The 72,089-nt window shown below is 38.7% G+C and overlaps 6 protein-coding genes across 9 annotated transcripts in view; 2 read left to right on the forward strand and 4 right to left on the reverse strand.

Moving 5' to 3' along the window:
- she (Src homology 2 domain containing E) overlaps positions 1–3,162 on the forward strand; it is a 9,727-nt gene extending 6,565 nt beyond the window's left edge. The window contains exons 5-6 of the mRNA XM_060870755.1: positions 1,349–1,468; positions 2,179–3,162. Coding sequence (XP_060726738.1) covers positions 1,349–1,468; positions 2,179–2,362 — 304 coding nt within the window. The 3' untranslated portion in view covers positions 2,363–3,162. The remainder of the gene's footprint in view (positions 1–1,348; positions 1,469–2,178) is intronic.
- A 2,173-nt stretch (positions 3,163–5,335) lies between these two features.
- LOC132846167 (uncharacterized) lies at positions 5,336–12,969 on the reverse strand. The gene is made up of 6 exons (XM_060870756.1): positions 12,832–12,969; positions 11,956–11,999; positions 9,377–9,560; positions 7,571–7,815; positions 6,821–6,879; positions 5,336–6,730 (listed from the first exon to the last, which is right to left on the reverse strand). The coding sequence occupies exons 1-6, from the start codon at positions 12,923–12,925 to the stop codon at positions 6,706–6,708; spliced, it is 651 nt and encodes a 216-aa protein (XP_060726739.1). The 5' UTR covers positions 12,926–12,969; the 3' UTR covers positions 5,336–6,705.
- A 2,734-nt stretch (positions 12,970–15,703) lies between these two features.
- LOC132846168 (uncharacterized) lies at positions 15,704–24,828 on the reverse strand. Of its 4 annotated transcripts, XR_009648465.1 has the most exons (9): positions 24,768–24,828; positions 23,922–23,963; positions 23,760–23,802; positions 19,846–20,029; positions 19,481–19,512; positions 19,061–19,162; positions 17,950–18,191; positions 17,174–17,232; positions 15,704–17,083 (listed from the first exon to the last, which is right to left on the reverse strand). XR_009648465.1 is itself a non-coding variant. In XM_060870758.1 (8 exons), the coding sequence occupies exons 3-8, from the start codon at positions 23,760–23,762 to the stop codon at positions 17,059–17,061; spliced, it is 615 nt and encodes a 204-aa protein (XP_060726741.1). In that variant the 5' UTR covers positions 23,763–23,783; positions 23,922–23,963; positions 24,768–24,828; the 3' UTR covers positions 15,704–17,058. The 4 variants fall into 4 exon arrangements, 3 of the variants coding, with proteins under 3 accessions (XP_060726741.1, XP_060726740.1, XP_060726742.1); XM_060870758.1 differs by lacking the exon at positions 19,481–19,512 and having other exon boundaries at positions 23,760–23,783; XM_060870757.1 differs by lacking the exon at positions 19,481–19,512.
- A 4,270-nt stretch (positions 24,829–29,098) lies between these two features.
- On the forward strand, positions 29,099–58,895 carry chrnb2 (cholinergic receptor, nicotinic, beta 2). Its single transcript, XM_060870761.1, has 6 exons — positions 29,099–29,396; positions 47,689–47,834; positions 52,119–52,163; positions 53,250–53,359; positions 53,682–54,729; positions 57,181–58,895. Exons 1-6 carry the CDS (start codon positions 29,351–29,353, stop codon positions 57,328–57,330), a joined length of 1,545 nt encoding a protein of 514 aa, XP_060726744.1. The 5' UTR covers positions 29,099–29,350; the 3' UTR covers positions 57,331–58,895.
- A 3,363-nt stretch (positions 58,896–62,258) lies between these two features.
- On the reverse strand, positions 62,259–63,007 carry s100t (S100 calcium binding protein T). Its single transcript, XM_060870762.1, has 2 exons — positions 62,846–63,007; positions 62,259–62,732 (listed from the first exon to the last, which is right to left on the reverse strand). The coding sequence occupies exons 1-2, from the start codon at positions 63,005–63,007 to the stop codon at positions 62,565–62,567; spliced, it is 330 nt and encodes a 109-aa protein (XP_060726745.1). The 3' UTR covers positions 62,259–62,564.
- A 2,938-nt stretch (positions 63,008–65,945) lies between these two features.
- The window catches only part of si:ch211-105c13.3 (uncharacterized protein LOC325758 homolog), a 10,502-nt gene continuing 4,358 nt past the window's right edge, over positions 65,946–72,089 (reverse strand). The window contains exons 2-3 of the mRNA XM_060870763.1: positions 67,035–67,156; positions 65,946–66,423 (exon numbers count right to left, since the gene is read on the reverse strand). Coding sequence (XP_060726746.1) covers positions 66,268–66,423; positions 67,035–67,154 — 276 coding nt within the window. The 5' untranslated portion in view covers positions 67,155–67,156 and the 3' untranslated portion in view covers positions 65,946–66,267. The remainder of the gene's footprint in view (positions 66,424–67,034; positions 67,157–72,089) is intronic.

The following is a 72,089-nucleotide window of genomic DNA, read 5'->3' on the forward strand; positions in this document are numbered from 1 at the left end:
TGATGACATCACATGCTCGTCTCCACTTACCTCCAAATGTTTTGGCACCCTAGCTTTCTGTTTACTTGCTTCCAAAAGTAACACTGACCCTTATGTCCACTCGCCTCCAAAAAGCACCGGCCTTCGCGAATACTTGCATCGTCAAAGCCAGCATCAAAGTTTGTCGCTACGAACTTTACAAATCTTGTTACCAATTAATGTGCTAATATCCAAATAACAATGGATCTAACGATCGGGCGATTTGGATCGATATGTTAGTTTTAACTGCAGCACTTGAAGTGAATTGTGGCAACAATTGTAAATTAATCATTATTGGAAAACAACAGAAACTGGTGTGTAAAATAATAGATTTTTTAAAAATATATAACTGATGTGTCATAATGGGGGCACGGTGGCTTAGTGGTTAGCACGTTCGCCTCACTCCTCCAGGGTCGGGGTTCGATTCCCGCCTCCGCCTTGTGTGTGTGGAGTTTGCATGTTCTCCCCGTGCCTCGGGGGTTTCCTCCGGGTACTCTGGTTTCCTCCCCCGGTCCAAAGACATGCATGGTAGGTTGATTGGCATCTCTGGAAAACTGTCCGTAGTGTGTGATTGCGTGAGTGAATGAGAGTGTGTGTGTGTGTGTGCCCTGTGATGGGTTGGCACTCCGTCCAGGGTGTATCCTGCCTTGATGCCTGATGACGCCTGAGATAGGCACAGGCTCGCCGTGACCCGAGGTAGTTCGGATAAGCGGTAGAAAATGAGTGAGTGAGTGAGTGAGTGATGTGTCATAATGTAATAAGCAGGCTTATCTTAGCTTGTGAGCAAAAATTGACACGTCAATCAGAGGCGAATAAATCCAACTTCGTAACAAGCTCAGTGGTATCGTCAAATATCGTCTTACGAATGGAAATCATACTGTATCTTATCGTATCTTCTCATTTTCCCATTTCTGTTTCATATCATTGCTTTAAGGATTGAAATCATACAGAATTTTGTGAATGCTAAGAAATATAGACCTAAAAAAAAATAAAATTTTGTTATTTTTGTTAAAATTTTGCAAATAGTCAGGACGTGAAGAATATTTGATTGAGCTTATTTGCAATGATTACAAGAAAATTTATGACTTAACTGCTCACTATATAATGTTATATACTGTAGGGATCGTTATCATACGAGTAAAGATTTAGTCACGTTAGTGGCACATAACTGAATTTCAGAAGAAAATTTGATATGGTGTTTGATCTATTTTTATTTCTTCTCTCTTCTTATTTCTGTATTGTTAGAGAGAATCATAGTGAGTTAAGTAAATGTTATATAATTCTCTCTCTCTCTCTCTCTCTCTCTCTCTCTCTCTCTCTCTCTCTCTAGCTGGTATCATGGCAGCATCAGTCGTCAAGAGGCTGAGGCTCAGCTGCAGAACTGTAAGGAAGCCAGCTTCCTGGTGCGTGACAGCGAATCAGCCACCAGCAAATACTCCATTGCCCTCAAGTAAGGCTGTCATATAAATTGAAGCAAAACTTTGTATTGATTTGCAATGACTATTCCTTCTAAGCGGACAAATGGAACCAAAGCTAAAAGGGGTGGGATGACAAAGCCATCTGGGGTTTATTGCTTTAATTTGTCACATGTCGGTATTTACTGAGTGTGTATATTAGATATTAAAAGATAAGGTGACTAAGCAAACCTTGAAAAAGCTGATGTAGGTGATATCAAATCTGTCTGCTTCCTCTCAATCTCTCTCCATCTTCTTCCCCTTTCACTCTCACTGCCCCTCCTTAACCCTCTCTCTCCTCTTACTTCTGGTCTCTTTATCATTTTGTCTGTCTCTCTGCATCTTGCTTTCCTTCTCTCTTTATCACTCCGCTTCTCTCTCTCTCTCGCTCTCTCTCTCTGACTCTCTCTCTCTCTCTCCTTCTGTCCATCTCTCTCGCTCTCTCTCTCTCCTTCTGTCTATCTCGCTCTCTCTGTCTCTCTCTGACTCTCTCTGCTTCCTCTCTCTCTCTCTTTCTGTCCATATCTCTCTCTCCTTCTGTCCATATCTCTCTCTCTCCTTCTGTCCATATCTTTCTCTCTCCTTCTGTCCATATCTCTCTCTCCTTCTGTCCATATCTCTCTCTCTCTCCCCTTCTGTCCATCTCTCTCTCTCTCCCATTCTGTCCATCTCTCTCTCTCTCTGCTTCCTCTCTCTCTCTCTGCAGGACCAGCCAAGGTTGTGTGCACATTATTGTAGCACAGACCAAAGAGTGTGGTTATACACTGGACCAGAGCAGCTGTGTGTTTCCCAGCATACCCGAGGTGGTGCACCACTACTGCACCCAGCGTCTGCCCTTCACTGGAGCTGAGCACATGACCCTTCAGCATCCTGTACCCCGTTCCCACTGATCGGAACACGAAACACACATCTCACTACAGCTGTGCATGTCATCCAGTTCCCTACATCGCCCTACAGACACACACTAAAAAATCCTACACAGCAGTTAACGTGTAAATGACTCCACATAAATATGCACCAGCGGTCGACTGCATGGAATCTGCTCTGATAAGAACCCCAACCTTATACTCATCCTTCCCTCCTTTATATTAGTGTCTGATTATTTTTTCTGTATTTCTGTCTTCCTGAATTTATTTTCCCACCCCGAACCAAAGCCATTAGTCATGTACTAACCTCGAATGATCCAAAAAGGGAAATAATTCTTCACAAGGGCTAAAGTTTAGACACAGCATTGTAGATTAGTTCATTTCTAATTTGTTTTTAAATATGATTCCTTCCTTTACATCCTACTTTTCTCCCTCACTGGTGCCTTCTAGCGTTTCTGGGTTTCTAATCACCACTCTATTAAAAGTGCTTCTTCTTTAATGATGCTTCTCTTCTGGAGGCAGAAAAAACACTAATGAGACTCCTGATATGCTCATTTGCGACCCCTGTTGACTTCAGTCACACACTGCAACATGGATTCTGTTATTAGGACCTGCTCTTAAAAATATAGATATTTTGCCAAAGCATTCAATAAATGAATGAATGAATGAATTAATCAATCAATGAGTCAGTCAATCAGCTTGACCTTTGTCATTTAGGCTTCCTACATTAATGTCCGTACATATAAAAGAGACACATCTCGTTTGTGTTGTTTGTTTGTTGTGTCTTATTTTTATGTCTCATAATTAAAAGATATCTTTTCTGATGGCTGATATTTGATGAGTGAATTGTCTCACGTAATTGCCCTACTTACTTGTATGCCCTTAATAGAGCACTCTGTTGATTGGGAGTCGTGTTTGGGGTGTTAATAGAATCTTGTGGCGTACGCACTCAAGGTTGATAAGTGGTAGAGGATCTGTAGCTGCTACTGGTTCTACTGGTGGGTGCGCTCAGTTCTCTGAGCGATTAAATACAATATATACATTTGATATGCAGTTTTCTGTCTGTTTTACGCATTGATTTTGAAAATTGAAAAAAGAAAGGTGAAGAAAAGTTATAATGCAACTCCACATTTTGGAAGAATTTTACCTTTGTATAATATAAGATTATACAAAGCCTTAAATAAAGAAATTGTGATTTTAACAGTGCTTGAACTTGACTTAATAGATATTGTGCCATATATGACTGGATATAATGCTCTCTTTTTTCTCACACACTCTGCTTTCCCTTTGCACACATTATTGGTTGAATCTAAATGCAAAGAGACAACTCCATTCCTTAAAGCTGTGACCTTAATGTAAAATCAATTAAACCACAACAGGCTTGCTCCACCTGACCGAAGTGTGCATATACAGTAGGCTCACACACACACACATACAGTACGTTACGTTCACAGATACATTAGATGAGAGCCTAATAGAAATACATTTCTAACACAAACCGATAAAAGCAAGATGTGTATGTGCGCCTAAACACGTCAAGTATTTTTTTTTTTGCTAGATAAGGGATTACCAGGATACTATGATGCACAGTGAAGTAAAACTGTACATCTGGAAAAACCTGAATAACTGGAAATGCTGTTCATTTACAACAAGCTTGTCTCAAACTCACCCAAAACTTAACTTAAGATTTAGGATCCTTGCTTAACTAACACCAAACAATTTATATAAGTACACAATAAGGCATAATCATTTACATAATCATATCATTAAATTCAAAGCAACGTCCTGCAAAAGAACAGGATTAAAGTAACAGCACACAATGCTTTAGATTGTTATGTAGATTATGTGTTTGCATTACAGGGCTCTGTTAAATGAGCTATAACTAAAGAAACCAAACAGAAGAACAGAGTATTAATACAAACCTGAAGGTTGGCACCTTTGTCAGACCTTCTGAGTAATAGATATTAGCTGTCGTGGCTTTACAAATGAATGAAGAATTTACAACTAATGTACAAATAACATAGGAAGCAGAATAATAACACAAATAAAAAATGTACAACAAAAAGTAGATGACAAGACACAAAAACTTCAGCTTTCTAGTTTTGATTCTGCATTTTGGTTTCTTTTCAGCCATCGTCAGCACTGCTTCAACAGCTTCTCTCAGCTCTTTAAGGATATTTATGCTTACATTGAGATTTTCTTGCCTTTTTTCAAAACTACCTCTGCAGACTGCTAGCAGTGACGGAACAAGAACGTTCTACAGTACACAATCTATAATGATTATCTATAAGTGATTATTAAACACTTTCCTATTTCAGCTTCCATGTATGTTGAATGGATTAGGGTTAGGGTTAGGGTTAGAGTTAGCTGGTACACCCTAACCTTAACCCTCCACAAGTCATAAGTCATGGCCTAAAGGTTAGAGAGTCTGACTCGTAATCCTAAGGTTGTGGGTTCGAGTCTCGGGCCCACCACATACTGAGGTGCCCTTGAGCAAGGCACCGAACCACCCAACTGCTCCCTGGGCGGCGCAGAATAAATGGCTGCCCACTGCTCCGGGTGTGTGTTCACGGTGTGTATGTGTGTGTTCACTGCTGTGCGTGTGCACTTTGGATGGGTTAAACGCAGAGAACGAATTCTGAGTATGGGTGAAATCTACTTAGCCATATGTCACTTTCACAAAATGCATTTTCTAGTTTATTTATTATTTGTTTGGATAAAAGTGGCTGCTAAATCCTATAACTGTAAGCATAACCTCTCTAAGTAAAATTAACAGGAAAAAAACATCGCAGAAGCGACACGGTAATTAGAATAAATTTTATTGCACATTCCTGACAAACTTAATTTGTCATGTTGACAGTAAAAGCACAAAAAGGCTGTACTCAGTATCAGCAGACCAAATGATTGCAGGCTCAAAGAAAGTTGTTGGCAAAGAAAGTATTTTTAGAGGTAAATGCCTTGAATTTGAACTTTAGATGAAGGAGTCAGACTCAGACCTTCTTGTCTTTTCAGGGTCCTCACAATGGGAGGCCTTGTTTTTATTTAAAGCAATGTAATACAAATAAGTGTATGTAATATATGTAAAGAAAAGAAAAGAAAATTACAAATAAAATCTCCTTCAAATAATCAAACAATTCTAGCATAAGTAAAAGTAATTAAAAATGCAAAGATAGTAACAAACCTAGAAATATTCTCAAAGTATTAGCCTGCGTTTGTTCTCTGATGAACAATACAGATGTACAGTAGAACAGTAACTAAGCAGAAGCTTGCCTAGAGTAGAATGCACACCTTTCCTACAATAAGGAAAGCTTATATATTCTTTTTCCAACAATTCCAAGGCACAGTGTGGTACACACAATATTGCGGTTGACCTTTTTCCAACCTTTCAAGGCACACTCTGTGATTTGTGCCAGGAAGTCATAACCTAATAGTTGCAAAACATTGTGCATCGAGGAGCGTTAAATGAGTCATTTCTAAATTGCCCTTTAAATACAATATATAGAGTGACTATTTCAAAGATAATAACATTCTTGCTTCTGAGAATACATTTCATAGTAAAAGATACATATAAATCAAAATAAAAGTGTTTAGAGTTCTCTTGAACATCTGAAAAATAAAACTTATTATTACATAAATCTTAGTCAGTTGGAATCTTCTTCCAGCTGTCTAGGTACAGCATCTGATCCTCTGCAGTCTTGCAGTAGCATTTATGGCAATTGGAATTATAATTGTATTTAATTTATATTCAATTGTTTCATGTCTGTAACCAAAGTTCCTATTTTTAGAAGTTTATTGGCAAACAAAAGCTGCTTCTGTTCTTCTTTATTTTGGCGTTTAGCTTCTCTACGCCTCTTCCTCTTTTCCTTTCTTAACCGTTTTTGTTCACTTTGTATATAGTATAAAGAATAGTAATTTCTCCTACAGTGTATATACTGTAGGCTGTATCTTAGTTTTCAGTCGAGATCGAGGGGGATCCATGAATCCTACATCTCCTATCCTCATCCTATTCTCCTTTTAGGGATAATCTCACAACACCACACAGGATGTGGTCTGTCATCTTGTTTTATTATTTATTTATTTATTTCATTATTTTTTCACTTATTGTGTTTTAGTAAATAAAAAAATAAAAAAATAACCAAAAAAGTTCATAACCAATTACAGATGTTAAATTTTATTGCATTTTTAGAAAGTCTCCCTACTTTTCTGGAAATAGGGTTTGTATAGTATAGAAATGATTATTAATTTAGTCATTAATTAGTAATTAGTAATTAATTAGTAATTAAACCGCAAATTTTTACACCATATCAACTTTTTTCTAAAAGAATCACAATGTGGTTTTTTTAGCAACCTCTTATGCCTCTTATGCTCTATACCGGCAATGGCTGCATCTCCCTAAAATAAAACACAAAGAGAAGAAAGATTTAAAAATAGTAAGAGAACATTTTTTTTTCAAAGTAATGTGGATAGCACAAACATACTTACTGGCTTTTACTTATGTTTTTAATGATTTTTCCCATTCTTTTAATGTAGTCGTCTATACCCTGTAAAAGAAAACACACAGCAAATTGAACAGGGAACAATCTTGATAACAGGAATATGAATAAATAAAATGTAATTTATAAAGGGTTGGTTACATAAAAGACCTAATTTTCATGTCAGTGTCATGTCAGTTGGCTGGGTCTGTCTCCAGTACACACGCACACACACACACACACACACACACACACACACACACACACACACACACACACACACCTGTATCTGCCTCCACCTAGACGTACTGACTATAAAGTCTCACTTTATATAAACCTGGAAAAAAAACTACACATATCTTAAAAAAGTAAGCAATCAATCTAGTAACCAAAGCATAATTATATCTATGTCTGACCAATCATTAACAGTTACAAATCCATTTGCAATAGTATTCACCCCTGTTGCTTTGCAGGATGTTTGGGACATACCAGCATAAACTTTCAGTGTGAATTTAAGGAGCTAAGCCACTAATATTAGATAGTGCCAACTTTCTGTAGGCCTTTGTCTGTTCTGTGTTTTTCCAAAATACTCAAAAATTAGAAATAACACAGACTGATGGTAGAATTAGCATCTTGGTAGCTGTGAAGCTGTTGGGGTTGAGGATGTGTAAAGATAGAGACATATGCCAGAAGACATGAACATGTCCTCAAATAGTTCTCAAAGTGTTTTTTTTTTCTGAAGCTAAAATGAATGCATTACCTGTGTGTCAACATCTAGTAGCTCCAAGGCAAAATGGATACAGTTGCAGTCCAAAACATTATATTCCATTTCTTTCTGCATTGCCTTTTTAACTTTGTTTCTGAATGTATTCTCTGGGATTCCTTCATTTTTCCTATAAATTAGAACTTTGTTTTCTCCACAGAAATTCTTCACATGCACTTTGCTTATAATGCCTGGACCAGAACTGGAGTTGGACCATGATGAGCTTGACTGAGAGGATGAATCTGGGGTGTGAGTATATAAAGAACAGCAAAATTTCCATAATGTCAATATAGGGAAAATATTCTGGATGTAAAAATAAAATATTAAATAAAATGTTACATAAAAAAACCTTTAGGGATTAATAAAAGCAATTAACCTTTTTAAAAAAGGTTTATTTTAAGTAGTTTCAACTACCAGTTCTTTCTGGTATTTGCTAGTAATCTTTCAGCATGCCACTGTCCCAAAGCATACATACAAATCAATAAAGAAGTGGCTTAACCAAAGATCACCTTCAACCTTCACCTTCAAGTATTAGTTTAGGTATGTCCAAACTTGTGCTTGATTATATATAGTGTCGCTTGAAAGTTTGTGAACTCTTTCGAAATTTCTATATTCCTGCATAAATATGACCCAAAACATGATTAGGTTTTCACACAAATCCCAAAACAGACAAAGTGAACACAATCAAACAGATCAGATAAATATATTATACTTCATTTTTTTATTCAGGAAAATGAAGTTTATACTCCAAAAATCTATAGTCAGATAGATTCTGTACAAATGGAGGAAATTCAAGATCATCGGTACATTCCCAGAAGTGTTTGAACTGACAAAGATCACTCCAAAAGCAACAATCTCGGTGTAGAAGCCAGAGTCGCCACTAGGAGAAAGCCACTACTCTCCAAAAAGAACATTGCTGCCCATGAAGCTTGCTAAAGATCATGTGGACAAGCCAGAGGACTAGTTGTAAAGGAATGAGACCAAAATAAAACATTTTAAAATGAGAATCCTTTTTTTTGGAGAAGAGAAAATACTGAATTCCAGCATAAGAACCTTATACCATCTGTAATTCATACTGTAGTGGTGGTAGTATCATGCTTTGGGCCTGTGTTGCTGCATCTAGGCCAGGACAGCTTTCCATCATTGATGTCATTGAGCCAGTGAGCTCTAAATGAAAATGGAAATACTTCTGTCCATAAACTTAATCTCAGGAAAAAATGGGTCATACTCCAAGACAATGATCACAAGAACTTAAATCTGTCTACCAAATAATGATTAAAGAGGAACAAAGATAATGTTTTAGAATGGCCAAGTCAATGTCCTGACTATAATACAAAAGAAAAATTGTGGAAGGACCTAAAGCAAACAGTTCAAGTGAGTTCATGTGAGTGTTGAAGCTCTTCTGTATTGAGAGATGAAATAAAATTCTTCTAATCTGCTGTGCAGGACTGATCAAAAGTTACCGAAAACTTTACTTACAATTATTGCTGCACAAGGACTCAGAACATATACAGTACTGAAAGCAAAGATTCACATTTTTTTCAATAATTAAATGAAGAAATATAATATTTTTGCCTCGTTTGTTTGATTGTGTTCACTTTGTTTACTTTTAAGACTTGTTCTGAAAATCTGACAATGTTTTGAGTCATAGTTATGCAAAAATAATCAAATTTATATATATATATATATATATATATATATATATATATATATATATATATATATATATATATATATTCTATTTCTATGTATTAATGTGTCAGTTCTTTATGTAAAACATTATATAAGTGTTTAGAGCTTTACTTGTGAAGTGAATGATCTCCTCATCCTCTTCACTGCAGTAAACTCCAGCATGGTAGTATCCTGTAGCAGATCCGCCACTACTGCTGCCACATTTCACCATAAACAGATCTCCTTGCTTTGGATCATCAGTAACAGTGCTGAAACCGTCTGGTGCAAAGCCAAGTGCCATTAAACCCATAGAAGCCTACAAAAAATCCACCAGAGGAAATGCTTATATATTAATAATAACAGAAAAAGGTGTGACCGACCCGCCTGCCTTCTGAGCCTGTGCCACGCTCCTGGGACAACGTCTCCCCCTCACCACCGGCTGGACTCTCCTATACCCGGGATGCCTGGATCCACTATGGACTCACCCCACCATCCTCACCAGCATGCTGGGTGAATTTTTCCCAAGTGCTGCACATTTTCCCTCCTCTCTCACTCCCTCACCCCAACATCCAAGCTAAACAAATACACTGTGTTCTGCCCACAGCTCAGTGCTATTCTTTCGTGTGTGCCTCTCTAGAGTACCCTTCATTGGTGGAAAATGCGGGAATCAGACATGGAAGAAGCTCCTGCCCTGAGTATGGAGGAGATCCTGCAGCACAACCCAAGAGCTTGAACTGCTTGAACTGCTTGAGTGCTCACAGGCAGCAGCAAACCCTCTCTACAATCTTGACGACGCTCAATGGAGGCTAACCAGACTCATGGCGGAGGATGATGTGGCTTACATAAGTGCCATGGATCACCGTGGAGGTTGAGGTAAGGACCGTTTCCACACTCCTCGACTCGGGGAGCATGGTTAAGCATCGGCCATATCCCCGACCTCCCCGTCCCCCACTGCTTGGACACAACTGACCTGGCTTTGCAGGTGCCACCAGCTGGACCACCAAGAAGAAGCCAGATGTGGTGACACAAGCCTGTAATCCACGTAACTGGGAGGCTGAGGCTGGTGGAGCGCTTGAGCTCAGGGGATTCTGCCCTACCACAGGTTATGAGGATTGGGTGTCTGAATTATTGGTAGACAAGGAGGGATGGAACTGGTACCTTCTTCTTCCTTATGTCCTGATCGCTGTCCAATAGGCTCCCCAGGTATATACAGGCTTCACCCCATTCAAGCCTCGGGGACTGTTGGATGTGGCCTTGAAAGCCTGGGAACTGTCACAGATTGCCCAAGTGGGGCCTATATGCCAGAAAAGGGCTTATAACCAGCTGGCCCAGCCCCATAAGTTTCAACCAAGGCCAAGTTTATTTCCATTTATTTATTTCCTGCATGGGGTGCTGGCCACATTCCAGCGCCTCATGGACATCATCCTCTGCCTCTGATCTTTCTCTGCGGCCAACTTGTACGATGATGTGATCCACTCCTCCACATGGGCCGACTACTTGTTCCATCTGGGGGAGGTTCTGGGAGCCCTCCGGAAGGCCGGGATTATGGCTAACCCTCGCAAATGCCATCTGGGGCTGTCCAAGGCACAGTACCTGTGCTACTGCATCGGTCGTGAGCTACTAAAACCGCAGGAGAAGAAATTCAAGGCCATCAAAGAGTACCCCCAACCTACAACAAAGACATATGTACGTTCCTTTCTGGGTTTGGCAGGTTATTTCCGGAGGTTTGTCCCTAACTTCTCCTCTGTAGCTTCCCCATCTCAGATTTGACCAAGAAGGGCCAACCAGACCAAGTGCAAAGGCTCTCACCTACCACCCAGCCCTGAGGAACCCTGACTTTGGCCTCCCCTTCACCCTCCAGATGGGAGTTAGAAGGGGAGGAGCACCCGGTCCTGTTCATCTCCCAAAAACTGACCCATGCCGTGGTGGAACGGGAGGCCCTTGCAATTAAATGGGCCACCAAGGAGCACTGCTACTACCTAGCAGGGCAATGCTTTACCCTGATCACGCTCCCCTGCTTTGGATGGTGAAGGCAAAAAACACCTTGTTCAAGGTCCAGCACTAAGCCGGGAACAAGCATAGGAAAGCCAACTGCCTCTCAAGGTGCTACACCCTCTGCTGCCAGTTGGGAGCTCAGAGCTAAGGGGGGCCCTGTGATGGCAGAGCATGCACCACCGTCTGACACAGTAAAAAATAAAACGCTCTTCACCACGAAAAGCTAAAAATAGATGAAAGAAAATGACGAATAAGCAGCATGGTCAGTGTCTGTGTGTTCTTGCACCTGATACCCGGTTCATGTCTGCTTCTGTAGTGTGTTCCACAAAGGTTACTAAATTAGCATGCATTTATACACCTTTCTGAAAACATAATTTATTTGAATAAGTGTTATTTAAGTTATTATACTACTACTACTACTACTACTACTAGTACTACTACTACTAAAAATAATAATAATAATAATAATAATAATAACAATAATGTCTCCTTAACTAATATAAGTCTAGATGAATTCTATCCAAACAGCAACAAAAACAAAAAAAGACACTCACCATTGCTGATATTCAACACTTTCACTGTAGAAAATATCAATTACTATAAATGGCATAAGAAGTACATTTTTAATATTGGTATACAGTAACATCTCATTACAAAACAATATGTACACTAAAACATTTGATGTTCAATGTGAAATAAAATAAATTACACTTAACCTTAATCTTCATGTGGATGTGTATTCGCTGCTTTTCAGGAACAACTGAAAAAGAAACAAAAAAATGTATTAAAACTTGCATAACTGGAACGAAATTGTTTTCTGTTTACATTTACTGGGAAGTGTAACCCATTTACTCTTCCTGTAACCAGTAATTTTCCTCTTGATTACCTTGTTCATAACATTTGATGGATTTTCTTTCACCATGATTATTATCTTTTTGTATTTGTTTTCTTCTCGTGTTCACCTATTGTTTGTTTTATTTTAATTTGTTTGTGTGTGTCATGTCCAAAATGTATGTTTTGACTGTGAAGCAATATAAATTAAATATTATACTATGAATTAATGAATCATGTGAATCATTACTGTTTTGGAAGGTAAGTCATGTCGGTGTTATTCCTGCCTGAACTTTATGCTTTCTGCCACACAATATTACACACTATTAGGCTATTTCCCTGTGACTGAGGGGTTTACCACTCTTTTGTTTCTTCCATTCATGCAAACTGTTTGATCTAATATTGTAGTTTGCCATCATACAAAGCAGAGCAAACATTTAAAAAACACTGCCTTATTTAAATACTTATATATTAGATTATCATCTGGAAAAAGGATATTCAATTATTCACTGATGTTATCCAAGTGGTTTTGCCTGATTTGTTCAACTCGAGTATTCGAGTTTGAGTATTCTGGAATAGATAAAGTATTCTATATGAACAGTACCTTCACTGTAGAAAATATCAGAAAATATAAATGACTATAAATAACATCAGTAGCACATTTTTAATATAGGCATACAGTCAAGAAGAGCACCCAATCTTTTGATGTTAAATGTTGAATGAACAAAAAATATATATATACTTAATATACTGTACTGTACCTTGTTGCTGAGTACTGTATCTCCGCTTCTCTTTCAGGTCGACTGAAACAGAACTTAAAACAGATCTCAAAACAGGAAACAGTATGTAAAACATACATGCAGTTTACAGGGTTTCTGAAACAGGATGTGCATCTTTTGTTCATCTGGTGAGCATCTGATGCAAAGAAGAACATGCATCTGGAAAATAAACTGAAAATACATGCAGAACGTTAACCCGATAATAAGACAGAAATGTCAGATAATACAAGAAACCAATGAACAAGAAATAGAGCAGAAACCAATATCAAAATAACAAAAAAGCACGAAACTCAGGGGAAGCATTGTATTGTGTGTAGCATTGAGGCTGTTTGTTTTATATTGATGGTAATATCAAGGAAAGATACAGTAATTAAAGCAAGTTTCAGATAAGGTACTGTAGATAACACCCACATTTCATTAGTTACAGCTTTTGATTCACAAATCCAAGTGAATCACTGTGTCAGCTTCAACCAACAAAATTTATATGCCAAAAGAAATACAGAGAGAAGGAGAAGAGGCAAGATGGCAGGGCTGGAGGTGGGAGACATACTGATGAGTGAATTGTCTCTCGTAATTGCCCTACTTACTTGTATGCCCTTAATAGAGCACTCTGTTGATTGGGAATTATGTTTGGGGTGTTAATAGAATCTTGTGGCGTACGCACTCAAGGTTGATAAGTGGTAGAGGATCTGTAGCTGCTACTGGTTCTACTGGTGGGTGCGCTCAGTGCTCTGAGCGATTAAAAACAATATATACATTTGATATGCAGTTTTATGTCTGTTTTTGATTGATTTTGAAAATTGAAAAAAGAAAGGTGAAGAAAAGTTATAATGCAACTCCACATTTTGCAAAAATTTTACCTTTGTATACTATAAGATTATGCAAAGCCTTAAATAAAGAAATTGTGATTTTAACATTGCTTGAACTTGATTTAATAGATATTGTGTCATATATGACTGGATATAATGCTCTCTTTTTTTCTCACACACTCTGCTTTCCCTTTGCACACATTATTGGTTGAATCTAAATGCAAAGAGACAACTCCATTCCTTAAAGCTGTGACCTTAATGTAAAATCAATTAAACCACAACAGGCTTGCTCCACCTGACCGAAGTGTGCATATACAGTAGGCTCACACACACACACACACACACACACACAGTTCACAGATACATTAGATGAAAGCCTAATAGAAATACATTGCTAACACAAACCGACAAAAGCAAGGTGTGTGTGCATGTGTGCATGTGAGCCTAAACACGTCCGATTTTTTTTTGCTAGATAAGGGATTACCAGGTTACTATGATGCACAGTGAAGTAGAATTATACATCTGGAAAAAAAAACTGAATAACTGGAAATGCTTTTCATTTACAACAAGCTGCTTCTAAACATTCAGACTTTCCTTTTGTCTCAAACTCACCCAAAACTTAACTTAAGATTTAGGATCCTTGCTTAACTAACACCAAACAATTTATATAAGTACACAATAAGGCATAATCATTTACATAATCATATCATTAAATTCAAAGCAACGTCCTGCAAAAGAACAGGATTAAAGTAACAGCACACAATGCTTTAGATTGTTATGTAGATTATGTGTTTGCATTACAGGGCTCTGTTAAATGAGCTATAACAAAAGAAGAAGGAATATACAGCAAAAAAAACTTCAGCTTTCTAGTTTTGATTCTGCATTTTGGTTTCTTTTCAGCCATCGTCAGCACTGCTTCAACAGCTTCTCTCAGCTCTTTAAGGATATTTATGCTTATATTGAGATTTTCTTGCCTTTTTTCAAAACTACCGCTGCAGACTGCTAGCAGTGACGGAACAAGAACGTTCTACAGTACACAATCTATAATGATTATCTATAAGTGATTAGTAAACACTTTCATATTTCAGCTTCCATGTATGTTGAATGGATTAGGGTTAGGGTTAGGGTTAGGGTTAGAGTTAGCTGGTAAACCCTAACCTTAACCCTCCACAAGTCGTAAGTCATGGCCTAATGGTTAGAGAGTCTGACTCGTAATCCTAAGGTTGTGGGTTCGAGTCTCGGGCCGGCCACGACTGAGGTGCCCTTGAGCATGGCACCGAACCACCCAACTGCTCCCCGGCCGGGTGTTGTGCGTGTGCACTTTGGATGGGTTAAATGCAGAGAATGAATTCTGAGTATGGGTCACCGTACTTAGCTGTATGTCACTTTCACAAAATGCATTTTCTAGTTTATTTATTATTTTTTTATTGTAAATCACTTTGGATAAAAGTGTCTGCTAAATCCTATAACTGTAAGCATAACCTCTCTAAGTAAAATTAACAGGGAAAAAACATCGCAGAAGCGACACGGTAATTAGAATAAATTTTATTGCACATTCCTGACAAACTTAATTTGTCATGTTGACAGTAAAAGCACAAAAAGGCAACCTGTACTCAGTATCAGCAGACCAAATGATTGCAGGCTCAAAGAAAGTTGTTGGCAAAGAACTTATTCTTAGAGGTAAATGCCTTGAATTTTTACAAATTTTAGTTATACATTTCAGTTTTTAGATTGATAGAATTATAATTATATAATTATAATTATAACTTGTACATGATGTTTTGCTGCCACTAAAGTAATTGTACTGACCTGCGTGTCAATTAGTGACAAATGTTCCTGGCCTGCTTCGACAGTCACAATAAGGAGTGCGTCTTATGTTTTGCACGAGTAAGCTGCTATCACGGCAGACAGTATAAATCAAAACTGGCCTTATCTTGGAGTGGGTTGTCCTTCGAAGCCTCAGCGTCTTCTAACAAAGGATCCTCTTCAAGTTCTTCTACCTAGCCTATAGTTTGAACTTTAGATGAAGGAGTCAGACTCAGACCTTCTTGTCTTTTCAGGGTCCTCACAATGGGAGGCCTTGTTTTTATTTAAAGCAATGTAATACAAATAAGTGTATGTAATATATGTAAAGAAAAGAAAAGAAAATTACAAATAAAATCTCCTTCAAATAATCAAACAATTCTAGCATAAGTAAAAGGAATTAAAATGCAAAGATAGTAACAAACCTAGAAATATTCTCAAAGTATTAGCCTGCGTTTGTTCTCTGATACACAATACTTAAGCAATGCAAATGTAGAAAAGTAACTAAGCAGAAGCTTGCCTATAGTAGAATGCACACCTTCCTACAACAAGGAAAGCTTACTGTATATATTCTTTTTCCAACAATTTCCAAGGCACAGTGTGGTACACACAATATTGTGGTTGACCCTTTTCCAACCTTTCAAGGCACGCTCTGTGATATGTGCCAGGAAGTCATAACCTAATATTTTCAAAACATTGTGCATCGAGGAGCGTTAAATGAGTCATTTCTAAATTGCCCTTTAAATATATACTGTAGGGTGCCATAACAATTTCAAAGATAATAACATTCTTGCTTCTGAATGTACATTTCATTATAGTAAAAGACACATATAAATCAAAATAAAAGTGTTTAGAGTTCTCTTGAACATCTGAAAAATAAAACTTATTATTACATAAATCTTAGTCAGTTGGAATCTTCTTCCAGCTGTCTAGGTACAGCATCTGATCCTCTGCAGTCTTGCAGTAGCATTTATGGCAATTGGAATTATAATTGTATTTAATTCATATTCAATTGTTTCATGTCTGTTAACCAAATTTCCTATTTTTAGAAGTTTATTGGCAAACAGAAGCTGCTCCTGTTCCTCTTTATTTTGGCGTTTAGCTTCTCTACGCCTCTTTTTCTTTTCCTTTCTGAACCGTTTTTGTTCACGTTGTTTTTGAATAGGAATTTCTCCTAGAGTGTATATAGGCTGTATCTTAGTTTTAAGTCGAGGTCGAGGGGGATCTGTGAATCCTCCAACTCCATTTTCTCCTATCCTCATCCTATTAGCTTACAGGACCACACAGGATGTGGTCAGTCATCTTGTGGTTAACAGTTTTATTATTTATTTATTTATTTATTTATTTATTCACTTATTGTGTTTTAGTATATAAAAAATAAAGCAAGAAAAGTTCAAGTTCATAACCAATTACAGATGTTAGATTTTATTGCATTTTTAGAAAGTCTCCCTACTTTTCTGGAAATAGGGTTTGTATAGTATAGAAATGATTATTAATTTAGTCAAGTAATTAAACCGCAAATTTTTACACCATATCAACTTTTTTCTAAAAGAATCACAATGTGGTTTTTTTAGCAACCTCTTATGCCTCTTATGCTCTATACCGGCAATGGCTGCATCTCCCTAAAATAAAACACAAAGAGAAGAAAGATTTAAAAATAGTAAGAGAACATTTTTTTTTCAAAGTAATGTGGATAGCACAAACATACTTACTGGCTTTTACTTATGTTTTTAATGATTTTTCCCATTCTTTTAATGTAGTCGTCTATACCCTGTAAAAGAAAACACACAGCAAATTGAACAGGGAACAATCTTGATAACAGGAATATGAATAAATAAAATGTAATTTATAAAGGGTTGGTTACATAAAAGACCTAATTTTCATGTCAGTGTCATGTCAGTTGGCTGGGTCTGTCTCCAGTACACACGCACACACACACACACACACACACACACACACACACACACACACACACACCACACACGCACACACACACACACACACACACACACACACACACACACACACACACACTGTATCTGCTGCCTCCACCTAGAAATACTTACTATAAAGTCTTACTTTATATAAACCTGGAAAAAAGACTACACATATCTTGAAAAAGTAATCAATCAATCTAGTAACCAAAGCATGATTATATCTGTTATGTCTGACCAATCATTAACAGTTACAAATCCATTTGCAATATTATTCATCTCTGTTGCTAACATCACCCAGCATAAACCTTCGGTGTGAATTTGAGGAGCTAAACCACTGATGGTGCTAACTTTCTGTAGGCCTTTGTCTGTTCTGTGTTTTTCCAAAATACTCAAAAATTAGAAATAACACAGACTGATGGTAGAATTAGCATCTTGGTAGCTGTGAAGCTGTTGGGGTTGAGGATGTGTAAAGATAGAGACAAAAGCCAGAAGACATGAAGATGAGAATAGTTCTCAAAGTGTTTTTTCTGAAGCTAAAATGAATGTATTACCTGTTTGTCAACATTTAGTAGCTCCATGGCAAAATGGATACAGTTGTAGTCCAAAATATCATATTCCTGTTTTTTCTGCATTGCATTTCTAACTTTTTCTCTGAATGTTATCGGGATTCCTTCATTTTTCCTATAAATTGCAAATTTGTATTCTCCAAGGAAATTCTTCACATGCACTTTGCTTATAATGCCTGGACCAGAACTGGAGTTGGACAATGAAAAGCTTGACCGAAGGGATGAATCTGGGGGGGGATAAGGAAAAAACCTTTAAGGATAAATAAAATAGATTAAACTTTTTAAAAAAAGGTTTATTTTAAGTAGTTGTTTAAGTTTCAACTACCAGTTGAATTTCTGGTATTTGCTAGTAATCTTTCAGCATGCCACTGTCCCAAAGCATACATACAAATCAATAAAGAAGTGTCTTAAACAAAAGAAAGATGTTTTTGAAGATCAACTTCAACAAAGTATTAGTTTAGCTGTGTCCACACTTGTGCTTGATTATATATAGTGTCGATAGAAATTTCTATATTTCTGCATAAATATGACCCAAAACATGATCAGATTTTCACACAAATCCCAAAGCAGACAAAATGAACACAAACAGATCAGAGAAATTTATTATACTTAATTTTTTTATTCAGGAAAACGTTCCAAAATGATATATCTATGAGAGGCAAAGGTATGTGAACATCTAGATTTAGTACTTAATTTCAAGGTCAAATTAGAGTCTATCTGATTTTAGTCAATCAGATGACAATCAGGTCTCCATGAGTGTCCTATTTTATTTAAAGAACAGAGATATATCAAAGTCTGATGTTCATGACACGTGTTTGTAGACCATCGATACATTCCCAGAAGTGTTCGACCGACAAAGATAACTCCAAAAGCAACAATCTCGGTGTGCAAGGCAGAGTTGCCACTTGGAGAAAGCCACTATTCTCCAAAAAGTACATTGCTGCCCATGAAGCTTACTAAAGATCATGTGGACAAGCCAGAGGACTAGTGGAAAAAATAAATTTTGAAGCAATGAGATCAATATAAAACATTTTAAAATGAGAATTCTTTTTTTGGAGAAGGGAAAATACTGAATTCCAGCATAAGAACCTTATACCGTCTGTAAAACATAGTGGTGGTAGTATCATGCTTTGGGCCTGTGTTGCTGCATCTAAGCCAGGACAGCTTGCCATCATTGATGTCATTGAGCCAGAGAGCTCTAAATGAAAATGGAAAGACATCTGTGGATGAACTGAATCTCAGGAAAAAATGGGTCATACACCAAGACAATGATCACAAGCACTTAAGTCTGTCTACTGTACCAAATAATGATTAAAGAGAAACAAAGATAATGATTTTAGAATGGCCAAGTCAATGTCCAGACTTTAATACAAAAGAAAAATTGTGGAAGGACCTAAAGCAAACAGTTCATGTGAGTTCATGTCAGTGCTGAAGCTCTTCTGTATTGAGAGATTAAATAGAAATCTTCTAATCTGCTGTGCAGGACTGATCAAAAGTTACAGAAAACTTTACTTACAATTATTGATGCACAAGGGCTCAGAACAGATACTAAAAGCAAAGATTCACATCATTTTTTTAATAATTAAATGAAGAAGTATAGTATTTTGTATACGTTGAAGAAGTATGATTGTGTTCACTTGTTTGAAAATCTAATGATGTTTTGAATCATATTTATGCAAAAATAAAGGAAATTATATATATACATATTCGTGTGTGCCTCTCTAGAGTGCCCTTCATTGGTGGAAAATGCGGGAATCAGACACGGAAGAAGCTTCTGTATGTATATATATATATATATGTACATATTCTATTTCTATTTATATGTATTACTGTGTCAGTTCCTTATCTAAAACATTATATAAGTGTTTAGAGCTTTTTTACTTGTGAAGTGAATGATCTCCTCATCCTCTTCACTGCAGTAAACTCCAGCATGGTAGTATCCTAGACCAGATCCGTCACTACTGCTGCCACATTTCACCATATACAGATCTCCTTGCCTTGGAGCATCAGTAACAGTGCTGAAACCTTCTGGTGCAAAGCCAAGTGCCGTTAAACCCATAGAAGCCTACAAAAAATCCACCAGAGGAAATGCTTATATATTAATAATAACAGAAAAAGGGGGGACCGACCTGTTTGCCTTCTGAGCCTGTGCCACGCTCCAGGGACAATGTCTCCCCCTCACCACCGGCGACTCTTCTATTCCCCGGGATGCCTGGATCCACAACAGACTCACCGCACCATCCTCACCTCGCAGCGTGCTGGGTGAGTTTTTCCCAAGTGCTGCACATTCTCCCTCCTCTCTCACTCCCTCAATCCAACCTCCAAGCTAAACAAATACATTGTGTGTTCTGAACGCAGCTCAGTGCTATTTGTTCGTGTGTGCCTCTCTAGAGTGCCCTTCATTGGTAAAAAAAAAGCGGGAATCAGACACGGAAGAAGTTTCTGCCCTGAGTATGGGGGAGATCCTGCAAAACCTGTTGCAGTCAAGCCTACACTAACATGTGGTAACCCAGGAGCTGGCCAAGAGCATCAGGAGTGCCACCCAGGAACTGCTTGAACTGCTTGAGCTGCTTGAGTGCTCACAGGCAGCAGCAACCCCTCTCTACAGTCTTGGCGACGCTCAATAGCGGCTAACCAGACTGATGGCGAAGGATGATGTTGAGGCCTTCCTGACACCTTTGAGTGCACAGCGGACCAGGAGTGTTAGCTAAAGCGGGATTGGGCCGACGCATCAGCGGAGACACAAAGCTAACCTACTATGCTATATAGCTGGAGGACACAGTGAACTATGACCTTGTGAAGCAGGAGATCCTCATTAGCAGTGGCAGATCTCTTACAATTCTTCCAGTGACTTCCACAAGTGGTGGTATGACCCAATGAGTAATCCCGGTGCCAAATGAATGAGCTACTACGGATCATCAGGGGGTGGCTACTGAATGACAAGCTAAGTAAGTAAGTCACAGAGAACGTGGCCATGCCCCACCCCACCCCGCTCCGGGACCAGTCAATGAACCCATGCCCACCAAACTAAAACTCACCCCGTTGCCACAGTCCCACAAGCAGTGGCTCACCGTGGAGGTTGAGGTAAAGACCATTTCCACACTCCTCGACTCGGGGAGCATGGTTAAGCATCGTCCATATCCCCGACCTCCCCGCCCCCCCTGCTCAGACACAACTGACCTGGCTTTGCAGGTGCCACCAGCTGGGCCACCAAAAAGAAGCCAGATGTGGTGACACAAGCCTGTAATCCACGTAACTGGGAGGCTGAGGCTGGTGGAGCGCTTGAGCTCAGGGGATTCTGGCCTACCACAGGCTATGAGGATTGGGTGTCTGCATTAAAGTGGTAGACAAGGAGGTATGGAACTGGTACCTTCTTCTTCCTTATGTCCTGTTCGCTGTCCAATAGGCATGTCCCCAGGCATATACAGGCTTCACCCCATTCAAGCCTTGGGGACTGTTGGATGTGGCTTTGAAAGCCTGGGAACTGTCACAGATTGCCCAAGTGGGGCCCATATGCCAGAAAAGGGCTTATAACCAACCGGCCCAGCCCCATAAGTTTCAACAAGGGGATCAGGTGATGCTGCTGTGTCTGCATTTGCTGCCCCTGTCACAGATCCCCAAGAACGTGCCCTGATGAGGAGGGAGAAGATCTCGCACCGGCCCAACAACAAGACATCACAGAGTTGGTGGATTCGTTTTCCGACGTCTTCTTCGTGCCGGGCCTCACACAGCTGGTGTGCCATGAGATCAAAACCCCTCCTGGGATGGTGTTTCAACAGCAGCTGTATTAAGTCCCAAAGCAGGAAGTGTAATGCCGACCTACAACAAAGACATATGTAAGTGCCTTTCTGGGTTTGGCAGGTTATTACCGGAGGTTTGTCCCTAACTTCTCCTCTGTAGCTTCCCCATCTCAGATTTGACCAAGAAGGGCCAACCAAACCAAGTGCATTGGACGAGCGAAACTGAATGGGCATTCCTTCACCTTAAGAAGGCTCTCACCTTCCACCCAGTCCTGAGGAACCCTGACTTTGCCCTTCCCTTAACCCTCCAGATGGACACGTTAGAGATGAGCTTGGGAGTTAGAAGGGGAGGAGCACCCGGTCCTGTTCATCTCTCAAAAACTGACCCTCACTGCGAAGAACTATGCCATGGTGGAACGGGAGGCCCTTGCAATTAAATGGGCCACCAAGGATCTCCGCTACTACCTAGCAGGGCAAAGCTTCATGCTGACTGATCACGCTCTCCTGCTTTGGATGGTGAAGGCAAAAAACACCTTGTTCAAGGTCCAGCACTAAGCCAGGAACCAGCATAGGAAAGCCAACTGCCTCTCAAGGTGCTACACATATGGAGATGACTGCTGCCAGTTGGGAGCTCAGAGCTAGGGGGGGCCTTGTGATGGCAGAGCATGCACTACCATCTGACACAGCAAAAAAAATGCTTGGTCAGCAGCATGGTCAGCTCAGCTCCCCAAGGCTTCAGCACCAAGGTCAGCACTGTTGGATCAGGAGCAGGCTGTGGCATTCACCCTCTGGCTGGGAAGCACAACAGAGAGCCAGGCTCAGTAGCTAGAGAAAGGTAAGATGGGAAACTTCCTGGAGGAACTTATGTGCTGTCTCTCCTTCTCATTTATCTTGCAAAATCTTTCAGCTGACCGACTTGCCACCTGCCTGCTGAGCCTGTGCCACACTCCTGGGACAACATCTCCCCCTCACCAGCGGCTGGACTCTCCTATTCCCTGGGATGCCTGGACTCACTACGGACTCGGTGACCCAACCTCACCTTGCCACGAGCTGCACCTGATCCATGGCTCGGTGCTATTCTTTCCTCTCTGCCTCTCTAGTGTGTTCCACAAAGGTTACTAAATTAGCATGCATTCATTCAAACTTTTATACACCTTTCTGAAAACATAATTTATTTAAAGTGTTATTTAAGTTATTATACTACTACTACTACTACTACTACTACTACTACTACTACTAATAATAATAATAATAATAATAATAATAATAATAATAATAATAATAGTAGGGGGCACGGTGGCTTAGTGGTTAGCACGTTCGCCTCACACCTCCAGGGTTGGGGGTTCGATTCCCGCCTCCGCCTTGTGTGTGTGGAGTTTGCATGTTCTCCCCGTGCCTCGGGGGTTTCCTCCGGGTACTCCGGTTTCCTCCCCCGGTCCAAAGACATGCATGGTAGGTTGATTGGCATCTCTGGAAAATTGGCCCTAGTGTGTGAGTGCGTGAGTGAATGAGAGTGTGTGTGCCCTGCGGGTTGGCACTCCGTCCAGGGTGTATCCTGCCTTGATGCCCGATGACGCCTGAGATAGGCACAGGCTCCCCGTGACCCGAGGTAGTTCGGATAAGCGGTAGAAGATGAATGAATGAATGAATAATAATAATAATAATAATAATAATAATAATAATAATAATGATAATAATAATAATAATGATAATAATAATGTCTCCTGAACTTTAATGAGACACTTATTCTGTAGTTCTTGTTAAACTAAAAGCAGTTTTTAATTTCATTTGAATTAAGAATATTGTGATAAAAAAAGAGTTTCATTTTTTAACAGATTTCTCTTTTCTTTGCAAACGTTTACAAAACACTGCCTTATATAAATAAATAGATATTAGATTAGCATCTAGAAAAAGAATATTGAATTATTCACTGATGTTATCTAACAGCTTAAAAAAAATAAAATACTATGGTTTTGACTAATTTGTTTGACTTAATATAAGTACGTCTAGATAAATTCTATCGAAACAGCAACAAAAACAAAAAAAGACACTCACCATTGCTGATATTCAACACTTTCACTGTAGAAAATATGAATTACTGTAAATGGCATAAGTAGTACATTTTTAATATTGGTATACAGTAACATCTCATTACAAAACAATATGTACACTAAAACATTTGATGTTCAATGTAAAATAGAAGAAATTATACTTAACCTTAATCTTCAGGGATGTGTTTTCGCTGCTTTTCAGGAACAACTGAAAAAGAAACAGACATAAAATGTATTAAAACTTGTATAACTGGAACTAATTTGGTTTCTGTTTACATTTACTGGGAAGTGTAACCCATTTTCTCTTCCTGTAACCAGTAATTTACTTCTTGATTACCTTGTTCTTAACCTTTCATTAATTTTCTTTCACCATGATTATTATCTCTTTGTATTTTTCTTCTCCTGTTCACCTATTGTTTGTTTTATTTTAATTTGTGTGTGTGTCATGTTCATAATGTATGTTTTGACTGTGAGGCAATATAAATTAAATATTATACTATGAATTAATGAATCTTGTGAATCATTACTGTTTTGGAAGGTGAGTCATGTCGGTGTTATTCCTGCTTGAACTTTATGCTTTCTGCCACACAATATTACACAATATTAGGCTATTTCCCTGTGACTGAGGGGTTTACCACTTTTTTGTTTCTTCCATTCATGCAAACTGTTTGATCTAATATTGTAGTTTGTCGTCATACAAAGCAGAGCAAACATTTAAAAAACACTGCCTTATTTAAATACTTATATATTAGATTAGCATCTTGGAAATGGATATTCAATTATTCACTGATGTTATCCAAGTGTTTTTTCCTGATTTGTTCGACTAAGTATTCTGGAATAGAGAAAGTATTCTATACAAACAGTACCTTCACTGTAGAAAATATCAGAAAATATAAATGACTATAAATAACATCAGTAGTACATTTTTAACATAGGCATGCAGTCAAGAAGAGCACCCAATCTTTTGATGTTGAATGAACTAAAAAATATATATATACTTAATATACTGTACCTTGTTGCTGAGTAACTTATCTTCACTGCTCTTTCAGGTTGACTGAAACAGAACTGAAAACAGATCTCAAAACTGGAAATACAACGTGCAGTTTACGGGGTTTCTGAAACAGGCTGTGCAACTTTTGTTCTCATTTCTGAATGAGAATTCAATAGCAGTGCAAAACACCATATATAAATAAACAAAGGATTTCATTAAAAGAATGTACAAAATAAAGGTATACTAGCAATAACATTGACGCTCATCATTTGGTGAGCATCTGATGCAAACAAGAACATGCATCTAGAAGAAAAAATGTATAGATGCATGTATATATGCAGATATATGTAGAACTTTAACCCGATAACAAGACAGAAATGTCAGATATACACACACAATATATATACATATATATATATATATATATATATATATATATATATATATATATATATATATATATATATATGTATATATATATATATATATATATATATATATACATATATATATATATATATATACATATATATATATAGTGTGTAGCATGGAGGCTGTTTGTTTTAAAGTGATGGTAATATTGAGGAAAGATACAGTAATTAAAGCAAGTTTTAGAAAAGGTAGATAACACCCACATTTCATTAGTTACAGCTTTGATTCACACATCCCGGTGAATCACTGTGTCAGCTTCGACCAACAAAATTTATATGCCAAAAGATGGAAATACAAAGAGAAGGAGAAGAGGCAAGATGGCAGGGCTGGAGGTGGGAGACATACATCAGAGGGGTCCCACGCTCTAAATAATTCACTGTGTGACTGTGAGTAGACTGCAGTGCATAGAAGTTCTCCTGTCAAGTCATGTCATTCTGTGCCATAAGAGAGAGAGAGAAAAAAATTCAAACTCAAGCAGTGAGGGGAGCCTAACAGTGTGTGTGTGTGTGTGTGTGTGTGTGTGTGTGTGTGTGTGTGTGTGTATCTTTTCCAGTTAGTCATGTGACCAGTTGTGTGGTTTACTTCTGAAAGGTTCAGATACCTCACTCCACCTGATGAGTCACTGCTAAAAGTGCATACAGTAGCTGCAGACATGTATGTGAATAGATAATAGACAAGTGTAACCGTCTAAGAGTGAGCCTCTGTCTACCAGCACTTTGGTTCATTCCCTATGCCCAGTGCTTGCTCTCTCTCTCTCTCTCTCTCTCTCTCTCTCTCTCTCTCTCTCTCTCTCTCTCTCTCTCTGTGTCTTTCTCTCTCTCTCTTTCTCTTTCATAATATCTCTTTTATGTACACCGCATTACTTTTCTTTTATTCACCTATGTCATGAGTGAGAGCAGGTATACTGAATGCTTTGGTGAATGCACAAAAATAAACACGTCATTTAAGAGCATCGTAACAATAAAGAAAGTGTTTATGTTTGTGTGTGTGTGTGTGTGTGTGTGTGTGTGAGAGAGAGAGATAGAGAGAGATAGAGAGATGAGAGGGAATTGCATTGCATCATTTCTCCAGAAGCTACAGTTACTCATGGAACACTGAGCACACCATTTTGGGCACAGCAACTCTAGGCTTGCTGAGTGAAAAGCAAGACAATGGCACGGCAATGCCAATAGCCATGAAGCATGATATGTGCATCCCTGTCCAAGCCATCATAAGAAAGATACTGATGAATCCCAATTCGCTCCCTATATGTGCACTAGACATGGCAGGGAACCCAGCTATCGTCCTTCAACATACGATCACCACTACATCCATCCATCCTACCTACACAGGGTCACAGGGAACCGGAATCCTTTAAAAAGGGACTCGGGGCAAAAGATTGGAGAACAATGTGCAAACCAGTTGCAAAGCACACCCATTCACACACAGTGCAGAAGTAGGAATCACCACTAAGCCCAGCACAACTAGTGTTAATTTCGTCAGACGAGACGAGACGAAATATGTTCGTCAACAACCTTTTTTTTCATGACTAAGACGAGACGATGACAAGACTGCACCACTGTCCAAAAACGCTGACTAAGACTAAATTAACATGCATTATTGTTGACGAAAAAAGACGAAAATGTTTTGTATAAAATAAAAACGAAGATAAAATCTCTCTTCATTTTCGTCTACAATTGTCTCTGCTTTTTCATCAGCTGTTACGCCTTTAAAATATTCACAACGAGTTCGCGGCTTCGCTGTTGCTCAAGTTACAGGTCCACGAAGCGGATCCCGCTTATTATATAGCTACCTACCAAATAAATCAATAATTTGACACAAAATGATGGTTTAAAAACGGTGTGTTATAGTTTGCAGCGGTCTGTTATCAAGAAATAAAATAGTGTGTGTGTAGAAAGAATTCGTCCACATGCTGCTCAAAATAAATAAATAAATAAATAAATAAATAAATAAAAAATCCTGAGCACAAGTCCACCCCTGGTCTAGGCGGCTTTTTGTGTTAAATTATATTTCCTGTCGCTGCACAATCTCTTTTATTGTACATGACAGCTTATGTCCCGATGACCGGTCTTTGCATTACGATTAAAAGCAGTATCATTAAAGTAAAAATGTGATGTGCAGTCAAGTTCGAGTGTATGCACTGTTTAAACGTGTGTTCTCAACTTCTCACTGATACTTTTGTGATTCGCGGAGTTTTGACAAGTTTTATAGCCTTGATATTGTTTCTTATTCAAAAGTAGTGACAGAAAAAACTCAGCACCCCCAACCTGAAACCTCTTCCCACGCCTCTGTCACAATCACATCATAATCAAAACTAATTAGGCTTAAAAGCAAATGTATATGTAAGGGAGTCAAGTTTAACAATTACATGTAATATTGCTCCAAATATCATCAATAATGGTGTGTGCAATACCATGTATAACTTGCATTAAGTCGGTAATTATATTATATATATATATATATATATATATATATATATATATATATATATATATACACACACACACACACACACACACACACACACCTACAGTTTTGATCTTAGGCTTTTCATTAAGTTATTTATTTCCACTATAACACTTGTGTTCCTGATATTATTGCATTTAATGAGGCCTCGTTGTATTTATTCTTACAATAGGTTCCAGATGTGGTCAAGCTACAATTTTTTAACTAAAACTAGACTAAAATTAAAAGACTTTTAGTCGACTGAAACTTGACTAAGATACATTGAGTTTTCTTTTGACTAAAACTAGACTAAAATGACGAGACTTTTAGTCGACTAAAACTAAGACTAACAAAAAATATATGTGAATGACTAAATATGACTAAAACTAACAAGGACATTTGGCACAAGACTAAGACTAAGACTAAATTAAAAATAGGTGATGAAATTAACACTAAGCACAACATAGTATATGAATGGATCCTATAAACTTTGTCCAAAAGGATTTAATCAACACTTCAACATTTTTAGGTCAAAACTTAAATGATGCACAGAAATGACAAAGTCTTAAGTGTATTAGACCTCCAGACTTTTCCTAAATGTTCAATTTAGAACCCTGAAATAGAAAATTTCTGGTTTCTGTCTCTATAGAAAGCTATAAAAGCCTTGAGCAAAAAAAATCTAGAGCAGCCAAACTCCAGTTGTCTCCATTAGCATAAAGCAATTTGAATCTACAAGCACAAAGTGGTTGTTAATGTTTTCTGTTCATCTCAAATGGATTAATGATGGCTGTTCTAGATTTTAAATAAATCTTCAATGTGGTAAGTGGCTTCTTGTGAATTGTTGTGGCTTCATATCCAAGAATTCTTCACTGAATCATTCACAGCTGACAAAAATTACACTTAAATTATGAGTGTTTGAGAAGAACTTCCCAGCAAATACTGGTTGTGTCTTTACAGAAAATACACTGAAGAGACAGAGCCAAAGAAATGTCTCCATCACCACATCCACAATCCCTCCCCTTAACTCTGCCGCTCAGCTCTGATGGACATCATCACTTACACTTACTGAATCGATTCTTTAGGGAGTTGAGTGAATCGAAGTGATATGATTCCGTAGATTCACCAATCACACTGAGAGCCTAGAAAATTAGTAGGCTGCAATTTCACTTTTAAATAATATTCATAGTCGTATTTCAATTGGGTTACCCGTTTAATGGCTAAGCAGGTGAGCCTATAACCATATAATTCACAATACAGGTTCCTTAAGAAAAACATATATTATACCTCTCAAATGATTATTTTATTATATTTTTAGATGTCACGTGTTGTGTCCTTGAATTTACTAAACAATTTCTTGAACAGGACATACGTAAACATAGACACAAACAAAAAAAATCGACAAAAAAATAGAGTCGAGTCTTTAAAGAGTCGTTCATATTGAACCGATTCCTGAGCGAATCTCGCATCACTAACGGTGCGCTTCTTGTGCGTCATGATCAACCCTTTATATATCTGGGATCTCGTAACACGCGCCCTTTTTTCTTCTATGATAAACTATTCTTTTTAAGTCCAGGGTGGACGTAAATCCATTCTAGGCTTAATTAGCAGAAGAAAGCACAACACTCGGTCATTCGGGGCTTAGTGTCCATCTCTCCATCGCATTCGCTCACCGATCCGCACGCGCCAACAATATTCCTGCGACTGATGTCCTCCTCATCCGAGCCGACATGGCTCCATGGACCGCGTTGTGCCTACTGCTGGCCACTGCGACAAGTAAGTCACATCTGCTATTTAGGGGATAAAGAGATAAGAGAAAACACACGGATTTGCGTGTCCTATTTTGTGTGTGTGTGCGTGCGTGCGTGTGTGTGTGTGTGTTTGCGCGCGCTCGCATTATCTCAGATTAATCGAGTTTATATCAAAGAAACGTCCATAAACATGATAAGCATCTTTTACAGGGGAATTTAAGAAAGCATGGTTACATATATTAATATACATATATTAATATACGTAATATATGTATATTAATATTTATTAATGTCATAAAACATCACGTTTATTATTTATCGTGCGTTTTGTTTTACTATTAACCATAATAAATATACTGATGACGTGATGTTAGTACGATGAACCATACAGTACTATAGCTCCATTTGTTAACCAGATCTCTCTCTCTCTCTCTCTCTCTCTCTCTCTCTCTCTGTCTCACACACACTCTCCCGCTCTCTCTCTCTCTCTCTGCTGTCTCTCTCTGTGTGTGTGTGTGTGTGTGTGTTGATAAGAGCATCCTTTAACCAGACATGTGTACTAATGTCTTGGACAGATTAGATCAGATCTTATTTAACCATTTCTATCAGTCAGCAGCCTTAAGTAAGTGTGAATGCACGCATCTGTGTCTGTAGAGTTCAGATATTTGGATGTTGGCATAAGTGTGTGTGTGTGTGTGTGTGTGTGTGTGTATGTGTGTGTCAGCTTGTGTTAACCAGGGATGTTAACAGAAAGTCATTGGCAGTATTGAACAAGACAAAGAATAATTACTTGTGCAGTGTGAACGCTGCAGATGTGGAAACACACACACACACACACACACACACACACACACACACACACACACACACACGCTTACACATAGCCCAAAGCTGTGAAAATAAGCTTAGGTTTTCTTTGCTCATCAAAGTCAAGCTGATTAACGGAGAAGTGGACTTAATAATCAAAGGGGATACGGTGAGGTCACAGCCAGTAAAGGGTCTAAGGAGCATCAGTATACATCGTTCATTCTGCATTCTTCTTCATGTGACTCATTAAGAGAGAATTCAAAGAGGGAAACGAGGCAGCAAATGCACTATCCTGCAAGGTTCATTAACTAGCATGCTGAGTACAGCTATATTCTCATTAACTACCATCAAGTCAGCAGCACTCACTTGATGGGGGTTAATGAGCTCAGCAACATTGTCTATATAGATGGAGGCCCATATTCAGGATTATTCGTGGTGTCGGTACCATTTTCTAGACATCCACGTGCGTATGACATATAAAATAGGTTCATTAATTTCAGCCTATCATTAATCACTCTTTAGCCATTTCCTGTTTTACCTCCTTTGTTCTGTCCAGTATTGATGAATACTCTTACTTTCAATTTCAAGACAGAAAAATAGATTCATCTGAACCTATAAAAGAAACAAAAAAAATGGCTTTTTGTTGTGTCCACAGCACCTTTGCAATATGACTTCTACATACAGTAGATAGCACACTTTGCATAATAGATGGTCTTGTATGGGCCTGCATGTCATCTTCCTTTTAATTTGATTGCCCTGTAAATGCTGCTTTGAGGAGAAACTGCATTTTTAAAATGTACCATGCTCAGAAGATAGAGTTAGTGCAGCTCAGTTAGCTAGCTAGAGCTTGCTTTGCTTCATCCTAATGTCAGCAAATGTATACTACAACTGTACGCTAACGGTAAATAGCAAAACCTACTCGGTACATATTTTATGTGCCGCCACATAAAATAACACTGTAGAAAAAAATGGAACGGTCTCCATTTTCCGTAACTTAGAGATGTAGCTGGTCCACAAAAATACATGTGCTGTGTTTACACATTGTGTATAGATACACACAATCAAGGTCGGGCTTATGTATACAGTAGATAAGACACAATGATCCTCAAACAAGAAGGATATACTGTAATAACAGCCATGCTAAGGCAAGTACCAGAAACACTGCAGCTCTCCTAGTACACTATCAGGTGCCAAGCAAGACAAGGCAATCTAAGAGTGGTATCTTCACAGCCAAAGCAAAGATCGATACAGACTTCCTCTCATCTAGATTGGCATCATTAAGTACGCTCATTAAGAGCAATTAGCATCAGTGTTTCGGGTCTGGCCCTGCTGCGATGGTAGTGTGCGATTCAGCTCTTTCTTCACATAAAGATGCACAGATTGGTGGCAATTTTAGATGGATTCTGCCTCCAGAGAGTAGTGAAGATGGATTGTTAGAGAGTGCTATACATCACTGCTTTATCCATCATAAATCAATAACCGGGGCAGACAGGGTCAGTACACCTGTACCACCCAACGCTTCATCCATCATCACTTCTGCCATTCTCTGCACACGATCCTACTGCATTCTCTCGAGTACGCCAAAAGATGAGTGCAGCAATATTTAAATGCCGCACACCCCTGTATCTCTGCTCAGAAACAAAAGAGCAGCAGGATCAGCAATTAGTAAAGAAATGGATGCGTTTTCTTACTGTACTGAATGATCATTTGAACATAAACACAAGCTTAAACATACGTACAGAGAGGACGGATGTTGTTATCGTACCATAAATCCGTCTTTGACTTCAGTCTCAATTCACTGTAACGCTGCACAAACACCACAATGACAAGGCACCTAAATACTGTATGTGTTCTGAATTAAATTTTATTTGTAGAGTGTTTTTAACAAACAATTCTTGCAAAGCAGCATTATTATAATATAAATGTTCATATAACAAGGTTAAAATGATATTTTCTAATTAAAATTGATATTTATTCCTAATGAGCATATTATAGGCAACAGTAGAGAGGAAAATCTCCCCGAGACAATATGAAGAGGAAACACCGAAAGGAAACAGAAAAACTATTTTGTCTGTACAGTTTTAACTCACTCTTAGGCATATTTCAGTGCTAAGATTTTGTTAGACATGTTAAATAAAGTCTTACTTTGCTTGCCTAAGAGTAGGTTTGGAAAAAGTACTAAACTTTACTTTTAATAAAGTTCTTTTATAATAGATTATGCTCTTGTGATTATGTCTTAAAAATACTACATAGCAAAATGCTGTTTAAAAGAGTGCTACACAAAGTAATAATATAATTAAATGTAATTAATTGGTATCGGTCTGATACAAACACAGGACTGCTGTTATATTTTTTTGGATTTTTTAACACAAATATAACACTGATTACGCTTGAGAACAGGAGACAGTTTGTCCTGATACACTCTACCATCACGCTCATGGAAATTTGCATAGCTTGGCAATGGAAGCTTGTACAGACTTGTTTACTAGGAGTATTGTCAAATCAGACCGTTCCTATATCAATCAATCAAAGCTGCTCTCAGTGAACCAGTCACCATAATTGCACACTGTTATTACTGTTTCACTGCAATAATAAACAATAACAAGCATTTTAAACATGTGCAATAACAGAATTTTTTAATAATGTGCAATATTACCTATGTGCAATATGTCTTTCAGTGTAACCACAACACTTTTTATAAATTTTTGTTTTCGTACTGTATATACTCTATATTATATTATGTCTTTATTCTTTTTATATATTTTTTGCTGCTGTAACAGAGAAATTTCCCCATTGTGGGACGAATAAAGGAATATTTTATCTTATCTTATCTTATCTTATCTTATCTTATCTTATCTTATCTTATCTTATCTTATCTTATTTTATCTTATCTTATCTTATCAATAATGGAAATGCAGGATCGGAACATCCGTAGATTACAGCAAAATAAAATTTCCATGATAACACTAACTTCAGTATCTTCAGTATCTTATCACATCATTAATCGCATACATCTGTTGCAAAAGCATGTATTTGTGCATTTAGCTTCAATCTCAATCTGAGAGGAGTTTGCAGTTACTGAAGGTATGGGGGATAGGTCACCTTCTGTTCTATATTTAGCACCTATTCCATACAACTCAGTACACACACACACACACACCTCTCTCTAATGCACACCAACTCTGTACTTTCAAAGGCTTGCACTTTCTATAGTGCAGTTCTACATCTCTCAGTTCTAATTAAAATGGGACATCCTTTCAAATCATCCTATAATTGGAAGTAACCAAGGTGCAAATTCTTATGAATTATGTTTTTACAGTTAAATCTGTAGTACAGATCCTAACAGTGTTCCTTTGGTCAGAAGAAAACCTCAGCAAAACCTCACTGTAAAATGTATCACATACTTTGCAAGAAATAGGAAATCTCCCATTATATTGGTTTATTTTTATTGGAATTTTATTTGCAATTCAAAAGTGAAAGCTTAAATCGTTTTGAAATGTGGGTGTGGAGTTTGCATGTTCTCCCCGTGCCTCGGGGGTTTCCTCCGGGTACTCCTGTTTCCTCCCCCGGTCCAAAGACATGCATGGTAGGTTGATTGGCATCTCTGGAAAATTGTCCGTAGTGTGTGATTGCGTGAGTGAATGAGAGTGTGTGTGTGCCCTACGATGGGTTGGCACTCCGTCCAGGGTGTATCCTGCCTTGATGCCCGATGATGCCTGAGATAGTTCGGATAAGCGGTAGAAAATGAATGAATGAATTATTAAGGGAAAACAAAATCCAAACCTACACGGCCCTGTGTGACAAATGTGCAAAAAAAAAATCAGGAAGGGGGCTAACACTTTTTCACACCACTGTATACTGTATATAATTTGTCTGCTCTTGCCATGACACCATCAATACACAAGTTTCTTTGACAAACTATAAATGATTTTTTTAAGGTGTTAAACAGGAAAAGGTAAATATACACTCACTTACACGATCACTTCATTAGGAACACTTTACTAATCTTGGCATCCCTATGCTGACAAAACTCTGCTGTGATTCTTCCGTTCAACCACATCCCGAAGGTGTCCTAAAGCTAGACAGTGAACTTGTTATCATGTTCATTAAACAATTTATCATGCTAAAAGGTTAAAAAAAATGTCCATGGTCAGCAACAATACTGAGGTAGTCTGTTGAATTAAAGTGATGTTTCATTGGTATAAACAGTACAACGTATACCAGGAAATCAGTACCCACACCTTTACACCACCTGAACTAGCCTGGACTCTTGGGTCCATGGATTCATGCCGTTGGTGCCAAATTTTGACCCTAACATCTGTGTGCCTCAGCAGATATCTAGACTCATCAGATCAGGCTACATTTTTCCAGTCTTTAACAGTCCAGTGTTATTGGGTCCGTGCCCACTGCAGCCTCAGATTTCTGTTCTTGGCTAAGACAAGTGGATCCTGATGTGGTCTTCTGCTCTTGTAGCTCACCTACAGTACAACGTTCCTGTCACAAGATGTCTTTTTTTTTTACATTTTGAGTAAACTTTAGAGAGTGTTGTATGTGAGAATTCCAGTACATCAGCAGTTATATACAGAAATACTTAAACCAGGCTGTCTGGTACCAACAATAATGACATTTAGATAACACTTTTTCACCATTCTGATGGATTATATGAACATTGGCCAAAGTTACTGACCTGTATCTGAATGATTTTATGCTGCCACATGATTGGCAAATTAGATAACTGCATGAATGAGTAGGTGTACAAGTGTTCCTAATAAAGTACTATACATTAGTATATAACTCGGAAATTACTGCACACTTTATGATTTTTATTCATCTGTGAGATAACGAGTGGCTTAAATATGTTTCTGTACATCTTCATTAATGTTACACAAGGTTTTGAGTCTGTGGTTTTATTTAGAAACGAAAGAAGGCATTTCGCAGCACAATGACCCTTGCACTGCAGTGCTGGAAGAAATAAACAGATCAGTAAATTAATCTAGGTTTAAGACTGATCTGCTCAAAGACACTTCTTCCACAAACATAGCTCATTCATACAAGTGTTGGTGATGACATGCTGTTACACTGATGGCAATAACATAGGCACTGATCATGATTAAAAATGAACGCATTGCATTTAATGCTGTGGTTGTCATTTAAAGCGCAGTAAATGTCAGGGAAGAATTTGATCTTAGGGCTTGTGGAGCTTTGCTACATGTTTCCTTATTTAGCCTTTTTAAGTGTTCTCAACTAGAATGAACCTTTCAGTAATATGTGAACAGAAATCACATTAGTCTAACCATGAAACAATCATGAATGACAACCATTTAGAGACTTTAAAGTGACGTGACATACAGCTAAGTACGGTGACCCATACTCAGAATTCGTTTTCTGCATTTAACCCATCCAAAGTGCACACACACAGCAGTAAACACACACACACACCATGAACACACACCCGGAGCAGTGGGCAGCCATTTATGCTGCGACGCCCGGGGAGCAGTTGGGGGGGTTCGGTGCCTTGCTCAAGGGCACCTCAGTCGTGGTATTGCCAGCACGAGACTCGAACCCACAACCTTAGGGTTAGGAGTCAAACTCTCTAACCATTAGACCACGACTTCCTCTTTAAGTGTGACATATGTTAATGAATACCAAAACCATCTACATATTATTTTCATTTTCTCATTAAATTCAGAAAATTATGATTATTTATGTGAAATTAGAGTTTTACTGTTGCTATTTATACCTCAGAAAAAAAATTCAGAACTATAATATTGAATACAATTTTTTTTACAATTTCTATCTTGAAATAACTTGAGGAAAAATAATGATTTTTCACTGATTAATTTCCTGGAAACATGCCCTTAATTATATGGGTTGAAGGGCCTCCAGGAATAACTTATCATTCATTAATATAGTGAATTAATATAAGCTAAATTAGCCACTGATTTAAATTAGCTATTTATTGTAAAAAAATGTTCTGGCATTACTAGCAACTATGTGTTTAAAAAAAAATTAACGATCTTGATGTCAGTTTAGTCCGATTTACTAATGCTAAATAATTAGCTAATGCTAATTGGCTTGATACTGTAGCTAATAGCTAACTTTAATGTTTCATCCTTGTATTTACTTTTGTCAACTAGAGACCACCATTGAAGGGTTTATTGTGAGATTTATGTAAATTATTTAGATAATTGACTGACACACATGACTACCTATTTTTTTAAATGGTTTCTTTTTTGGAGTATTGATGTGTGTATTAATTATAAAGTAGCTCATTAACACCTTCAGAGAAAAAAATAATCTCTCTTTGCTTTTGGAACTGTGTAGCGCAATGAAGATGTTCAGTCGATATTAAAACATCATATTCATACATATGTGCAAATAACTTTACAATTTGTCTCCTAATACGTAAAAAGCCACTTTATATTCGACTATATAAAAATCTCTCATTATATTATAGCTACAGTATATTACTGCAATGAAACTGAAGTAAACGATGTAGCAGCTTTCTACTATTTAGGTTTTTGCTCACACAACACGATGGGACATTTAAACGTAGGCTTCAATCAATGTGCTCAAGTGTTCAGTGATATCCCATATTTTTAAAGGAGGCAAAATACTTATCTCTAAATAAAGGCTTGAGGTATTAGTTGCATGATTTGTTTGTTGTGTCACCATATTTTGGATTAAGTTGCTTTGCAGCGCTTCATGAATGTAACAAAAGGTGAAAGTTACTTGCTTTTAATTTCAGAGAGAAGGAACGGTTCTTAAACAAAGCCAATAATGCAGATTTGACCATTATGTACCTTCCCCCACAGTGCTGATTCGTATCAAAGAGAAAACGTATCAAGTGTCTCATTCACAACTGCTGTCCCTGTCCTGGAGAGTGCCTGAGAAAATTTAATGCCCCCTTTCCACCAGAAAGAACCAGGTGCTGGATCAAAGCTAGTGCTGGTGCTGGTTCGAAGTTGGTTCCACTGCCGAAAGAACCAGTTTGCCTTTCCATGGTCTAGAGAGCCATTACAGAGCTGAGTGTTACGTCACTGTATACAACATTATACAGCAACGTTAGCGCAGCAGCAGCAAACACAAACACAACATCAACGGCGGATGTTGCTTTACTGTTAATGCTCATGGCTTTGTGAACCTACATTGGCATCCAAATGCGGCGAATGCTGAGTTAAAATGATTTAAAAATGGCACTAATGACGTTCTCTTTTGTCTTTTTGGTCACAGTAACCCGCCCTCAGCCCCTGACGCAAGCGCTTCTTAAGTCTAGACCAGCAATGTTTTGGTGCTACTTAAGAACCACTTTTCCTGGTTCAGAGCCGGTGCTTTGGGTGTCGAAAAAGAAACTAATTTTATTATTTATTTATTAGCTGAACTAATTTCAGAGCTCCTGCTCTGAACCAGCACTGAAACTGCCTCGGTGGAAAAGGGGCATAAGAGGTCTGGAGCGTATCAGCACTTCACATCTGAGAGGGTCCCAGAGTGTTTCTTCAGGAGGAGAAAATTTGTTGGAGAGTATGTCTATATAAACTAACTAACATTTGCTGTAGATATAAATATCCCCGTTGTCCCATAATGTTGCTAGCTAGCTAACAACTACGAGGCAGTGTCAGAGGGAAGATCTCAAAATGAGTGTTTATACAGTGTGACATCGCAGGTAATACAAGCACAGGGAGTAAAAAACCACTACAATATAAAAGTATAACAAATGTTTAGTGTTCAGGCCTCTTTCAGGCCTTTCCTCTGTATTGATTTTTATAGAGCACTGATTTTATTTATTCTAGCAATTATTTTAACCACAAATTAGACAGCTAGTTAGTAAGCTATTTATTTGTCACATGTTTAAATTTATTCTATCTAAATCTACTGAGAATTACTTGGATACATTAAGGAAGGATAGCAAGCTCCTTTAACATGGTCTGTTTTTTTTTTTTTGCAGAATAGCAGGCATGCAAAAGCTAGAACAAGCCAATATTCTTTTTTAGAGATGCTCAAACAAGCCCACACAAGCCATGCCAATTTATCTCCCCTTCCCAATTCCAGCAAATCCAATATCTTCTCACTTTTTTTTTCCCCCTATGGTACATATATTCCAAGCATGCGTGGTCAGACTGAACCAGTTGCAGGAGAAGTGAGTGTCCCACAAAAATAAATCATGTCAAAAGTGCTATCGATCTAAAACCTTTTATAGTGCATTTAAAGATAGGAAATCATTTTAGAGGGGAAAGAAGAAATGGAGATGTCAAAAGAATTCAGTGACCATGCTTTAAATGTGCTGTTATCAATTTTTTTAAGAACGCTTTGGTTAAACTGTCCTGATAGCTATCAATAAATTACTAGCTTCTCTCAATACAATTGAGAACAATTAAATATAGTCCAGCGGTATGGATTATCAGGAAAGTTCTTTGCAAGGAGATGGATAAGAAGCACCTACAGTACAACAGAAAGAACAGAAAGTGAAGCACCAGTTTGATGACACAGGAGGGTAAAAGTATAGGTTTACAGTGTTTATGCATTGCTCTGCTGTTTGTGTTCCATTTTTGCCATCATGGCATTGGTGTTAAACACAAAACAGCTTACGAATATAAAATAGCAAAGAAAGGAACAGGAAGACAAGTGCCTGGAAGTTGAGCTCCCTTTGCATGTAGCATGCTGTGTTGTTCTCCCTTAAAATGATCACCCCATAAACATTATACACAATATACAGTAGTAGGTAGAAAAACAGCACATTTCTACCAGTTGTTAGCTGTGAATGCTTGGAGGTATCTTGCAGAACAAGACCGATTTTACAGTTGTGATAACATCTTATTTAACTCTTAAAACTTAAACTTATACCATAAACCGTAATATTTGCTCATTTGGCTTGTGTTTGTGTTGAACTAAGCAGTTCAGGGTTAAAATCTTGATGGACCGTCTCAATGTTACAATACAATTTTAACAAAGGAACTACCATGTATTGTAATTGCTTGAGGAAATTTTGGACATTCATGAATGTATTTTGGGGGCACGGAGGCTTAGTGGTTAGCACGTTTGCCTCACACCTCCAGGGTTGGGGGTTCGATTCCCACCTCCGCCTTGTGTGTGTGGAGTTTGCATGTTCTCCCCGTGCCTCGGGGGTTTTCACCGGGTACTCCGGTTTCCTCCCCCGGTCCAAAGACATGCATGGTAGGTTGATTGGCATCTCTGGAAAATTGTCTGTAGTGTGTGATTGCGTGAGTGAATGAGTGAGTGAGTGTGTGTGTGTGTGTGTGTGCCCTGCGATGGGTTGGCACTCCGTCCAGGGTGTATCCTGCCTTGATGCCTGATGACGCCTGAGATCCCCCTTGACCCGAGGTAGTTCGGATAAGCGGTAGAAAATGAGTGAGTGAGAGTGAATGTACTTTAGAAAGATGAAGAAATGAAGAATGAGTGCACTTTATTTTTTTTTCTTTTAAATTATATTTTTGTTACTTAATTTAGATGCTGCAGCTGTGTGTGAAACATATGGCCTGTGGACTAAGCTTTTCATAGTGGTGTTGTGTAATGTGAATGCTGAGGGAACTAAAATGCAAATTAGTCATGAGTCATATGCAAGAGAACGTTTAAGCATGAAACGTTAAATGGATTTACATAATAATACAAAATATGAAAGTCTAGAAAACCCTGCTTGTAGATACACTATTTGGACCAAAATATGCGGGCACATAATCATCTCTCTCTTATGTTGTTCTTCCCCAAACCAGAAATTTTAAAGCAAACATTTGTATGCTGTCGTTGTATGCTGTTATAAGTTATAATTTCCCTTCACTTGAACTAAGAGGCCCAAACCTGTTCCAGCATGACAATGCGACTGTGTACAAAGCGAGCTCTGTGATGACGGTGTGATAAGAGACTGACTTCAGCTTCCTGCACAGAGCCCTGACCTCAAACCGCCTGAACACCTTTGGGATGAACCGGTATGCTGACTGTACCCCAGGCCTCTTCACACTACATCAATGTCAGATCTCACTCATCCTCGTGTGGTTGAATGAGCGCAAATTCCCACAAACACAATCCAAACCACAGTGGAAAGTAGGCAGTAGAAGCCTACTGTATGTAGAAAGTTATAGCAACATAGAGTGACACAAACTTTTAGCCCTGTAGTGTAGATTCTAATAAAGGTAGGGTCTACGTTGTTTGAAAGCCAATGTTGACATTTGGAATCACCAAAACAAACACGCCCCTAACCCGAATGGGTCCCACCCCTGTATTGATAGCTCCGCCCACACATACATACGTAACCCAGGCAACTAATGGAAAGAAATGTGTAGAACAATACGATTGAAGATAAACAAACAAGCAAAAATGACACACAAGCATAATCATGCAAAGGACGGCATATATTAGTTCTGTGAAACAAAACAAAACCAACGTTACTCACCTATTGAGAAGGAAAAAAACCGCCTCGGCGTCTTAAGTAAAGTTGGCCACATATTCACAGATTGGAGTTTCCCGAGTCAATAACTCCTGAGCTAAACTCCAGTGCTGGAAAGCTGATCCTATATTAACACTGGTCCTACTTCTTGCCTTATCGTAAGCCTTTCTTCGCTTTCTTTCTTTGTTTTTATCCTCCATGTCAATGTTAAAGCTGCTTTCTGCTAATGTCACACATGTGCGCTGAACACACTCCACGCCCATATTGACAAGACACTCCCCTTTCTGCTCATTGGCTACACGTTAGTTTTGTTTTTGTTTTATTTGGCGGCCCGACTCAATTTTCTGAAGCATTTCTCAAAAAAACGGAGACCCCACCTTTAATGTTTTAAGTTGTGCTTGAAAGGTTGTTATTTGTTTAAAATGGCAATTTTGATTTAGATATATGTGATCAGTGAGACATAAATGGTACCCCATCAGTGGAATCACTCTTACAAACAGGTGACAAAAGATTTCATGGCTGATTATTGCAATGGATGTAAATGTTACCACACATTCATTAAAGAATGGTGTTTCTGTGTTTCAGAAGTGAGGAATTCTTTCATAAAGAGCACATGGAAGAATTAATGTATACGTTCCACGTATAACGGCTTGACCAAACAAGGCCCTATTTTAAGCATTTGCCATTATATTACAGCGTTAACAGGGTTGTGTTAATTGTCCTAGGCGCAAGCCAATATGCGTTAGTTCACAAATACAATTTTATTTTAAACGAACACCTCCACATAAATGCTGATGCAACTAAAAAATATAAAAGCTAGTTAAAAATCTGATTTGCCTTGTTCTGATATACAGACAACTGTTCGTTGACCTCTTAATCTCTCTCTTTAATATTCACTTGTTCATCTTGCATATTGCATATAATAATTACAATGAATTATTGATAACACCGGTAAAATTAATAGCGAACGGATGTAGTTGTGAGAGTGTGGAACGTAATTCTGGAGCCACTGTCAGGTTCAAGGAGTTTGAAAGGTTATAAATCTTAAAGCAAAGTATAAAAGCCATGCTGTATATGGAAACATTTTAATGTGACCTCATTATCTATAGCTGTACAGACTAATGTTAAATGCATACCCATTTCAGATTTCCTGATTATACTATACTCCATTCAATAGTACTAAGCAAGACAGGAAATGAGCACTTCTTCCCTTATGCCTATGCTGAGGCAAGACAAAGCAACGTGAATGCGGTAACATGATTAAGTTTGTGGTTCAGACGGTTTGGGATTTTTGTTTTCTGATCTATACTTTAAACTCAGTATCAAAGACCCTCTGATTTAATAATGTTTCAGACTGTGAGTTACAGGAACACACATTTTAATTCAACTCAATTCAATTCAAGTTTATTTGTTTAGCGCTTTTTACAATTGACATTGTCTCAAAGCAGCTTTACGGAACATTGACATAGAACAAAAGGTTATTATAAAGAATAATATAAAGATTAATATAATAAAAAATTCAAGATTAATATTAGATATATTTAAATGTGTATGTATTTATCCCCAGTGAGCAGGTCTGAGGTGAATCAGGCAGCAGTGGCAAAAAAAAAACTCCCCTGAGATGGTAAAGGAAGGAACCTTGAGAGGAACCAGACTCAATGGGAAACCCATCCTCATATGGGTGACACTGGGGGGTGTGATTATAAATATACAGTCTGAAAAATGTTGTATTGATGCAAAAGATCACATCTCCTCTATAGTATCGCAAAGTCCAAATGGAGCTGGTAGATCTCTAGATGCCTCAGGATTCTCAGAGTCGGCCTCGTCTCAGCGGAGGTCCAAAATCTTTATCGCACGGAAGACGATCGGAGCTGGTACAATTTCTGGATGCCTCGGGATCAGTAGAAAGAGAGAAGCAGTGGAGAGGGATTAACATAGCTTAATTAAATTTAATTTAATATGTTAAGAGTAGGGGGGCACGGTGGCTTAGTGGTTAGCACGTTCGCCTCACACCTCCAGGGTCGGGGTTCGATTCCCGCCTCCACTTTGTGTGTGTGGAGTTTGCATGTTCTCCCCGTGCCTCGGGGGTTTCCTCCGGGTACTCTGGTTTCCTCACCTGGTCCAAAGACATGCATGGTAGGTTGATTAGCATCTCTGGAAAATTGTCCATAGTGTGTGATTGCGTGAGTGAATGAGAGTGTGTGTGTGCCCTGCGATGGGTTGGCACTCCGTCCAGGGTGTATCCTGCCTTGATGCCCGATGACGCCTGAGATAGGCACAGGCTCCCTGTGACCCGAGGTAGTTCGGATAAGCGGTAGAAAATGAATGAATGAATGAAGAGTAAGAAATGAGCTATATTGACTATTCAGAAAAATGTTATGTTTGAAAGTCAGCATAGTTGCAGTCTGAGCTTTACTGTATGGAGGTGACAGTTGAAGTACGAGAGGTTTATTTATTTTAAGGGGAAAAAAGAGCACATTTGGTTTTATAAGATAAAATGTCATTTAAGTCGTATTACACACACTTTATTTGAATTATTTTCAGTACAACTGACACGTTGATGTTTTATGTAACGTTATTATTATTATGAGATTGGTTAACAGTAGATTGTGCCTTTAATGATTGATGATCTTTGTTCAGTCTACACTCCTGGACTGAGTACTACAGTTTCACTGTGCTTTTTAGTTGTTATCCTTCTTGTAGTCACGTCGATGCAGATCGATTGGATCTTTACAAGTTGATGTTTCGTCTTAGGAGAGGTTGATAAAATGAACTGCAGCGCATTGCTTATTTTCAACTAGAAGTAAAGGTTTTTATCTTATAACTTGCTTCTCGGTGTATGTGCATATGTATTTGTAATAAATTTTTTTTTGTTGTGACTATTAAAATGAGATTAGATTAGATTCAAATTTATTGTCATTGCATATGGGTACAAGGAAACAAAATGCTTTTAGCATCTAACCAGAAGTGCAAAGTACAGTAGTAGTGCTGTATAGACATAGGTTATAATAATCACAATATTTTTAATCATTTAGATTTTTAGTTAATTTGCATACTGTACACAAACGTTTTACTCCTCATGACAAATTTTATTTAAAGATAGATTTTTTTTGTATTGCAAGGTATGTACTGATTTTATCCAGAATCGGATCTTTAGAAAATGATGGCTGCTAATGAAGCATTAAGCATTAAAATTGAATGATCCACTATACAGGATTATATCCACAATAAGTTAGTGGACATCTCATCATGACATCCATTTTTTACATCTAATTCCTGATTTATTTCCAACTTTGCTGATATAACAACCTCCACTATACATGCAAGGCTTTCTGCTAGATTCTGGAGCATGGTTGTGAGGATGTGCTCATTCAACCATAAGAGCATTAGTGATGTCAGGCACTGATGTTGCGCCTGGAGTGCAGTCAGCTTTCAATTCATCCCAGAGGTGTTCAGTAGGGTTGAAGTCAGGGATTTCTGTATGACATTTGAGCTTTTTTTTTTCTTCAAACCATGTCTTCATGGATCACACTTTGTGCACAGAGTCGTTGTCATGGTGGAACGTGTTTGAGCTTGTTAGTTTAAGTGAAGGGACGTTGTAAGTCGACAGCAGTCTATACAACTGTGCTTCTAGCCTCAAGTGCTGGAAACGAGATGGAAAGATATGTGGATTTATTCAAATGTGACTCAATCCCGTCCCTTCTCTGAGAGACAATGTAACATTGCAAGTAAGAAAACGCAAAAGACAAAAAAAGAGACAGTGTTCATGGACTCCAGCTGTTATATATGAAGCATACACCATATGTGTGTTATATAATCAGAACCAGTGCTGGTGCAAATACAGTCTGAATTCTGTCTCTCTCTTTCTCTCTCTTTCTCTCTCTCTCTCTCTCTCTCTCTCTTTCTCAAACACACACATTTTTGTCATCACATACATGCTGTCATAACAGTGGGGGGATATATATTCTACCTCCAGGACCATAAAGCAAATGCAAACTAGTAAATGATGAATGCGATAATTGGGAATTATGTGGAAACTGAACACGACGGACATCTGAAGCTGGGATGTAGGAGATGCTGAAAGGTTCAGTGAGGAAGCTGAGACTAGAGATGCAGAGCATGACAGTGAGAGATGCTAGTTTATGGCACATAATTAGGCTTCTCATTGATCTGCTGTGTAAAGCTATCACTCCTGCCTGCTGAACAGAGAGAGAGAAAAGAGAGAGGAGGAAGAGAGAGAGATCGATGGTCAGGGAGAGAGATGAAAGCGGTAAGATGTGTACTTTATATTGACCTTTGAGCATGAATAAGCCTCATATTCGAAAGAGAATGAGAACACAGTAGAGTGAACGACTCATGGGACTGGACCATCTGCTGCATAATACCTTGACAAAAGGATGATTTTCAGTTGGAAAAAGTAGAAAGATGGCAAGAGATCTAAACTCACAGCTCTTAATTATTAACAAGATAAAAACCTTCACAGAAGAAATCAGTGGACTTTATTGGATTTGGATTTTCAGAAGTTTATTAGACCTGATTATTAGTCAAGGCCACAGTGGTCTGATAGACAGACTAGAATAAGTTCTCGCATAGAACATTCATTAGAAATGTAACAAGCAAGAGTCATATTTATAGCACTCCAGCATTATAGCAATAGCCAAAAATGCTACTTTAAATTATTCCAAATGTAAGAATTGCAGGATCATGTTTTGGTACAATGGTTCTGATACTCCTAGGAACTCTGGATGGACCCAGACTTGCTCCATCTGCATACAATCAAGCTTAAAACTACATACAAGTCCTTAATTTCAGTTACAATTGTCTTCACCAATATTTTCCAGCTTAATACTTTCTACCAGAGGCCAAAAATGGAATTTGTGACTGTTCTGTGGTGTCCATGTTCATACTCCAAAATGATGCTTAAATGCTTAGACACTTAGCAAGTCAGACACTTAGTGCTTTAAGAATTTATACGTAGATTTACACAAGTATTACTGTTTACACCTAGAACAACAAATGATGATATTAAATCCATTTCTGTTACATAATATGCCGTGAGTTCTTGTTCATAAGCATCTAAAATGTAAAGGCGTTATATTCAACCCTAAAATTCTCTGTAAGGTGAATCGTAGCAGAGGGAGAGAAAAAAATCCCATAGTGAAAGCCAAAAGTGTCATGGCTAATTTGTGACCGAAATGATAAAAAAATTCATTTGTTACATTGATTGAAATATCTGCTAAGAATGGGAATGCCTATACTGTATGTATTCATTCAGTAATATTGCTTGATGGCTTCCTCAGTAAACCATCTGTATTCTTATTGAGTTTAGGTACAGTATAGATATCAGGAATGACAGCCTGAAACAGATGTGGACATTTTTGCAAGTGAGAAGAAACAAGAACCTGCAAAAGTAGAAAATGCAAAGTAGACAATGACAGAGTGAAAGGTTTGGTAACAGCATACAGTGTATGAAAAACTGAGTGTAACCTTGCAAATAAGGTTGTGACTGGGAGTGTGTGTGTAATTAGGAACATGTGAGTCTGATGTTCGGCGACTGTGAACGAGGAAGTGAGGTGTGCACTCTGGGAAGTGCCAGACGGCGTGGTTTAAGGTTGCACTAGACTTGATAGCTTAGATAAATGACTAACATTAGAAAAAGCTTTTTTGTCTATTTTAATGCAAATTGCAATTCAAATTTGTTTGTGATCGAAAATATGAGAAAAGGACAAACACTAACCCAACCCATAAGTCTAATCTTAACGTTTGCACCCTTTCTTTGTTAATCCATAACACATTGGTCACATTTGTCATTGTTTCATACGGTTTTAACTTCATTTGTTTGAGGTACCTTTTTTCATCCAGAGATTCAGAAATACAGGTTTATGATGTACAGCGGATGAAGAGAACATCTTTTAATCAAAAAGGATAAAGCAACTGACTTAAAGATGCCCTGCCAGTTCTCATTAATATTCAAATGAGCTATGCTGCTTGGCTCCGATTGGCTAACCGCTAGGATATGAGAGCATGACTATTCATTCACCCAGCGCAATAAGTAGCCTAGGCTAGAGGAACTTTGTTTACAATCACCTTGAATTGCGGCAGAATGGCTTCTTCACAAGCCCGTTGACGTTCAGCCATCCTTGCTGTATAGGAAACTCACTGAGCTACACGAATTCTGGGGGCGCGGTCTCAAGTGGGAGAGCTCATGAATAGTAATGAGCTCAATCATTACTACGTCACACTTTTCCAACTGACCTGATTTCTTTTAAGTGGCTAGAACTGACCAGGGAGGTAGCAGTTCGTTTTCACATTCCCGACACAACACAAACACATATGGACCTAACACATATAAAAAAATACAAGTAAAAACGGTTTTGTGTGGAAGGGCACCTTTAATAATTGTGTGTAACACAGAGACAGCAGTGTTAGAATCCATAAGCGGATTCTATATACAACAAAGACAAATCAAACCAGTAGACAAACATGAGATCGGTAGAGGAGCCAGGGAAGTCAAACAAACCAGTAAATCACAGTGCACAGAGAAACCACAACAAAGACACAATATCCAAATTTGAGAAACCAGAATACACAGAAAAGCAAACAGAGATAATAGGAACAGTTTGGTACGCAGGAGTAAATGGCCGGAAATACTTTTTGTCGTGCTGTAGTGACGATGCTGCTTAAATGTTCTGATAGAAACAGAAGTGTTCAGTACTCTGTCGTCTTTTCCCTCCTGTGGCTTTGGAGGCGGAAGATGTTGGGATATGACTGTAACAGTGTTGGGGAATTGTGTTGTCTAGTATTGCTAGAAATAATCTCTTTTTCCTTATTCTTTGTGCCATTATCATTCAAGATTAATCGCTAATCGCCATCACTAACTCTTTTTATTAAAATGAGTTTTTATATAAAGACTTAAATGAATCTGGATATATAAGTAATGCCAGTAGTTTACTGACATTTAGTAAGAACATAAGTAGTACTGAAAATACTGTATATCCTTATATTTCTTTCCATATGAAATAAGATGCTGTTTAATTGACAGCTCTTGCACCATATAAGTTACCGTTCTTTCTTATTTATGCTGATAAAAAGTTTGTGGTTCCTTTTATAGGTAGCCAAGGAGCTGACACAGAGGAGCGACTGGTCGAGCATCTCCTAAATCCTGCTCACTACAACAAACTCATTCGGCCAGCAACTAATGGCTCGGAGTTAGTGACTGTGCAGCTGATGGTCTCACTGGCACAGCTTATCAGTGTGGTGAGGACAGCTTTCTATTTCACATTACAAATTGTTCTGGAAACCTTACAAAATGTATGTTACATAAAGTATGCATTATATGGATTATGGTATATGCATTATATTAAATATGGTATTTGATATATTTAAGGACTCATCATAAATCAACACAAGATCCGTCAGTCTTGAGCAAACAATATACACTAATGATAATAATCAGTAAATCAGAGTATACAGGATACTCCAGTACTGTTATATTTTTCATGATAAACAAAGCATTCAAACTTAATCATGGATACAGAAACATAAAGAAACAAACTAAACTGAAATTTACAGTCACACTAAAAATTAAGAACAATTAGCCAGAACTGAGGTGATGCCTGTAATATAATCAATCATTCATTTATTTTCTACCGCTTATCCGAACTACCTCGGGTCACGGGATCTCAGGCGTCATCGGGCATCAAGGCAGTATACACCCAGGACGGAGTGCCAACCCATCGCAGGGCACACACACACACTCTCATTCACTCACACACACTACGGACAATTTTCCAGAGATGCCAATCAACCTACCATGCATGTCTTTGGACCGGGGGAGGAAACCGGAGTACCCGGAGGAAACCCCCGAGGCACGGGGAGAACATGCAAACTCCACACACACAAGGCGGAGGGGGGAATCAAACCCCCAACCCTGGAGGTGTGAGGCAAACGTGCTAACCACTAAGCCACCGTGCCCCCCTATAATCAATAATTTAAATGGTAAACGTAACTAACCAGCAGCTATAAACATGACAGACAATAACATCTACTGTAATAACAATAACAAAAACTGTACTAATTTCTCATGACACATAAAACAAACACATTATTGGGAAGCAACAACAAACGCCATCAACACCCCCCCCTCGTATGACCGTACAATCATGAATTACAGCTAGAGAAAATTGGGCTCTGCCCAACTCAAATTGATGCCATGTGGAAGCCATATTGTTTAACAACATGAATGGATTTTGATTATTATTTAGGTTTGGGAAGCAAATTTGAAATGACATCACCAAAATCATGTGCACATTATGGCCTAAACTACAAGTCAAATCAAGAAGTCAAGTCAAGAAACTTTTATTGTCTTTTTAACCATGGCATACAAACTGGCTTGACATTAGCCTATGGATCCAAGGAGAGCAATTGTGTCGTCTCTAGGCCTAAGGGTTCTCAAACTTGTGCTGTGGTGCCACCATTAGGCCAGTTGTGACCATATCACTTGCCTGAGTAGTATGAGAAAGTACAATGTCCAACACTTCCACACCACTAATAAAATAGCACCATCATGTGTGTTCAGTGAATGAGAATTAAACAACATATGATAGCAAATTATCATATCTGTCTATATGGTCTCTTATGAGACCCTGAATCACAGAGTCCTTTGGCCTGTCACATGACCCGTTAACTATCGCAGACGTGCTTTCAGCCTCATCTGTTCATGATTGTACACACTTCCATAAATAGGCTATAAAACATGTGTATGGGGCTTTACTTCAGGAAACACCTTATCTCCTGTTCAGGGGAATAATACTAATGGAAACTGAAAGCTGTTGGCAATAAATATAGCTCTGTAATAATGGAGCTCTGTGTATAGGGGACTTCACTGTATTTACGGATCACAAAAACCTGACAGTTAATGTCCAATCCCTCTTCAAGCAAAATGAGCACTATATTTATCTCCTTTCAAGTGCCCAATTTCCTACATCCTAAGCTCAAAGCAGTATATTCTGTACATGCCAAATCAAAATTCATAGAAAATTCTTCTTGAAGGATGCTTCATTTGCAGATATTACCTGGGAGGTGGACCAAGAAATCACTCAAGATAGAGCAAATCATACAGTGTCTGGCCTGAAGGTAAAATTTATGAACGCCCACACGTCTGCGACAAGTTCATCACTTGGCCAGTGACCATCCGGTAATCACTAAAACTCATTAACTATCGGAGACCAGTATTCAAGAAATGATCCACATGCTTGCCAATATCCAAAAAATGCTTCATATTTTGCCAAAACTCTTCAAGCAGGAAGATTTTTGCCTCTACTGATTCCTCATCATTAATGGTCTCATTTATCCACCTTCTTAGTGTTCATCGATCTGCCACCTTATACAGTAGATACATGTTAAGAATTCTGATGCCATCTTCAAGTCTTTAAACCTGATCTCACTCCAAAGCATTTGAAAGCACAAAATTCAAAATAGATCATTTGGAATCCCCAAGATTGATGTCTCAGTATTCATTCATTCATTCATTCATTCATTCATTCATTCATTCATCTTCTACCGCTTATCCGAACTACCTCAGGTCATTGGGAGCCTGTGCCTATCTCAGGCGTCATTGGGCATCGAGGCAGGATACACCCTGGACGGAGTTGTCTCAGTATTCATTTTATGTTTAAAATGTGTTGATGGAAAGTTTGTGATTTCTATCTGTCACCTCAGGATACCAGTTCCATTTCAACAGACAAGTGAACTGAGCCATGATTTATGGACAGAACTGAACAGTTGGCCATTAGATTTCTTGATAAAATAAAGCATTCTGTCATGCCAACAGCACCTGCAGAACACATGTGGTGTAAACTGAGCAGATGGGGCATGTCAAATCTGCCCAAACAGATCCATTTTTGACTGTTTAGATAATTACTGCATAGACACTCGACATTCATTTTAATAGGGACACCTGTACACCTGCACATTCATGCGTATCTAATCATCCAGTCATGTAGCAGCAGTACAATGCAAATATCATGCAGATACAGGTCAAGAGCTTCACTTACTGTAATGTTCACATCAATCATCAAAACAAAGAAAAAGTGTGATGTCTATGACTTGACAAACCACTAGAAGGGCTGGTTTGAGGATTTTCAAATACAAACAAAATACTCTCTAGAGTTTATACAGAATGGTGTAAAAAAAGCACTGAATGCGCAACAGTTCTGTGGGTGGAAATGCCATTTTCATGAGAGAAGTCACATTGGTTCAAGCTGCCTGGAAGGGCTAATAATAATCAATGCCATGGCTAAAGTCACAGAGATCACACTTTTCTTCCCTCTGATGTTTGATGATGATTACCGAAGCTCTGAACCTGTATCTGTATGATTTTTTTTTTCCTGCTGCCACTTCATTGATTGGCTGATTAGAAAACTGTATAAATAAATGTTCATTTGTACAAGTGTTCCTAATAAAGTGGACGGTGAGTGAATACAAATGCACGCCACGCTTTTCAGATATTCATTCATTCATTCATTCATTCATTCATTCATTCATCTTCTACCGCTTATCCGAACTACCTCGGGTCACGGGGAGCCTGTGCCTATCTCAGGCGTCATCGGGCATCAAGGCAGGATACACCCTGAATGGAGTGCCAACCCATCGCAGGGCACACACACACACTCATTCACTCACGCAATCACACACTAGGGACAATTTTCCAGAGATGCCAATCAACCTACCATGCATGTCTTTGGACCGGGAGAGGAAACCGGAGTGCCCGGAGGAAACCCCCGAGGCACGGGGAGAACATGCAGAACTCCACACACACAAGGTAGAGGTGGGAATCGAACCCTGGCCCTGGAGGTGTGAGGCGAACGTGCTAACCACTAAGCCACCGTGCCCCGCTTTTCAGATATTTATTTGTAAAAATAAATTGGACAACTATTTATCATTTTCCTTCCACTTCGCAATTATGTGCCACTTGGTGTTGGTCTGTTACATAAAATCCTAATAAAATACATTTTTCTTTGTGGTTGTAATGTGTCAAAATGTGAAAAGGTTCAGTGGGTATGAATACTTTTGCAAGGCACTGTATTAATAAATAAAAGGGGATTATGTAAAATAATAAAGGTTCTACACTCACATGGGTATGAAACAGAGCACTGACACAGAAATGGCTTCTATTCTCACTGACAGTTTTACTAAAGTGCTCATTGAACATAGTCTGCTAATTGCATTGACTGTTGCATCCTCTGTGCTTTTAGTGCCCTGTAAATCACAAGGTGTGTTACCTAGGCTGCAAGCTTAAAACTAATGCTCTGTAATGGATCTCTAGGGGTTTGCTCGGCCCTGAAAGTGGAATGAATTGATATTTTAGAATGTTGCTATACCGATGCTAAGCTTAAAACTACAGCATAGCCAATAATATAATGGATTTTGTTCGTTTATGTTCTTATTTGTTTTATTTTAAGGTAATTATTGCTATTGTCATATTAAACTTGTTATAGCCAAATAATGAATCTGTTTCTGCATATTTGCATGTATTAACAGCACGAGAGAGAGCAGATCATGACTACTAACGTCTGGCTAACTCAGGTCAGTCTGTACGTCACGCTAACACATCCCTTTCCTTTGCCTCTACCATCTTTAATTCTTCATACTCACAAACGTACACACATATGTACAGTACACATCCCAAATGCATGCGTTAATTAAACAAGGGTCAAGCGATGGGGCGATACCAGCTATTTGCTCACACACTTGATACACACACAAATACACATACTCAGAGCTGAATCATTTGATCATGTTGTTCATGGTTAAAAATCTGGCTTTCCAGTATTGTTACCTGCTGTCAGTAAAACCCTGCTACACTGCCTTCACAGCAGTGACTGTTGTGTACTCTTCTCAGCTCTGTGTGTGGGTGTTAAAGCTAAAATGAAATTATTTTAATGGCTCTTTTCTGATCAAGGCCAATCAGGGTGTACGCTAAATGACCATTAATATCGCTAGACAATCATTAGCCTCACAACTCATTCTGTACACGTAAGCAACGACTTTTAATGGTGTCATCCTGAGTATCAAAATGTATAGCTTCTGTAGTTTTTCCAACTTTCTAATCAAGAAAATTCTATTATCACGGTTTGACATTAGCAGTCTTGATCATTCTGAGGTTAGGCTTAGAATAAATGAGATTAGGCTGTCATTGTGCACATTGTGCAATTGCAAAGCCGACCAAATAAAGTTAGCATCAATCAGAATTGCAAATAGCGATGTGGTATTGAGTGATGTAATGCAAGAAATAGCAAGTAATGTAGGATGGCAGTAAAGTGCTAACTGACTGAAGTTTGTTTAGCTTGTTCATCAGAGATTTGCATTTCATTGGCAAGGAAAATACTACATAGTGCATGGTGGCTGTATGATTTGTTTATAAGGTAGTAATGATGAATTAGACTGAAAATAACTAGGTACCTGTAAAAACTCACTAATTTTATGAAACCTGGCAAGAAGCTAAGCCTCATGTTGTGCAATCTCAGCCAGCTTGGTCCATGTGCACTTAAATAATGATGAGTTTTTTAATCGTACAATATGACAAGCTTTCTTAACTTTTATTTCCTAAACTTATAAGGCAAGTATTTAAATTAAAGTGAATGATGGTGGATTTTGATTGGTTTTGCACAGGAATGGCAGGACTACCGTCTCGCGTGGGACCCGGATAAGTTTGATGGCATGAAGAAGGTCCGCCTTCCATCCAAACACATCTGGCTGCCAGATGTTGTCCTCTACAACAAGTGAGTGCCTTGCCTTTCTGAACTTTTTTCATCTGTGTGCTTTTAATGCCTTGCCTTTATACCTGCGATTAATCACATCAATCATTTATGAATATACACTTACTTGTTGATATAATTGGTGTGGCACGACTAGAAATCGTGGGTTTTTCTGATATCAGTACATATGCTTACACAGGATAACATTAATAATATGACAATTATGGAATTCCTTAGTATAACAGTACAGTACACTGACCCAGAGTAAATGTAGTCAGCGTACTGTAGACCACCACTCTCATATTCATTTAAGAACATTCTCATACCTGTTCTTATTCTCTTCTAGTGCTGATGGGATGTATGAAGTGTCCTTCTACTCCAACGCTGTAGTCTCATATGACGGTAGTGTGTTCTGGCTGCCACCAGCAATCTACAAGAGTGCCTGCAAGATCGAGGTGAAGCACTTCCCATTCGACCAGCAGAACTGCACATTAAGTTTCCGTTCCTGGACCTATGACCGCATGGAAGTAGACCTAGTGTTGCGCTCCGATGTGGCCAGCATGGATGACTTCACACCGAGTGGTGAGTGGGACATCATTGCGCTACCTGGGCGTCGCAATGAGAACCCATCAGATCCAGCCTACGTGGCCATCACATATGATTTCATAATCCGCCGCAAGCCACTTTTCTACACAATCAACCTGATAATCCCATGTGTGCTGATTACATCACTGGCTATTCTGGTGTTCTACCTGCCGTCGGACTGTGGTGAGAAGATAACGCTATGCATATCTGTGCTTCTAGCTCTGACTGTCTTCCTGCTGCTCATCTCCAAGATTGTGCCACCCACATCTCTGGATGTGCCACTTGTGGGCAAGTACCTGATGTTCACCATGGTGCTTGTAACATTCTCTATTGTCACTAGTGTGTGTGTGCTCAACGTGCACCATCGTTCTCCTACCACCCACACCATGCCCCCGTGGGTCAGGGTGGTCTTCCTTGATAAGCTCCCTGCCCTACTCTTTATGCGACAGCCCAGGAACAGCAGCGAGCGGCAAAAGCTACGGCAACGGCGTCGTGCCAGTGAGAAACTTGGAATCTCTGGTCAGGAGAGTGGCGAGGCGTGCACATGCTATGTCAATCGGGCCTCGGTCAAGCAGTTTGGAGGAGAGGTGGGTGAAGGCGGTGGAGAATCCATGGAAGGATTGAATGGTCTGAGGGATGGAGGACGTGAGGGCAGAGAGGGCACCTCAGCTTTGCCACGGACAAAGCAGCAGCCTCCTGCTGCTATTCCTCAGGGCCTTCTGGGCCAGGCATGCCCAGGTTTCGAGGAAGCTGTGGAAGGAGTGCGTTTTATTGCCAGCCACATGAAGTGTGAAGATGATGATCGCAGCGTGAGTTAATTTATTAGTTTTATATATTGTTGGAGAATTTTGCTTCTCGGGGGGCACGGTGGCTTAGTGGTTAGCACGTTCACCTCACACCTCCAGGGTTGGGGGTTAGAGTCCCGCCTCCGCCTTGTGTGTGTGGAGTTTGCATGTTCTCCCCGTGCCTCGGGGGTTTCCTCCGGGTACTCCGGTTTCCTCCCCCGGTCCAAAGACACGCATGGTAGGTTGATTGGGTGTGTGTGTGTGTGTGTGTGCGCCCTGCGATGGGTTGGCACTCCGTCCAGGGTGTATCCTGCCTTGATGCCCAATGACGCCTGAGATAGGCACAGGCTCCCCGTGACCCGAGGTAGTTCGGATAAGCGGTAGAAGATGAATGAATGATATTTTTAGTATCTCTGACAAGCAAACTGGATTTTTATGTTGTGTTTAACATAGGAGCATTTAGAAATAAAGATTGGAGTCTGGGAGATCAAGATTCAGTTCAGATACAGAAAAACGTTTCTGTTCTAAGGCAAATTGTATATAATTTGCAAACTGTAAGACCTGTTTCCTCTAAGATGGAGTGCTATTAAAATGCTTTATTTATAAATAAATTTTTACCTCTGTTCAGATAACCTTGCACAGAATTTTAGTACTTGGAAATAAGGTCTTCAAGTTGTAGGTGCTTGATTCATTTCAGTGGCGGTTCTAGCTTGGATGGCACATTTGGCGAAACCCCCTCTTACAGCAACCCCCCACCCCACCCACCCCAACCGTTAAACATAACACCATGTACACACTTCAACTTGCCCCTGAATCTGCACAAAATACAACATATAAGTCTGACACCCTGAATGCACCTGTTACACAATTACTGTAAATACACAATGAATGTGTGTCATTATGCACATTGTACAGTTTATCAACTAACAGAAAAAGAATTAATTCCATGGAAAGATATAACCAGCATATCTCAACATACAAAACCAAAGATCATTTCTATACTATTTATATAATATTCTGTATGTTATATATGCCATAAGTAATTTATTTATTACCATTAGCAATAGCTACATAGCACAGCATGAGAGATATATTAGCCTATTTCATTACATGCAATATACTATTAACAAAACTAGTTTTAAACATTGCACGTTTTTTTCTCCTCTTATTTTTCTCCTCTTATATCGGGCCCGTTTTTTCTTGACCATTATTAGTATATAATTTGTTCATTTCTAAGTTCACTCTCTTGCCCCTTCCCCATGCTGCTCTCATTACAGACATCATTGTCACCAAAAGAGGTGTCAAATGAACATCGAATGAAACAAACCCTGCCCATCCTTCTCTTATTCCCCAGTAAGAGTGCAGGTGTGTTTGATTTGATTCGGCAGTCGAGTCTGCCTGCCTGCGCAGACCCGTCAATCAAAGTATGATCGCCAAGCTCACTCACGTCACCACGCAGTCACAGGACTTTGATTTTTATTCTCTGATCGGACTATGCAGGCAGCATAATTCCCGAATGCCCAATCATTTTTTTCCCATGCCCAATGCCGCCCCCGGCAAGATGCCACCCTGGACAGATGCCCATGTCGCACATGCCTAAATCCGCCACTGATGGGTTTAGATGCATGATTTAATGCACTATGCTGTTGCAACTACATTGTAACCCTTACAGATCCTCAGGTGTCGAGTATAACAGCCTGAAGAGATTAGAGCGGTTACAGAATTGTAATGTATTATCTTTTCAAATTTTACGGCTAAAAATACAACGCACTGTTGTGACATCGTGTAATAATGGTACTGTATGTTCAAACTCTTTCGGTTGTAAAGTGGCTTAGTCAAATATCAACAACTGTAAACACAAAATAGTCATCTGTGCACGTCTGTGCATGCACATGTCTCTCTATCACCGCATGAAACACGTGCATTCCTATTAAGGTGTCAGTGAGTGAGGTTTAAGAGTGCAGTAATTCTGTTCATTTCATCTCACAGTAACCAAAACCCCATTAACATGGTTATTAGTGATCTCCATAGCAACACTCTCTCTCACAGCCCTTCTCATTGTTACAGTGATGGCGGTACGGAGTCACCGGCACCTTAACAGAGCACTGTGGTCTGTGGTGGAATGAAGTGTCTGCACATTGTAATCCTTCTCCTAACCTTTATCTCTCTCTCTCTCTTTCTCTCTCTCTCTCTCTCTCTCTCTCTCTCTCTCTCTCTCTCTCTCTCTCATTCATTTCTCCTTCTGTCTTTCTCTCTTGTCCTCTCACACATTCCTCAATCAACATTTAATCACGCTCCCTACACTTTTCCTTTTATCTCCTCAACACCCTCTCACCTTTCTTGTTTTTCATTTTCACTCTCATTTGATCTTTATCTCCTTATGTTTCATCCCCTTTTTCACATTCCGTTTGCACTCCAAATCCCCCACGGTCCCTACCCCCTCTCTTCGCTCTGCTGTCCCTATCTCTATCGCAGGTGAGCGAGGACTGGAAATATGTTGCCATGGTAATCGATCGCCTCTTTCTCTGGATCTTCGTCTTCGTGTGTGTCTTTGGCACAGTGGGGATGTTCCTGCAGCCTCTATTTCAGAACTCATCCAAGACTGTCATGAATACGCCTGGCTGACCGATTGGACATCCGACATCACAGGATGGAGAAAAGAGAGAGGATCGAAAGCTCATTTCAAGGGGAACTGAGATGGGTTTGCGTCTGACTCTAGGTTTATATGGAGACCTTTTTTGGAATATCTAAACACAATCAATAACCACACAGCAATTTTTTAAAATGCGAAGCACCTCTCATCCAATACCCTCCCTCGTCTCTTTTGTGTGACACATTAAGCAAATCAGGGAGAGAGCACACTTCACTCTGCCAGCCAATCAGTGTTAATCTCTGCAAGCAGCCTGCTATTGAGCCATCTTCACCCACAAGCTCCACCGTGTGACAGCTAGAGAACATACAGCTTCCACAAGAGACCAGTGACTGCTAAATACTGCGGGAGAAATGGGATAAAGTGAAAAGTCATTTTTATTTCTATCTGTTTTAACAATTTTCCGGTATGATTCATTTTTCCTAGTCATATCTACATGCTATAGGGCATTGCACATAAAAAGACCTATGTCATTGTTCCTGTGTGAGAACACAACTCAATGATCAGTTTAGGCTTTGAGGCAATATTGTATTACTCTTTTAACATAACCAGAATGTGTTTTAAGGTGTTGACGAGATAAATAGATAGCCGTGAATGACAAGGCGTTAACCTTAGCAGGGAAACAGGTTCTGGAAACTGTACACTACAAAAGCGGGAGACATTAACTAATCTCAGTTCTGAGAAAAAGTAAGACAAACTGAATAGGTACAGTATAGACGTTACAGATATGTGACATGCATTTTAGAGTTTAGTTCCTCTTTTCCTTTCCTTCTCTTCTCTACTCTCTAATTTGCTTTTATATATTTTGGATTCCTTGTGCAGCTCTAATTAATGTGTGTTGCCATTTGCTTATTTGCCATTAATTATTAAGTGTATTAATAATGTTTTGGGACACTGTCGTTTGTGGTGGCGGGTAACAATACACTCCTGCACTATGTTTGTACCATAACCTTGCTTGCACTGCTGCCATTCAACTGTATCTCTCTCATTGCTTTTACCTTCTCCTTCTATTTGATCCCCTGCCTTCAAACTTAAAGTGGATTGAAATCCATCCTAATATTGTTATACTCTGTATCACAAACCCTGTCTGTATGAATTTTAATCATTCGCTTGCCTGTGATGTACGATTACGGTTGGCTCAATGTAAGCCATTTGATCAGGGTGGTTTTTCACGGTAATAACCTGCTACCTTTTTTCAGCTTTTTCTAAGCCAGGTCTTTCCTAAAGAGGGTCATTGAAAATCCATATCTGAACAAGTCTACTTGTGTGTTCCTGCGTGCCATTCAGGTGATTCATCACTGTCCTCAGATTCTCCCACATATATATTTCTGCGTCATCGCCTTAGGGACACAAGGCCATGTTTCCAGTTCTAAAAAGTATCCTTAACCTTCCTTCAAATAACTAAAGGAAAAAGGAATTATATCCATTTATTTTATTTTATTTACATTAGCAACAAATACTTGCCAAGAGATGTTATGCTGGCAAATAAAGATGCACCTCTATGCATAATTTAAACACAAACACACACATACACACACACACACACCCTTCCCAGACTCACGCCTTTATTCCTCTGCCTGACCCTTCACTTTATCTTAACCTGTTAAATAAAGGCTAGAGGTTCGTTAATTATGAGTGTATGTGTGTATGTGTGTGTGTCTGATTTATGATCAAGTGTGTCTACTTAAAGGTTTATTAATGGCTTCTTGGAATTTACTGAGATTACTGACCTTTTTATTGTGAGTCCTGTAGAGAAAGAGGAACAATAGTAAAAGGGAAACAACTATTCAATCCAGAGTTGATTTTCATTAGCATAACTAGAACAGATAGCATTCTGAGTATAAGGAATTTTAACCACACTGACTAAAGCTGAGCTAGGTCTTCGAATTGCAGTGGTATTTAGCAGATACAGGTTTAGGTCTCTAATAATAGCCTTTATTTTCTATAGCGCCTTTAAAAGAACATCTCAAAGCGCTTTACAGAAGCAAAATAAAAGCAACAAAATTACACACATAATATAAAGATTAAAATTAAAGCAACAAAAATAGATAATAAAATAAGCACTATGTAAAATTACAATTAGTCAAATTAAACGCTACCCTAAAAAAATAAGTTTTAAGCAGAGATTTAAAAGAGATGATGCCAAGAGATGATGCTTTATCTCAGTTGGTAATGAATTCCACAGTTTTGGAGCTAGTGAAGAGAAGGCCCGATCTCCCATCGATTTTAAATGAGTTAAAGGAACAGTTAAAAGACCAGTTTCAGAAGAACGAAGGTTGCGAGATGGAATATAAGGAATTAAAAGATCAGCCAAATATTGAGGAGCTAACCCGTGTAAGGCCTTGTAGGTAAGCATCAGAACCTTAAAATCAACCCTAAACCTAACGGGGAGCCAGTGCAAGGACTCCAAAACAGGAGTAATGTGATCTTTTAACTTTGTTCTAGTAAGTATTCTCGCCGCCAAATTTTAACCAGGTCAAATATCAATTTTTCAATGTTTTCTGTCTGTGACATCCTACATAAAAATCTGCCTGATTTTAAATAAGTAAGTAAGTAAGTGAGGTGACATACAGCTAAGTATGGTGACCCATTAAATGCAGAGAATTTGTTCTCTGCGTTTAACCCATCCAAAGTGCACACACACAGCAGTGAACACACACATACCGTGAACACATACCCGGAGCATTTGGCAGCCATTTATGCTGTGACGCCCGGGGAGCAGTTGGGGGGGTTCGCTGCCTTGCTCAAGGGCACCTCAGTCGTGGCCGGCCCGAGACTCGAACCCACAACCTTAGGGTTAGGAGTCAAACTCTCTAACCATTAGACCACGACAGTTCAGTTATTTAGTTTAGGCTAAATCATAAGTTAAGCATTTAGGTCAGATGATGTATGTAAATTCAGTCACAGGTACCTATTTTTTTAAGAGTCACATTCAGAATATTAAGATTATTATATTCATGGTTGCCAGATTTCTTCATTGGAAGCTTCTATGACAAGATTTTCATTAGAATCTAAACCACCACCACCATTATTCAGTAAATCCTATGTAAACAATGATACACGATAGACAGGAAGTACAGCGGTAGAAATCATAAAGCTTTTTTAGTGAAAAAAGAGAATAAACAAAAACTGAAGCCGTTGACTGGACAGGATACAAACACATATTTTTGATTTTTATATTGCACACAAGATCTATTCAAGGTCATATAGTAATGTGTACGTGGGCTGTAGTTGTTTATAATTAACTACGTTGGCTTATTGTAGTAATAAATTAATGCCAATAAGTTTGTTAGTTTAATTTGCTTCCCTGTAAATATATATTTGCTCATGGTTTTATAAGGTGAACAAACCCTCATTGGCAGCAGAACATCGTCCACTCGTATTGCTCTCTCGTCTTCTCATAGTTCATCTCATGATGTAAAAGAAACATGATTTATCAGACCAGTGTGTTCTGACACCTATCATATCAAGCATTAACATTTAAACCGGCTAGGTTTTGGTCACCATGTACATCGATGAGCCTTGGACACTCATGAGCACTTTTGGTAGGTACTAACCACTGTATACCAGGAACATCTCACAAGACCTGCTGTTTTGGAGATGCTCTGTCCCAGTCATCTTGACATCCCAATTTGGCCCTTTGTTAATCACTCAGGTCCTTACACTTTATTTATTTTTTTTTTGCTTCCATCATATCAACTTTGAGACTGTTGACTTGCTGCCTAATACTGTATATCCCATCTCTTAACACTCTTAACAGTTGCCTTTGTAGCGAGATACTCAGCATTACTCACTGTTTAATGTTATGACTGATCAGTGTAGCTATAAAACAAAGCTGCCTTTTACACATTAGCCTGTGTATTACAGACTGTAGCAGCACGTACTGTAGATAGCAGTTACACATTTAACTCAAACTGAGCTTTTATACTGGAAAACCTCAGAAGAGCTGACTCAGCTCTTCCCTTGATTTATTTGCACAATGATAACTTTGGAGCTTTTAAAGCTTCATAAATAATCTGGATAAATTGGGCCAAGGATGCTCATGCAGGCGTCTCCACTGTGTCAGACACTGCTGTGCCAAACATTTGGTTCCCAAAATACAAACTTGGGTCAGAAAATGGTTTTAATTTGTTTAGGTTTGCAAATTATTTGAAATTTGTATATTTTAAATATTTAAACTCTTATAATTGGCTTGCAGACTTCTGGGGTTAAGTGCACTATTTATATTTTACATATAGTGTAATTGTGATCAAAAACAAAAGTGATATTTAATATTTAAACGAACAACAGTCATAAAAGTACTGAGATTTAAAAAAGAAATAAATAAATAAAAGGACAAGTCACAGTAAGCCACTTATTCAAGCTTTTTTTTTTTAGCTGCTCCATATTTGGGGTCACCAAAGCAGATCATGTGGTCTGCATATTAGATTTGGCACAGGTTTTACACCGGATGCCCTCCCATTTTTATCCGGGCTTGGGACTGGCACTGAGAGTTAACTCTTCAGTGGCTGGATTAGTGGCCCTGCATGGGTATCGAACCCAGGCCACGGCAATGAGAGCGCGGGATCCTGCCGCTGGACCACCTGGGGGCCGCAGTAAACTAACAAAAGTAAATGTACTGTATTTTGTTTCTTTTCCCCACCTGGTATTAACTCACCAGTATTTGCACATATCTCTGAATGTGAAAGTTTTCAGGATAAAGATGTACCGTACGCTTTGTACAGCTGTCTAATCCTTGGGATCCTGTTGTCCTTGGGCTGTGAAGGAAGATTAGAGATATAACAACTGTAGCGTCTACAAGTTACAAACAAAAATTTGTAAGCTTGTCATACAGGACAAAACTGACACCGAATAATGTGATTTTAAAATGTGATCTTTATTATAATGTTAATAATGTGGTCCTACAATTAACAGACACAAAAAGGTGTTTAATAAAAATGAAAGAAAAAAGAACTGACAATATACACATACTCAACAATGACCATCGCTGAATCGGATTTTTTATTATTATTTTTTTTTTTGCTCTCGTGTGTATTTTACTTCCTCATGACCACCAACAGATGTGTTCTGAGGCCCAATATGTGTAAAATTATACATTGGTGGTACTGGTGTGTGTAGATTGGTATACACATCTATCCTGCCAGCTTTTTCTCCTTTTTTTCATTCAGTGGTTATTTGTTAGCTTTAGTTCAGAGAGATGAAACAGCACCTAATCCTTCTTAGCACCTTTCTCTGTATTGAACTCCTGGAAGAAGTCGTTACAGGCAACGGTGAGCGCTCCGACTAGGATGACGAACTCTGTAAAGTCCACCTCACCATCATTGTTAGAGTCCAGGTCACCCATCACCTTCTCTACAGCATCCTTGTCCTGTGCATTCTGTTCATGTGACAGCTCCACTTAATCAACACACTGAATGCTATTTTAAAGACAAGACATATACCTACAGTACGCAATAATAAAATTGATATAGAGAATTATGATCTTCTTACCCCGAGATAGTTTCCTAGTTCCTGCGTAAGCAAATCTTTCAACTCACTCTTGCTGAGTGTGTATTTGTCTCCCTCATTACCAGAGTACTTGTGGAAGGTCTGGATCATCAACTGCATGGCGCTCTCCAGGGTGGAGGCGTTCTCTGAGTTCAGGGTAGACATTCTGCACAAGAAAACAAAACAATAATATTGGAAGATGACCGTCGTAAAATCTCAGAGATTTCTGGAAACTTCTACTTTTGGACTCTACTAATGATTAAAACAGGTCAAAAGATGATTTGTGCCAAATGCTAAACAGTAGCAATAGGAGCTGATGCTGCTGGAGGGGGACTTTAACTAGATAAGGGAAATGTGAGCCTGCTGATAAGAGTGAAATCCTAAACTGAGAAAACACACTCTGAACTTAGAGAGAAAGAGAGGAAACTACCCGGCCGAATGTAAGATGAACTCAGTTTAAGCTTCACTGCACTGGGGTCAGATAAGAAGGCTCTCTCTCTCTCTCTCTCTCTCTCTCTCTCTCTCTCTCTCTCTCCTCTTCTGCCTGTCCATCTCTCTCTCTCTCTCTCTCTCTCTCTCTCTCTCTCCTCTTCTGCCTGTCCATCTCTCTCTCTCTCTCTCTCTCTCTCTCTCTCTCTCTCTCTCTCTCCTCTTCTGCCTGTCCATCTCTCTCTCTCTCTCTCTCTCTCTCTCTCTCTCTCTCTCTCTCTCTCTCTCCTCTTCTGCCTGTCCATCTCTCTCTCTCTCTCTCTCTCTCTCTCTCTCTCTCTCTCTCTCTCTCTCTCTCTCTCTCTCAGACACACACACAAATACACACCCAGCCAAAAATTAAGATTGATCATTATCGCACCCGGAAAATTATATTAAAGTCATATTAACGCAATGATGTTATTTCATAGTTAATATTTATTTACATAGTAATATTTATTTAAAATATCATTGTACCAAATCATCATATATTCTATTTAATATTCAAATATTTCAGTCTGTCACAAAGCAGAGCAGTGATCAATAATCCGTTTATACGCGATCATTAAAAATTTTGTCTTTAAAATGACTCAATCACTTAAATATATAACTTTATCTAACTGTATCTATAAATATAAATTAAATGATAAATATATGTTCACAATCCATCCATCCATCCATCCATCCATCCATCCATCTATCCATTTACCTGAGTGAGAGAAAAGTGCTGCCTTCACTTTCGTTGAAGAAGAAGAGAAGTTAGCGGCTGTGTAAGGGAAGTAGAGGAGGACTGAGACTTATATACTGCTCTTTCCCTCCTCTCATCCACTTCTTCCCCTCCTCCTCCGTCTTCTTCTCTCCATCCTTTCAATACCTCAGCCCACCTGTCACTGTTCTCTCCTCCCTCTCTGTTTACACTCATTCATTCAGCCCACGTTCTCAGTCTCTAAAGACCAAAAACACATCATTAAAACATAAGGCTCGGATCACAGGCTCGTCTTTATTTTCCATCACTACTACTGCTGTAAATAGATCGTTCCTTATATAGAAAGGGCAAACGTCACTTCCATCAGGGACACTAAGGTGTAGTTATACATTCCCGCACTTGTCACATTAAATTTTTAGAATGGTGATAGTGCAGCATGCTGATCTAAATGATTAAGAGCTGTAATCGAAGTCTTAATCACAGACATCACTATTCAACCCAGGCCATAAAAACAGTAAAAAACAAAAAAATTGATTTCATGTGTAAAAATTCTCTGTAATTTGTCCATGTTGTTACTGTTTTTTCCTTTATGACATCTAACAAATTTTAAAAAATCCCAAAGCTTTTCTAAAATGTAAGCATTTTAGATCTAAAAGACTTAAATTAAGGGTGTTTGCTTATTAAAATAAGTAGTTTACTAATAAATTCTAGCTAGCATTTATTGGAACAATTGTAATCCCTACCCCACCCTGACCCCCATCCCTCAACAACAATCAAACAGTCCTATGTTTTGGGGGGTACATTAAAGTCCCACCGAGATATAAAACCACACCCCAAACACACACAAACTGCACCAATGAGGTGGTGTTTAATTAAAGACTTGTTTATTATGATGACATGGTAAGAAGGCATCAGGTTGCAAGAAAGGTTTTGGATGGATAGCCTGTTGAAATACAATAAGTGTCTTTGTGTTTGCATATGTGTGTGTGTGTGTGTGTGTGTGTGTGTGTGTGTGTGTGTCGGTACTAAAGTAAATTCTTTATATGCTAACGAACAAACGAGCCACATATACAGTAGCATCACTGGTAGTACATTTTTGCGGAGCAACAGTTGTCTGAATTTTTCCCAGTTGTTGTATAAATTGTTTATTATTATTATTGTTATTGTTGCTCGTAACTTGATAATGAATATGTCATTGTCAATTACTCTAAGGTCAAATGTTCTGTGAATATCATCTGCTAGTAACTGGATATAGCATAAACACAGCTCTCGTTCTCTCTTTTAGATATAAATGTAAATGTAGAGTTATCTGATATTGCAGAATGTGAAGCTTTTCAACAATATACAATGTCCATCGTACAATTCTCATATTCTCTGTCAGTAAACTAACACCAGATTTTCAATGAATACTGAAATTATTCTACTAAAATTTGTCCCCAAATAAGCATAATATCCATAATTTGGAAAGGTTTTCTTTTTAATTTTGTCAAGATTAGTTTCTCGTATGGGGGCACGGTTTCTTAGTGGTTAACACGTTCACCTCACACCTCCAGGGTCGGGGTTCGATTCCCGCCTCTGCCTTGTGTGTGTGGAGTTTGCATGTTCTCCCCGTGCCTTGGGGGTTTCCTCCGGGTACTCTGGTTTCCTCTCCCAGTCCAAAGACATGCATGGTAGGTTGATTGGCATCTCTGGAAAATTGTCCGTAGTGTGTGATTGTGTGAGTGAATGAGAGTGTGTGTGTGTGCCCTGTGATGGGTTGGCACTCCGTCCAGGGTGTATCCTGCCTTGATGCCCGATGACACCTGAGATAGGCACAGGCTCCCCGTGACTCGAGAAGTTCGGATACGCGGTAGAAAATGAGAGAGAGTGAGTGAGTTTCTTGTTTTTTTATCCAAAATTCAGACAGTGAACTAAACAGAGTCAAACATCTAGATGTTGGACCTTTTTATTTCCATGCAATATCTCCAAAGTACAAAACAATATTTACGGTTATTGAGGCATCAGTGCTCAGTACAATTATGCTGAATTTCTCATAGGACTGGAAGTGATGACTGAGAACATGTAGTAGTAAATTAACACTGGATAACACAGGACCATGTTGTTAGTAATTAATGTCAGTACTGACTTAGGCAGCTATGTAAAAAAAAAAGCATAGAAAATAAATTGATGGAACACACAGTGGGCTTGCTTTGCTAGGATTATAGCAATATTGGAGTACAAAAATGGTGAAGTTGGCCAGCTGCTGAGCGTCTTAGTTGGTGTTGGTCTGAGTTTTAATTTTACTTTCGCTCATTGAATTGGCCAAGTAGCCGATCAGGGTCAGATACTCCTGGAAGCCGACCTTCCCATCCTGGTTCTCATCCAGGCCTCGCATCATATCCTTCACTGCCGATGAGCTGTCTGTGTCCTTTGTCAGAGAACAGAATTAATTAGTAACTTCTAAATGTCATGGCTCTCATTATAATTGCAATCAGCAATAGACACAGAAGACCAGAATGTCTGAAAGGACATTAAGAAGGATCAGAGAAATGACTTAAAAGAACCGTTATGGCTTCGCAGTGTTTAAAGAGCAATATTAGATAAAGATTGTGTCATGCATTAATATGGACAGATGACTGGCTGATACATAGGTGCAGTAAAGTCAAAAACAAAATGTGTAATGTCAGGATTTGTGTTTTCAGTCCTTAAGCAACAGAACTATATGTACAGCTTTAAAATTCTTTATTAAAATATGGGCCATGGAATATAAATCAATTTTTAGCACTTGCAGCACTTAGATTTGATACAGTGACATAATCTGATGTATAGCTCATATATGCTCATGATGGTGAGCACGGACCAGGAATATCAGACCCCGGTCTATTGGGTGTATTGTTTTAACCTCATCTACATGTCATTATTTAAAAGCTTTCCTAAGCTCAAACAACCAAATTACAATGTGAATGCTACGAACTATGTTACCTGTCTCCCAGGATGTGAATTTCTAATCATCAGTATGAACACAAGAGACCAACTTACACACATAATGTTCCCCAGTTGACGCTGGATCAGCTTTTGGAAATTGTCCTTGTTGAGACTTTCTTTCCCACGTGCTGAACTCACGAACTGTCCAACCACTGTCTTGATAGCTGATTCCATGTCTAGTGCAATAGAAAGAAAAAAATAGAAAGTAAATAGAAGCCTTTATTATCACCACTTATACATTACAGCACAGTGGAATTATTTTCTTGACATACCCCAACTGAGGAGGTTGGGGTCAGAGTGCAGGGGCAGCTATGATACAGCACCCCTGGAGCAGGGAGGGTTGAGGGCCTTGCTTAAGGGCCCAGCAGTGGCAGCTTGGCTGTGCGGGGCCTTGAACCCCAAACCTCCGATCAACAACCCAGAGCCTTAACCAGTCGAGCCACCACTGCCCCATTTAGTTTACCACCACGGCAGATTTAGTTTATAGTAGTTAAACTAAAATTAAAATTTAGTTTATAGTTTTTAGTTTATAGCTTCTTGTTTTCTTTGGGTCAGATGTTTAAGTTGTTTTGCACTTTTGATCCTGGCTTTAAGAGAAATAGTGTAAATTATGATTTGAGGTAAAGGTAATAAATTAGTTTGTAATAAATAAGATGTAATATAAAATCTAATTGTCAGCACCAAGAACGGGAATGTATGACTGGATATTAACAAAAAAAAAAAAATAATAACTACAATAAATTTAACACATTTCACTTCACAAAAACCTTTAGAGAAAGAAAACTTAGAGAAACTTTAAGTTTCTTAACTTAAATCAGTATATAATGTAACTTGCAGCTGTTATGAGAGCTATCGATGTTACAGTTGCTAAGCTAAGGGTGTTAGCTATCTAGATATCAACTTGATATCAATCTGATAGGTAACTGCAAAGTGTTTGGGGAGAAAGAACAATAACTTCAGCAAGATACCAAGGAGTAATGAATAATAAAGAATAGTAAAGAATAGAAGCTAGTCAATAATAGCAGCCAATAGGCTAGTAGCTAGTAGTAATAGTGACGATATAGTGCCAAAATCTGGTATATAATATGATGTCTCTTGTATGTTAGTAGTTCCAAACACACTAACCCATTTTTAAAATACGTTAAAATTGTACATTAACAATTTGTTGTTGATAATGAAAAAAGCTATGCACTGATGATGCACTGGCTCATAACTGTGTCATCTATTGTATGCTGATAAGCCTTTTCATTTCGACCACTGATCTTAGATATTGCCAGAAATTTCAGTAACCTGTTTATGGCCTCATGATGGCCAGCAAGGCTTTGGGTTCTACAATTTATCTCTTTTAGCTCCACCTCTACTCAGGGCTGCAGCATGTCAGGACTTGGATTGTGATATCCTGGATTATATGGTTGTGCTGTTGTGCTACTCAGGAAACCGCTCCACTGATACTTTTCCTAGTAGCTGGCAAACATTGGTAGCTTCTTCCACTAATCGTGGCCTAATGGTTAGAGAGTTTGTCTCCTAACCCTAAGGTTGTGGGTTCGAGTCTCGAGCCGGCAATACCACGACTGAGGTGCCCTTGAGCAAGGCACCGAACCCCCCCAAATGCTCCCCGGGCGTCACAGCATAAATGGCTGCCCACTGCTCCGGGTTTGTGTTCACGGTGTGTGTGTGTTTACTGCTGTGTGTGTGCACTTTGGATGGGTTAAATGCAAAGAACGAATTCTGAGTATGGGTCACCGTACTTAGCCGTATGTCACGTCACTATTACACTATATAAATGGAAATATTTGGAATTTGCAGCCAGCTCACATGTGATGATCACAGGATCCAGCTGTTTCTGTCACTGGTGGGTTCACCTGCCTAAATAGAGACATGTCTACTAAGTTGTGGACATCATCTTCATGAACTATAGGTGGGATGTTGTGATCAATTAAAGTCTTGTTTATTGTAAAACCCTTCCTCGATCATGACATACCATGATACAAGACGTTTCTCCTCCTGAAGGGGATTACTTAGAGGCCTTTCAACCTATGAAGTCTCCTCTGTACCCGAGGGTCAACTTACACTTTCTCCAGGTTCTACAGAGTTAACACTGACCCTCTAATTGGCAAACGTATTATGATCAATGCCAAACAGCATTCCAGTTAGTCCCGAGGTTTGTCAATTATTCAGGTGATTAGGATGCATGCCAGTCATGTTTTATTATAAGGGGATCGTTGATTGTCAAAGGGTCCTTTCAGAACCAGCACTAACCAAAGACAAGATTGGGAGGGAAAGCTGTATAAACAACTGTGGTATTTATTGCAAATTCTCCATTACACTACCCCACTTCATGCCTTTTTTTTTGCAGAAGCACATCTGATACTCTCCACTTCTGGGGTGTGTTCATAGAACCACAGTGACATATGTAGCTAGCTTGGGAGCTTAGTGGCTGCAGGGAGGCTAGTATGTGAAAACTGAGAGACCGGAGGAGTTCAGTGATGCTAGAATAGTTAAGAAGCCTGATGGAGGTTGGAGAAACGCTCAGTGAGTCCATCCTGAGACACAATAGAACCTGTGATCTTGGACAGACACTCTATCCTGTTGGGCCACCGGCATGGTATGAGCTCGTATTACTTGAGGGATTACCTGTTGCCTGTCTGTTACTGTCTCTCCCACACACATACGCACACACCTACTGTACACATACACACTTTGCCTACTTTGGCACGCTTCCCTGAAAGAGCAAACCACGCTCACTTCTTACCTCAAACACACACACACACACACGACATATAGACTGCTTCATATCTTAATAGCATCCATTAAATATTAAGGAATAGCAAATAATTCATTCTTTCATTTAGTTTTCCTTTGCATTTCATTCACCTTGCCCTTCCAAAGGCATTGTGAGCTAAGTAGAAGACCAAGGAGATGCACAAAAGACTGAATTATAGTTAAACACACACACACACACAGCAAACTACATTTGAACAAGAAATCACACTGAATATGATCGACTCATATCTCACTAAAATTTGCAATTCCTAGAAAGGTTCAGAAATTGCTTTCAGTTCAAATTTCAGTTCCACCCAGCAATTTTTTATGTGTATGAACATATCACTCCAAAAGTATTGAAACAGGAAGGCCAATACTTCTTGTTATTGCTATACATTATTCGGGTTTATATTATTCTATAAGTTATTCGGGTTTGAGGTCAGCTTTAATTTCCAGATACTACTAAGATATGTTAAATAACGTAGACCATGGTGCGTTTGGTAGCCGACCACCCAAATGTTAGCTGAGCAAAAACACAAAACAAGCCTTAAAGTAACTCAAAGTAAATATTTCTTAATATTTGGTTGCATATACTTTGGTTAAAAATCTTTTGTTGCTCGTATCTGTTTCTTTGTGAATTCAAGTCTGGGCTTCTGATTCTTACTTCTGATCTCGTGGTATGGTCTTTATATTTCTGCTCTCAAAGTCTTCTTGTGGTACCTTCGGAGGTAAAGACACTGGCTGTTGTGTTTGGATTTTTCTTCACAGATCTGAAAGAGATTTGTTATTAACTATTGTTGAGTTCCTTGGATGACATGTTTACTGTCTGGTTGGATACCAATGGTTTGTTTATTTTCACCTTGTTGTAATGTCCAATGCTTTTACAAGTTTCCCTTTTTTCCCAGTTTCAGATGGGTTTGCTTTCCCCCCACAGACAGGTCTCCGCGTTTCATGTTGATTTAACCTTTTTAACAACAACTGCCTTTTTCACAGAGAAAACCCAGGTATGAAACCAAGTATAGACATTCAGAGTTATTAACTGTTTTACCCTGGGGTACACCAGGGTAACATGTCAAACGTTCCAATATTTTTGATCACTTGAAAAAGGAGTGGCTTCCATCATGTTCTAACCCCATAGCTACGTTCAAAGCTTTAAAAAAAAAAAAAAAAAAAATACTCTGTCATCTCATGTTCCTTTTTTGATCTCAAGAGAACTGGCTTTGCCTTTCCAGTACGTTCAGAGGGGACCGTATCTATCAGTACTCCAAAAAGCACATGCACACGCAGGCAGAGTCAAAAAACACGTGTGTGTGACACAGGGCGGAGAGTAATCTTATAGTAACTTAGGTAAAATTCCACCTAACAGACATCCCACGTGAAGTCAAACACCAAGCGATTAACATTAACACGACATAGCAGTGCCTGCCAATTACTGCTGCACCTCTATTAACCTAATTAGAGTCAGTGAACACACAGACAAAGGGTAAAAAAAAAAAAAAGAAGAAGTAGAAGGCAACCAGAGACACTAGCTTCATCTCAAGCACTGATCGTATCAGCAAGCTTGGGGCGCATTATTTAAAGATGCACAGTGTAAAATAAATAAATAAATAAATACACCTGCACAATGTGTTTACTGTGGATCTGAGGTGGTGTCATCGTTCTTAGTGGTTTGATGTGAATGGGTGTCATGCAAGCAAGTGACACTTACAAATGGTATAGTTATAAATAATTGCTGAGGATACAAAAGCAGGGATGAGGCCAGACAAAGCCTGTTTGCCTAATTAGGATGAATGATCGTTTCCATATACTGTACGATTGCCATTTAGCAATAGACACACTACGTAGCATGTAATGAAACCATAAAGAAGATACCGAGATACTCTAAAAAACAAATCTGAGATATTCTACACACAGCTTAGAGTATGACAAAAACAATATAGTGAGGTCGGTGATATAACCTTGTTGTGTAGCATAGTGTAACTTAATACATGTAAACATCATTTAAATCCCATTATGTATTGTTCAACCTTTAAAGCATACTATTTAGTAACTACTATAAATTATTAAGAAACTGCAGGGAAATTAATAGGAAAAGACTGAAGAATTTTAAATCTGGACCTGGCAGTAATGGACCCATTATAATTTCACATGAAACTTGACACAGATTCTTTTTTTATGTTTTCAAATATACTGTATGTCACGTTATTTAGACCCCAAATGAACAATGTGACACGAAAATAGTTCTAAAGCGACATTTTTTTGGAAATGCAGAGCAAAAATTTGTTTTGTTCCTCTCACTTGACCTCAACTTGTCCATATAGCTGCCATAAGAGACGCTGTATTACC

Source organism: Tachysurus vachellii, chromosome 5 (genome assembly GCF_030014155.1).
Source record: "Tachysurus vachellii isolate PV-2020 chromosome 5, HZAU_Pvac_v1, whole genome shotgun sequence".
NCBI classification, from domain to species: domain Eukaryota; kingdom Metazoa; phylum Chordata; class Actinopteri; order Siluriformes; family Bagridae; genus Tachysurus; species Tachysurus vachellii.

Excerpts from the sequence above, each read along its gene's own strand:
- s100t (XM_060870762.1), bottom strand. The coding sequence starts at position 63,007 with ATGTCTACCCTGAACTCAGAGAACGCCTCCACCCTGGAGAGCGCCATG. Across the intron at positions 62,733-62,845 it reads AACTAGGAAACTATCTCGGG|AATGCACAGGACAAGGATGC; the intron begins GTAAGAAGATCA and ends TCACATGAACAG.
- LOC132846167 (XM_060870756.1), bottom strand. The coding sequence starts at position 12,925 with ATGTTTTACATACTGTTTCCTGTTTTGAGATCTGTTTTAAGTTCTGTT. Across the intron at positions 9,561-11,955 it reads ACATCCACATGAAGATTAAG|GCTTCTATGGGTTTAATGGC; the intron begins GTTAAGTGTAAT and ends GATTTTTTGTAG. Across the intron at positions 6,731-6,820 it reads AAAAACATAAGTAAAAGCCA|GGAGATGCAGCCATTGCCGG; the intron begins GTAAGTATGTTT and ends GTTTTATTTTAG.
- LOC132846168 (XM_060870758.1), bottom strand. Across the intron at positions 19,163-19,845 it reads GGAGATCATTCACTTCACAA|AGCTCTCTGGCTCAATGACA; the intron begins GTAAAAAAGCTC and ends ATTTTCATTTAG. Across the intron at positions 17,233-17,949 it reads TACTAAATGTTGACAAACAG|GGTATAGACGACTACATTAA; the intron begins GTAATACATTCA and ends TTTCTTTTACAG.
- chrnb2 (XM_060870761.1), top strand. The coding sequence starts at position 29,351 with ATGGCTCCATGGACCGCGTTGTGCCTACTGCTGGCCACTGCGACAA. Across the intron at positions 52,164-53,249 it reads CTAACGTCTGGCTAACTCAG|GAATGGCAGGACTACCGTCT; the intron begins GTCAGTCTGTAC and ends GGTTTTGCACAG. Across the intron at positions 53,360-53,681 it reads GATGTTGTCCTCTACAACAA|TGCTGATGGGATGTATGAAG; the intron begins GTGAGTGCCTTG and ends ATTCTCTTCTAG.